Raw genomic sequence first — 69310 nt, forward strand, 5'->3', positions numbered from 1 at the left:
CTGTGGGAAAAGATACGACCCTGTCACATAACTTAGTGTTGACATGGGCCTTTGTAGCTGTTCTGGAGCTTCTTGCTAACCAGACAAGAAATTTGGAGCCTGACTCTGTGAGTGTGAAATTTGCACTTTTTATTCAGAGCTGCATGCATCAAGCTGTTAGAATAGAATATAACAATAGAATAATTACAATAGAATGTTAAAATAGAATAAAGAATCCGCACACTAGCACACCCAAGACAGTGTTAGAGACACTGCAGACTACAGAGAGCATGGACAGAACTACAGTAATCCTATAAATCAGACAGATTCCTGACTCAGTAAAGAGACCCAAATCATGCAAAGGTGCATATGTGTGCACTTGTGTGGACAAAATACAGAGTGAGGTGTGTGATGATAGAGATGAGTGAGTATGGTTCCAGTCAGCTGTGGGTTATCTGCACTCCTGACTGGTCTGAAGTGCATACATCACTGGCTTATATCACTGGGTGGAAGATAAGGAGGAGAAACCCTGCTGTTATTCCACCCTGGCCTCAGCCATCCTGTGGGTGGGCACGCAGACTCGGCATGGGTGGATTTGCAGACTTGCACTGCAGACATGGCAAAAATGATATCAGCCTCAGCAGTGCACCTGTGCTTGGTGTAAGTAAGGCCCACGGTCGTATGTGTTTACATAGAATTGTCTTTAATCCACAGTGCTATCATGCAGGTTTGTGGTGTGTGTGTGTGTGTGTGTGTATGTGAGTGTGTGACTGTGAATGTCAGCTCATTTGTTTTAAACCAATACATCAAATCCATTTCATCACAAGCAGCTAAATTCTGTCAATCCTTGTATTAGTATAGAATTAAGTGTGTGTGTGTGTGTGTGTGTGTGTGTGTGTGTGCATGTGTGTGTGTGTGTGTGTGTGTGTGTGTGTGTGTGTGTGTGTGTTTCATCAAGACCTTTAGAAATGACAGATACTCTCTCTTATTGTCCCAGCTGACCCCTCTCCCAGAAGGCTCACTGTTGTTTATGTTCCTCCCTTCGTGTCGTCCCATTTCTCTGTTTAATGCTCTATTTTATGTCCTTTGTGCTTTATCTGCACCCCCCCTCCCCCCATCACGAATACTATCATCTTTCCAGGTACTCCCGCTCTGCTCAGGATAACATTCTGCTGTATGACGCACACAGCTTTGTTTCCAAAGAGGCTTTTGCACGCTTACATGCATTCATAGAGGTTGTTTGAAGCTGGTGTGCAGCCAGGTATTCACACCCAGCGATAACTGACACCGCAGGATTACTGCATCTGCATCTCTGCTGGTCGCTGCGCATTCCTGAGCAGAATGGGCTGGTGTGGTGAATGGTTATCATATGAAGAGAGAAGAAGTTGTTATTTTTCTTCTTGCCCCCAACTCAACTTTTTGCGACCTCTTTACATGACGACCAAAGAGAAAGATTAAGAACATGATTCATGCACTTTTAAGAGGTGTCAGGAACTTTAGGGAACAGCTTAATCATTGACATGAAGCTTTTGTCCAACATTCGTGTTGGTTGGGCAGTAGCTGTAGGGCTACAGCGTTCCACTTTAAGTTCTGATTGTTAGGGTGTTGTGATGTTTCTCTAAGCTGTGTAGAAATGCAAGCTAGCAGGCTAATCCTTCTGTCATTGGGTTTTTAATGACGACACTGCAGTAAGACAATTGATAGCATTGTTTCTGAAGTTTCCACAAAGATTCCAGAAAGATCTCCTATTGTGTGTCTAAAGCCTTGTAACACTGATCCCGTTTCCCTGTTTCTCTACCTCCAACTGAACCCATGGCTTTTGGAACATCGTTAACCAGTCGCTCGTTGTAATGGACAAACGCGCTTTATGAGCAAAAACCGAACACAAATTTTGAACATGGAGAAAGAGGTATGTGTGTTTGGTGGGGGGGGGCACTCATCACTGAAATTGTTTGTTTGGGGAAGGCTAGCGCTGGAACTCCTGCATGACAGCCTGACGCACAAGCTCACGAGGACGGTGTTCGCCTGCCAAAGTCAACAAGCACAGACAAGACCAACATTAATTACCACAGAAGAATGGTACCTCTGTCCTCCATGCAATACAATGGCACCAAATGATCAGACAATGGCCCTTTTTACAGGCTGTTGGAGGCCACAAAACCCAGGTGCAATTTAAATGGATAAATAAAGCAAGGCAAGTAAATGGAACACAAAAATTGGGTCTGCTAGTGGTATTAATGCATTATAAACTGAGCCTTGAACAATTATAAACAGTTCTAAATTAACTGTCATGAATGGGTGTAACTGTGTAATATTCAGTTAGACAAAACAAAAACTTTACAGCACACTACCAACTTAACAGTGACAAATAAAAGGAAAAGAAGCTTGTAAAAGTCTTAATACAGTGTTTTAAAATAGCTGCACACACGGTCTTGAGGATTACTAACAGCAACAGCAGCATTGGTGGTCCAACCGCAAGGACTCAGGGAAATTTATGTCATTTTATCTGAAACTCTGTGATATAATGGCATTTTTCCCAAAACTGCCCTTGAGACAAACATTGCATTGTGAGTGTCCCTTCCAAAAAAAGAATTTCTGTTTCGTTTCTTGACGATACACGCGAGGAGAACTGGTTGTACATTAGGTCTGAGTGCCGTTGTTGGTTGTAGAAAAAAATGACTTGAACTGGGGCTGTTTGTGAGATGATAAGAGAGCATCCAAAACTCTGCTGGGGAGCTCTGACCTGGATGTTAGAGGCAGCTCCTGAAGGTACTTAGAGCTCCTGGACGTATATTACATTATCATCCATACATCCACCCTTCATATTTCTGTTTCTGCGGCTCATTATTAGCCAAGGTCACAATGTGCAAATATTAGCATAGCATGTTAGCAGTGTCACCATTGGGTGTCAATAGACATTCACTGAAAGCTTGAGCAGACTGATCATACAAGAATGTTGGCATGGAGAGTACATTTGGGAAGAAGTTTTGTTGCTGACTTCTGTGTGTTTGAAAAAAAAAAACGAGGTCAGCTGATGTTTAATAAGCGCTTTATGGCAGATCCTATCTGTTGTTGAGGTTAGGACTTGCTTTTTCCCACAGGGTCATATTTAATCTTGTTTTGCTGATTCGTATCCGCATCTGCCGTCTTGTGATCTGACCTTGAAGTCGATTTCAACTTAGATGGTCAGTAGCCCCGGGACATTTTAGTAGAATTTGATACAGTAGTTGGACGCAGTTCCATGATAGCAGTTTAATAGCCTGATCATTACTTGGAAAGAATCCCAGTCTTTGAGTCTTGTTTGCCTCTCTGATGATGCTATCTAGGGTGGTGGACAGTGTGAGAGGACATTTTGTACACCGTGAGAAGCCTGACTCATTACTTCCTGTATCAATTACAGCAGCATGCATTGACGACACATCGTCATTTAACATCAGCACATAAAAATAGCATGATTTAAGAAAATGAGAATTTAAAGAGGAAATTACCCAACGCGAAATAAAAATATCACCGCTGTGTGAACAGAGGCGAGAATAGAGGTTGAACGTAGAAGTAGGTTTTTATTTTAGGATGATAAGACTGTTGCAGACCTTCATGGCCCCCATATTCAGTGTGAATATAACAGCACAGAAATCCAGTCCAGACAGGCCTCCAGCTGTTCCTGCACTCAAACGTGCCTCAGAAGTCACCTGCCAGCACACACCAGCATTTTGGAAGAGTTCGGATACAAGTGCGACGTTGTTCAGCTCCTTCACTTTTGTGTTGCTCTGCAGATATTCAGCATGTGATGTGTGAGCAAGCTAATCTTTGTTTTTCACACCTTCAGAACAAAAAAAATCAAAAGCTAAATTTGAGCCACTGCAGCAACAGGGCTGAATGTTGACTGTTCAATTATCAAGTAAGTGACTGGAAACATTTTACATGTTTAATTCTATTTTCACTTTCTGTTCAAAGGTAGAGAGGGTGAGTTCGGATGTGTGTTTGTGTGAGAGAAAGATAGCGGGGAGGAGATAGAGAGAGGGTGTGTGAGAGAAAGACAGAGAGATAGTGTGGGAGAGAGAAGGAGAATGGAGAAAGCGAGAGTGAGAGAGAGAGCACGTAGGTGTGTGTGTGTGTGTAGGGAGGGGGGGTGTCATTTCCAGTAATGACAACCTGTTTATGACTAGAATCCTTGTTGCTTTAATTTTCATTTCATTACTTTAATCCATATTAATCATACATTTCCATGAAACTTGACTTTAGCAATGATCTACAATACTTTGATTGTGAAGTTGCACCTTGTAGCTTTTGAGATGCTGTAACACTGAGTCCCTATTAGCTTAATACTCAGGACCCAATAATGGACACATTGGACGTTGTCTCACTACACACGATCTGATGTTGATCATTAGCCTCTTTATTCAGCCCAGTCAGACATTTGGACTTGGTTGCGTGCCAGTTATGTAACTGTCAGGAAGTTCGGGAAATGCAGAGCGTATCACATGAATGTGACAAATGGATTTCAGATGCTTGTTCACAGGAAGAGTGAGCAGAGGTGCAGAGGGGGGTGCGGGGGTTGTACAGTAAGTGTACATTAGTACTCTGTGTGACCTTTGAGTGAAGACATGATGTCTGTGGTTTTGAACCTCTTAACAGAATAATCTGGTATTTACGCTCACCTACACAGTCATCCCTCATGTCTGTAGAGGTCATTACTCATCTCATCTGACTGTGATGATGTTTATGTCAGGAGGGAAAGGCCGAATGCGTTATCACTATCAACGTTTGGGTCGCACAGGTTGTAAACACCTTATACAGATACTGTTGTGATCCCCAGAAACAGAGGATTTCTTTATTCTAAACATTCTGGTTTACATTTTGTATGTTCATTTTTACAAGTGAAGCACAAATAATTTCTAAAAATGCTAGAAAACTCAGAACCATCATTGAACAACAACAAAAGCCTCAGCGCAAACTTCACAAATAACCCTGGTGGCGTTGTTTTATTCGTGCAGCAGCAGCGATGATTCACCATCTGTCAAACTGTGGCTTATTTCAGCTTGTTTCCACATACAACTTTCTTCTCTAAATCTTTGGGAAATATTTCTTATGTTGTTTATTATTCTCTGCTAGCAGCCTACAGAAGGATGATATCTAGTCCTTTGACTTTAGTGGCTACTTTATTTACATCACATGTGGAAACAGCCCTTGTTGGCCAAAGTGCTCAGCTGAAAAAAGTAAATATAAGATCTCTAGTTGGAGAGATCTGGAACAGTGACTGAGAATGTCACCTCAAGTCTTAAACCTGGGTCAGAGTTGCTCAACAATAATAAACGTATTTGCTATAAATGGATCATCAAGGGAAAAGTATAAGGGCTATAAAATTACCCTTTGGGGGATCCGATGAGAATAAGGGGTCAGAGACAAACATTCTTTCAAAAAACCAAGATAAGATTAAAAAAATAAAATATTCTGTGACAGACAGCTTTAAAAGCAGCAATCATATCAAAAAGCACTAAAACAACAGTTACTAGAGGCAACAGCCAAAAGCTGATCGTTAAAAACTCTTGAAGCCAAATCTCAGCAGCCAGACAACCAGATGGAGACCCGATGCACATGTTGTTTAAATCATTTTGAAATGAATGCAACAGATCAAAATCGCTCATCTATAAACCCTTTGATATAATTCAGAAAGAAATCTAAAACTGGAGAGAACTGGAAGATTGTGAAGGGATTGTTCCATAAGAGCAGCTGCAAGGTTAGCATGTTTAAAAGCAGCTGGGACACACCCTGAGGTCAGAGATGTGTTCAGCCTGAGGTGTGTTCAACTTTAGTGCTGGACCCAACGCTCAAAGTCGAACGCTGCTAAGCTATAGATGGCAGATATTTACACACCAGGATATATGTTCATCAGCACTGAGAACTCTTTCCGACTGCAACTTTAACAACCAATAATTAAAAATGAACAAAAACATAAAGGAGAAAAACAGGAACTGTAGTTGATAAAGCAGTGTTTAATGAACATATTTAGATAACTTTCAACCGATTAGAATAGGGTAGAATCATAACCTAGTCAATTGAAAAGCAAAATAATCCAGTTCACCAGCTACTTCCTCATTCTGTTTCTGATGAAGTCGCGCGCTACCGCGCGTTGGCCATAAGCGGGGCAGTCCGCGTGCAAAAGCCCGGTAGAGGGAAATATCACGTGGTGACACGTCTCTAAGACTGACGTCACCGTCCCCATCTCCCAGCAACCCCACCATCAGCATACGCGTCACCGCGAGGCCGAGCCGCACGGTTGCTCAGCAACCCGGGCCTTGCGCGAGGGTTCGGCCTTGCCTTGCACCCAGCTCGTAGCTCTGACGCGAGTGTGACGTTAATGAGGTGGGTATCAATTTGTTATGGTGGAGGGAGGAGGAAGAGGAGGAGGAGGAGGAAGAGGAGGAGTTCCCCTGAGTGAGTGCCGAAGCCTCGCTCTACATTCCGCCAGAGCGCACAGGCACACTCCGGCCGCAGCCCAGTCCCGGCCGCATCCACTTGTTTAAACTCCCGGCGAAGAAGGGAAGAAAAGTTTTCCGCATTTCGTGTCGCCGAATCGCCGCTTTGCTTGTGGAATGATTCAGGTCTCACACGAGAACTTTGCGAAGCGTCTGAGGAGGCGGTTTATGTCCGTGTGAGGTAGGAACGGAGCTGCGGAATGTCTCCTAATACTAGTTCATTTAACTTGCTGCTGTTGGTAATGCGGGTCTATGTTTATCGTTTAAATCATCCGAACTACGACTTTCGTTTTCGCTCCTGTTTATTATTCTCTCGTATTTATTGATCACTGTCGAGGTTTAATACCTGTGATAGTTCAGAGCTAAAATATGAATTACCATTTACATTTGGCCAGTTAAGAATTTACCATTTGCTCCTTTCCTGTTATCGACTGATATTTTCTAAAATATAAATTATGACAACACTGTACCAATATTAATTTTATGCTTTTATATATATTAGGGTAATCTAACCCGTATGCGCAAAAGTAAATTATCCCTGTTATATATCAAGTATTTATTTGAAATCACAAAATAAAAATAATGTCTGTTTGTCCTTGCAGGTGTGTTCGCCTTAAACCTGCTGCCACCGTCGCTGCACCATGGTGATCATGTCAGAGAGCAGCCAGGCAGCTCAGTCCCGACCGGGCCTGGGAAGGCCCCTGCAGGTCGGCTTCTATGAGATCATCCGCACCCTGGGCAAGGGAAATTTTGCAGTGGTGAAACTCGCTCGACACAAAGTCACTAAAACGCAGGTCAGCAGCTCGCCTCCTTGTTACGTGACTGCACTTTAATGCACCCCCCCACCCTCCTACAGCCGGACACGAATCCCCTTTATGTTGCTTTTGCAGGTGGCAATCAAGATCATCGACAAGACCAGACTCAACCCTTCCAACCTGGAGAAAATTTACAGAGAGGTTCAGATCATGAAACTGCTGAACCACCCCCACATCATCAAACTCTACCAGGTGTGTGTTCTCTTTCATCCCCCTGCAGCGGAGCCACTGGGCATGTCATTTTCTATGCAGTCGTGCAGGATTGTGTGTGTGTGTGTGTGGGTGGGGGGGGGTTGTCTGGAGCATAGTCAGCCTGGTCTCTGCAGGCTCTGTGTGCAGGAGGGCAGCATGACCAAATGTTTGATTGCGACAGCTGCATGCAGAGCGGATTAATACGAGTGTTTTTCTGAACCACAATGAAGGTGCACGGAACGTGCCGCATCACTGCTGTTAGGATGTGGCGATGCCTGTGCGACTGAACGTTATTCTGCTTCGTTCGCACCTGCTTCTGCTCATGCGAGTGCGTCCGAATGAGAATAATCCCGTGTCCCAGTCTGTGCCGGGAACTGTGCACGTTTGGAGTGGTGCGGTGGGGCAACACAGACGCCGCCGCGTTGCTAGAGATTGTTCCAGGGATCTGTTTATTAAGCCTATTAGCATCTGTTGCGGCTGAGTGCAATGTGTCTGAGCGTCACGTGAAGGACTCCCTGCAAAGTCCAGCTTTACTCCTAATCAAATTGAATACTTAACGGGAAGAATCCGCTTTTCAGCCTTGCGAGTGCCTGAGCACGCAGCTGACAACAAACGCACGTTTCTCTCTGTTATTCAGCCTGGATTTTTTGACCCTTTGTTTCGCTCTGTGCTGCTTCGCTGTGCTGGGGATTACTGGCTGATTTAGAGCTGCTGAAGGCGTCCCAACTGCAACAATCACATCATGGAATTTTTTATTTTTTTAATTGCGTTTCCCCTTATTGACATTAGAGCAAAACCCCTACGGATGCGATAGGCTGGTGATATTTTGATTCAAAATGGTCGCTCCATCCCTTGGAACAGGTTGTATTGGTAACTGATTTATTTATTTTTTTGTCGATGGAATCACTATAGTCTCCAACACATTTGTGTCCACTTGCGTGTGATTTTTTTATTTATTTTTATTCATATTTTCCCTCACCTTTTCAAGGTCACATGGTTAGTTCGACCAGCACCCCTGTAAAGGTGCAGCCATGGCTGTGATGTCAAACATAGATGTCCTCTGTCTGTAGTGCCCCAGGGTTGGGGAGGTGATGTAGTCAGATGGTTAGGGCACAGCGTTGGTAAGAAGCCTTGTACACAATTACATTCCCAGAGTGTTCTGTCATACTGGCATGAGAACGTCTTGTGATTCAAGAGTCATATTTTAGGTTTCTTTGGGGGCTGGCTGTGTTTACGAAAGCCATCCAGAAATCTCTCTCTTCCTCTCTTTGTCTCCTGGTGTTGACCTTGTATCTGTCACATCCTCATGCGCTCTTCTGGGAGAGTTTAAGGGCCCTGAAAGTGTCGCCCTTGTTCTCCAGAGCCGTGACGTCAGCAGCACCACAAGGTGACAGAGCACCAGAGAGCTGCTTTATCTCACAGATTACAGTTAGCTCCTTGCTAATGCATGTTTGTTCTTTAGCTGAAACGCATCAAGCTCTGCTATTCAGAGAATCTCACCGGCATTTATTTTCCGAGTTGGCCTTTCAGCATTTTCTCAGCAAGCTTCAGCTTTTTAAAGGAAATTGCTTTGTTGTGCAACCACAGCCTCGCTGCCCTGAGGGCTCCTCCGTGAGGTGAACGGCTTGGTCATAACATCTTTCATTGCTGCGAAGTTTGAGCGGTCGCGTTGAGTTGCTTCGGTTACATGAGAGGGATCCATGCGAACGCTCTTCCTAGAAATAGGCTGTCACTCTGAAAAAGAACATCCTCTCATCTGATATAAGGAAGTGGATGACAGCTGGATTGTGCAAAACCGTGCATCACCAAAGGTCATGCTGGTGTGTGTGTGACACATTTTTGTGGAAGTATGATGAGGCGGAGGGTTCGTGGCCAGGAAATGTTTCCTAGAAAAGCAGAAGACTGAAGCGAAAGACTGCATTTAAAATGCATTAGTCTTGATCATAAGCTGCTGCCGATGGCCCAGTTCAAACTCGTTTTCCTGTCCCTCTCAGGTCATGGAGACCAAAGACATGCTGTACATCGTGACTGAGTATGCAAAGAACGGAGAGATGTTTGGTGAGTGTGGCCTTCTCCCCGATATTCTGACACACCTACCCAACATTTAACGGCGCTCTGACCAAGACGTCTCCTCTCCCTGCAGACTTCTTGACATCACACGGCCGCATGAGCGAAGATGAGGCCCGAAAGAAGTTCTGGCAGATCCTGACAGCCGTGGACTACTGCCACCGACACCACATCGTTCACCGCGATCTGAAAACTGAGAACCTGCTGCTGGATGCCAACATGAACATCAAACTGGCCGGTAGGTCGTCCTAATATAGTTTTCTCTCATCGTGTGTCCTGGTGCTGCCCAATATGAATCATCGCGTACATTTATTTTAATCAGAAATTAATTTGTTTTCACTTGAAGAAAGCATTTCGCAAGGGGGAGGTTGTAATTAAATCCTTCTATTTAAATCCTTGTGCTGCCTCTCTATGTGATTAAGTGTGAAAAATTACTTCACCAAGACTAATAAATGAGGGCTAATGAGGTTGGCACACACGCACAGGCCCGCTAGATTACATTACAGCCTCGTAGTGGTGCGAAGCACAACAGGAGCCACCTTGTGTGAGAGGTGACACGGCACTAATGCTGCCTTGCTCTGCTCAGCTGCTCCATTAATCTGAAAAACAAGACCTTTTTGACCTTCAGTCACCATAGTTACTAGAAAGTATATTTGAATAACAAAAAACTTGAAGCTTTTTTTTTTTTTTTCCCCAGATTTTGGGTTTGGAAATTTCTACAATGCCGGGGAGCCTCTGTCTACGTGGTGTGGCAGTCCGCCTTACGCTGCCCCTGAAGTATTTGAAGGGAAGGAGTACGAGGGGCCTCAGCTGGATATTTGGGTAAGCTGGTACAAGGTGGATTTCCAAATGAGGAATTGCTTGAGTCTCCTTATGTTAATCCGGACCTTCTGTTATTTCCCTCACAGAGCCTCGGTGTGGTGCTTTATGTTCTGGTCTGTGGCTCTCTTCCATTTGATGGAGCCAGCCTTCCTGCACTCAGACAGAGAGTCACAGAGGGTCGATTCAGAATCCCTTTCTTCATGTCTCAAGGTACGACAACAGTTAACAACCGCCGACCATTTACGCTAACACTGGCTATAACTGCCGCTACACTGCTCAAACTCCAACGCTCATTCCTACTTTAACCTCCGCCAGACTGTGAAAATCTGATCCGTAAAATGCTGGTGGTGGACCCGACCAGGAGGATCACAGTGGCCCAGATCAAACAGCACAGGTGGATGTTGGCGGACCCGACAGCTGCACGCCAGATCCTCTCTCATTCCCTGACAGAGTACAACTCCAACCTGGGCGACTACAGCGAGCCTGTGCTGAGCATCATGAACACCCTGGGCATCGACCGCCAAAAGACCATTGAGGTGCCTGGAAACGTTTGATTACACCAGCTCTGACCTGCACATAGCCTCATACTACACCACACGTGGTCCAAATGACCACTGATAGGGACCGAAGGCAGCAGCTTTGTGCTGGTGTTTGGACCAAAGTCATTAATCTTCTTTTTCCCCTCCATCAGTCTCTGCAGAGCAGCAGCTACAATCATTTCTCTGCCATCTACTACCTGCTGCTGGAGAGGGTGAGAGAGCATCGCACACAGCAACTGAGCCGCCAGTGTGGAACCTGGGGCCAGAGGCCCAGGAGCACCTCTGACACCAGCAGCCCAGAGGTGAGCACCGCAGCTGGAACCGTCTCCTGTTTCACCACTCGTGCTCCAGGTCTAAAATGGCTCCGACTTTCTGCTTCATTTTAGACGATCGTGGAGTCAACAGACAATTTTAGAAGTGCAGCATTTTCAATGCCGCCCAAAAGCAGGACTCCTCCTTCTCTCCACTCTGAGAAGGACTTCGAGCAAGGTGGATTATTCCAGGTGAGCATACGGCACTCAGCAGGTGGGAGGGTCACACCCTGCAGTTATACAGCAAAGGTCTGATACACAGGTCACCCTCAGTGACGGCCTTGATTCTCTTTCAGAGGGTGGTGTTTCCAGTGGAGGCCAGTCTCAACAGGCTGCTGTGGAACCGCTCCATTTCACCCAACAGCCTGCTGGAAACCAGCATCAGTGAAGAGGTGCGACCGAGGGACCTAGAGGAGGAGGAAGCCACACAAACTCTTGGTCCCCTTCTTCCTCCCACCACAACTTCTCGCAGGCACACTCTGGCTGAGGTTTCCACCCGATTCCACCAGTGCAGCCCTCCATGTTAGTGCGCCATTCATACACGCGCAGTGCACGTTTATCCGCAGACACTCGGTCTAACTTTAGCCTCCTGTCTTTTAGGTATTGTGGTGAGTCCCTCGGATGGAGCCTCGTCTGACAGCTGTTTGAAATCCTCATCCAGCCCAGCGCCATCTTTGCAGGGCGTTCTGGGTGAGATTTCAACCCCTCAGGCCTCAGGGGCTGAAGGTGGAGCCTTGCTGTCTGCCGGAGCCCCCCTGGCCCTCTCCTCCCACCTCCAGCCCCAGGCCCAAGGCAGCCTGCCTGCTGCCAGCTTCCAGGAGGGCCGCAGAGCCTCAGACACCTCCCTCACTCAAGGTGAAAATAGAGCATGAAAACAGAATCATGTGTCATTAGTGAACGTTGTTTTCCCCTTTTTCCATGTCCGGAGTGTCACATCCATTCATGGGTGCAGCCTTGGATGACCTTTTTAATGCCTCTCCACAGGCCTCAAAGCTTTCCGTCAGCAGCTGAGAAAAAGCACACGCACTAAAGGGCTTCTGGGATTAAACAAGATTAAGGGCCTGACCAGGCAGGTGGTTCCTCCACCCTCCTGTAACCGCGGCAGCCGGGGGTCATTGGGCCCCACCCTGTCAGAACACCGTAGCATGCTGGAAGAGGTCCTGCATCAGCAGAGGTACCTGTGATTAGCAGTCAGATTTGCTGAGACTCATAAAACTGTAAAGAGTTTGAGTTTGTGTGAGATTAAGTCAGATCTGATGTTTTCCAGGCTTCTACAGATCCAGCACCAGTCCCAGCCTCAGGTTCAGGCCCCTCAGCCCGGACCAGCACAGAATCCCTTGCTCTTTCGGGCCCAGCATCAGCCACCCTCTCCTCCATCTTCCGTGTTTGCTTCCTCTGCCATGTTTGACAACTCCTCCATCCTACCTCCTCAGCAAGCTCCTGTAGCTCTGCAGCACAACCCCTGGCAGCGAGTCCTGGACACCTCCTCCTCCACTGGCTGCTCCTCATCCTGCTCATCCTGCTTCTCTTCCTCTCTGTCCCCCGTGGCCTCTGCCGCTTACCTTCTGGAGGCTCGTCTGCACATCAGCCAGCAGACGCCCCCTCATCTCCACACGGGCGTCAAACTGCAGCCCCCCTCCGCAGGACACTGCACCTTTCCTTCTGCCGTTCCCAAGTCGACCGTGTGGAGCATGAGTCCGGTGCCCAGCGCAGATGCCGACATGCAAGATTTGGGTCTGACGTCGCAGCAGCAGCTGAGCAGCTGTGTGATGGTGAAGTAGAACGTCCAGCTCAGCTGCTGCCGTCTCTGGAAGATTTCTCAAAAAGTTGACTTGACTGTGAGTGCTGAAGAAAGATGAAAAGAAGCTGGAAGAACAAACAAAAAAGATCTGTAAAAACCACAAATTTACAGTTTCATGAACTGCGGTACACAGAATGTGTCAACACTGGTGTGTTATCTTCTGTTATAAGCTAAATACCAAGCAATAACCAAACTCTAGAAAAAAGAGTCAGACAGAGAGAAAAGCAATAACAAACAGGATGATTTTCCAGCTCCCTGAGCCTCCCAAACTCACTTACACGAAGAGCTGATATGATCCGCAACAATCACGTCTCATGTTTTGATGTTGTTTTTATTACAGGGAGGTTCCCGCTCTCAGTGTTCTTCATTTGACTGATAGAAGACCAAAACATTCCTTTAAAAACATGTCCCTTCGCAGCAAACGGTGCAGGGGACATGCCGTTTAAAGCTCAAAGCTTTAGAATCACTTGCCGAAGGATTTCCTGGTGTTTTATGTTTTAACTGTGATGTTGTTTTATTTTCTTCTGTGCAAGGTAATGATAGTGAAGCAAGTACTGCTTTTACCTCAAGCTGCAAAATGACTGCTATGTCCTCATCGGCCAAACTAAAAGAAAGCAAAGCTGCTGGTTGAGTGATGGCACAACTGGTACATCAGTCAGCTTGGTAGCACTTTACATGTGTGGAACTGATAAGGATATTATTTGCTTTTGAAAGCTTTAACTACCTCTTCAGGCAATTCAACAACTAGAAGAACCAGCAATTGAGTGTATAGAACAAAGTCTGTGGGAACAGTGCAATATTTACATTAAAATACTAAAGAACGAAGAGGTTCTACACAGGAGGGTCAACATATTAATGCGTAATTGCCAGAGGTCAGTTAAAGTTTGCTCGTCTGTGTCTGTTTGTTGTGCTATCGAGCTGACTAGGACGGGTACTAGTTACGTAATGTAATAACCCCAGACTGTGGAAACGGAGCTGAAAGACTACATCATTTCAAAATGCTGTTTTTTCACATGCTTGTAGGAAATGTGGGGGTTTAACCAAAGATTGAAGAGCACAAGATCTGTTCTATAGCAAGTACACTACTGACTTTTCACTTGCTGTCTCAAAATGTAGCATGGTTGTGTGCTAATATTTTTACATGATCACATTAGTTTCTGCTGTGAGAAAACTGCCACCACCAAACCCCAGCGCTACATATGTTGTTATTATCTATAGCATTTACTATCAGGACCATGATCTTATTCATTTTTGTACTTTTTTAGAAAAAAAATGAAAAAAGAATGTAAAAAAAAATAGCAATAATGTGCTAAAGGTTGTATTTCTTTGTCTGTAAATGGCAGAAATGGTCAGGAACGATCGGCAGCAGACTGGCTAAAGGCAGCAGCCAGTTTGGATGTTGTGTAAGCGTGTGTGAGGTGTGTCACATTGTAAGCTTGGCTAATGCTCTCACTTCCATGAAACACCTTGTAGAGAAGCAATGTTTTTCCAAACCTAGCTGTACATTGGAAAGATTCAGTGCTAAAATTCAATCATTTTGGTTGACTGCACTTACTACCAACACTTGTGCCTTCGTGTGAACAAACTAAAAAGCAGATGTCTTCATGTTATCTCCAGAGCCCATTTGATATCTGTCTTCTTAGTCTCTCAATTGAGAAGCAAAAAAACTGCACTTTATTCCTCTTGTTGCTGATATTTTTTGTTTCTCATGACAAAAAAAGTCACAAAACTATTGAAGCACTTAAGACTCTCGATGCAAACCTGTAAGATTGATCCCCCCTTTTTTGATACTTTGGATAAATCTTTTGTTATTTTCCCTCCTCATTTGTTACTTGAGCATCTCAGTGTGTGTGTGTGTGTGTGTGCGTGTGCAAGTTTTGTGTGTAAGGACAAAAACAAAGTAGAATGTCAGTTCAAGTATATTGTTTATTTATGTGGCTATTTATTAAAATAAAGTTCACTTCCTAAACTGTGTGTAGTGTTTCAAATCTTTTTTATTTATTGTAGCCGTATTTGGCCAAAACTGGTACTGCAATCACAATCCAAGCTGGTACCCCCCCCCCCCCCCCACAGAGTCCAGGCTGCCAGTTAGGTTGTCTGGACCAGCAGGAAGGTCTACAGCTGATCAATACGTCTCAGCATTACGCCAGAGAAATGGGCTCTGATCCCATTTTACTAATGTTAGCAATGATGAGTGGCTGTTTTTCTCTCAATTTATTACCTAGTCAGTTCAATGACCCACCTGCATACGTGCCAGTCTACCATGCACCAACGTGCATAAGGTTAATCGACTGCAGGGGCTATTTTAAATGTCCTCGAATATCTTAAGTTAGCCAAACTTAGCTCAATCTTTACTGTCCAGTAGAAAATTTGCAACGGCCTTCAAATTTTTCTCTGCTTTCAGCTGTCTCCATCAAGGCATCAGATCCTTGTTGACTTTGTCACGATCTGCTACAAAACACTTGTGCTGTCCTGAAGCTTCCCAGGAGTCCTCATCGTTCTGAAAGTTTGATATAACCAGATGCGCGACACCAAAGGGTTTACCTTCCGACAAGACAATGAGCCCAAACACGACAGCACGGTTGATTAGGGACAAATCTGTAAATGTCCAGCCAGAGCTCTGATCTTAACCCAATCAAACATCTGTGGAGTGACCTAAAAAGGGCCCCAACTGATCTGACAGAGCTGGAGAGGATCTACAGGGAAGCCTGTCAGAATAAGCTCTAATTGGTTGAACTAATGGGTGAGTGGACATCCGAGGACTTGCTGCATCAATGGAACATCTCTCTCTCTGTCCTTGGGATGAAAATGCTAATGCAGAATTTAGGAGGGGATTGATTTCTACAGGAATAAGATTGGCTGCCAACAACACCTCCCCCTCTGAGACTGGCAGATGATGCACGCTAGCATTGCTTTGGACCCCCGTGACCCTCCTGCTGGTTGTTGGGAAAGAGGAGACGAGACGTGACGTCTGACAGGAAGGGCTACGCGGGAGCGGAGTGACGCAAGAGCAAGATGAGAAAGCAAGCGGTGCGCAGGCAGTCACCTCGCCACACATCTCCAGTTACAGACGGACGCAGAAGACCGCGCACACAATAGCAGGTGTCTTTGGGAAATCGTGCCGACAGAGGCTACCTCCAAGGTGACCGGCCGATCCGCACGTGCGCACGCCCAGACAGCGTGAGCGCCACAGGGCCTGACGTCTGCACAGCTGATAACTTCATGCAGATGACGTTCAGCTGACTCCTGTCAGCAGTAGGAGTCAGCTGTCTGCCTGTCTGCCTGTCTGCCTGTCTGTCTGTCTGTCTGTCTGTCTGCCTGCCTGCCTGTCTGTCTGTCTGTCTGTCCACTAAATTACAGATTTCACTGCCGTTGATGAATTCTGAATTCTACTCTGGATGTTTCCTGTAAGCCGATGTTATTTGATCTGGAGGTTGTTGGAGTCTCTATGTGCGTGTCTCCCCTGTTCCTCACCTCTCCCAGTCAAGCTAGCGTGTGACACCTGTGTCTGTCCACCCTTCTCTGTCTTCTTTCCTTTGTGTTCCAGGTCATCTTGTGTTCCCGACTGTCATGGACAACATTTTGGAAAACGAGCATTAGTGACCATTTTTCTGACCATTTCTGCCTGTTGATCTGCAGACAGCTGAATAGAGCTCAGCACCGTAGCCAAAGCTCGCCACACCTCACCGATGGAGGATCAGGATCTGTCCTGAGGGAGTCCTCCCGCTACAGTGGGAATAAGTAGACCGGCGCATATCGGGTCATCAAGTCTCGAGAGATCGTCAGGCGAGTCGGGTGACTGTTTGCCCCTCCTTTTACAATCTGAACTATATTTTTTAGGTTTAAACAAACTCTTTGTCCTTGGGCATCGCTTGGTTGCTGGAGTGCTTGTGACAGTGCTGTGGGAGTGGAGCGCAGAGCTCTGGGATTGAAACTCCTGCCCCTTTGCAAGCCCATCAGTTGGCCTCTTGATTCATCCAACAGTTCCCTTGAACTCTTTTGTGGGCTCATTTCTGAATGTGTGGCGGTGTCCAGGCTTTTTTCACTCCAAAACAATAATTCCCTTCATTAAGTGACCATTTTGAGAGAGATTAGAATCATTTTCCTCTTGATACATCATTTCTGAGCAACAGAGCAACAATAACAGTGTTTCTTACACAGAGAAATAAAGTCAGACTTTAATCGTACTGCATCAGAGCATCAGGTTGTCATTGGCTGCACAGTTTTCGTGGGAATTAAAAAATGCTGGAGGGAAAAAAATTGGGCCAACTGAGAACCTTATTCTTCCACCAGTGTGTGGGAGAGGAGTGAAGTGGAACTTGTAAACCGGGTGAGAGCGTTCTGCACAGGAGTGTGAACAGCTCTTTGATGGACTACGCTGCCTCAGCACGTAGAGCCAAATGGGCCCAAGCACGGAGGTTCCTGAGCAGGACAGGAACTAACGCACAGGATGCATCTCTGCTGCAGATCAGGTTGATAAGAGGAATTACAACTTGTGATCAAGCGTATCAGTCACAATGCCTGTGCTGTAAGGTCCTGTTCGGGAGCAAAGTCACCCAGAATGTTGGATTGATATCTCCCCCCCCCCAGTCATTTGGATCTCTCGCCTCACTGTGAGACTGGAGACCTCAAAAATGTGTGTGTGTACGTGACAGAGAAGCCGTGAAAATGCGTCACTGAGAAGAAATAATCAGGCTTCCAGCTAGGACGAGCGGCACGAGCGGACGTTAGAGGATTCATGGAACTCGAAGGGTTTCAGAGTAAAGAAAACAAACAAGTCTCATGAGTGAACAACAGGATTGTGTGGAAAAGAGCAGCTCCAGCGTGTTTACCCTTTACTGCATTCCACAACAACACACACAGCCACAGTCAGCACAAAAGGATCCCACAAAGAGGCAAAGACAGTATTAATGGTGGTGTTAATGGTTCCAGCTGTCCATCTCACAAGGTTTAAATCAAATTACTGCGATTGCAGCAAAGGCCGAGGAGAAGAGAGAAACAAGCAACTTCCCTTTGAGACAAACCTCTGACTCGGAGCGCTATAAATAAAATGTTCTGGTTTAAATTCATGAAACCGCAGGAGGAAGCTTGGAACAAAGGTGCAGACTGAATGGGTCTGTTTTACAGAACCTGGAGGTGTAATCTTGATTTGGTTTAGTATTGTCATGGCTGGGACTCAGACACATCACACTGTTGGTGACAGGGTTTGGAATAATCAAACTTTATCTTTTCCAGAATTCCATTTTATGCGATAATGTTATGGACTGATTCTGTTTTCTGTATCACTTCCTGCATTCCTCCATTAGGGTCAGTAATTGGGAATGTGTCAACTTTCTACTTCTTTAGGTTTAATGTGATGTAATGTGAAAGCAGGCAAAAGTCACGCGTGAATCATAATCACCATTAAGTTGGAAATCATTAACTGTAGTTAACAATCAGCGTTGAACCAGGCCGGAGGCTTCTTCTCCTCTTCTCGCTCTTTATTCCAGAGCTCTAATTGCTCACACCGAGGTGACAATCAGACGTGGGGTTAATGACCAGCGCTTCCATTGTTCCGTCAGTGTGGCGACACCATCCAGGATTGTAATTAGGAAGCTCATACACAGCGCTGGCACAGCACTGGTGTGGCACCACAGCGGAGCCAGATTAAAGGGAAGTGCATAGCGCGCACGCACGCACACGCACACAACACACACACAGTCAGCTGTGAGTGCTATGACGCACATTGGGATCTGTTAATATTGTACAGGAGCCTTTGGCGTCTGAGTGAACATTCCATTGCAGGCATTACATTCCATTACTGTCTCACAGAGCTCAGTAAGCAGCTGAGCTCTGAGTTAGACCTAAACACACATACAAACAGTCTTTTTTAGTCCCGACCACTTTTGTCCAATGTTTCAGCCTCCTTGGCTTATTTATTAATGGGAAGTCTTTCTTTTCCTGTTACGATTCTCAGTAATAGACTCTTGTGATCTGGGTCTGGGCGGGGCCCCTGCTGTCGTGGCCCCTGGTGGTGTCTGAGCAGTAGCGTCCAGCACGCCAGGCAAATAACGAGGCAGCTCACAGAAGCAAGTTCCTGCCGGGCACGTTGCACGCTCACAGCGGCACGCATGAGTCCAGTTGTGCAACGTAAATGGTACAAATGTCACAAATATTTAGGCGCTCGAGTTGGAAAAAAATGTGTATCTGATCACCACAAGGATGATCGACACTTTCCAGGCAGAGTTTCTGGCTCAGGCTCACAGGAAGTTCAGAGAGGAATTACGCTTGTGTTTGACCTGATTATTCACAACATGACAGTTTATTGGCCCTAATCAAATGTAAGTTTGTAGTGGCTAAACTTTGGTCTGATTCATTTAGATGGATCCAAATGTTGTTGGTCCAAATGATAATTATCCATTTGTGCTTACCTTTATGTTTTAGACAATATATAGGTTTACGTCTTCCCCTGACTTTACTTGCATAATTCTGACAAGCAGATTATTATTTTTTTAAAATCTTTTTATGGTCTTTTCACCACTTGGCTGTATGCAGAGAGATGCCTGACTGCTCGATCATAGAGACATACCAGGCATGTGCTGACCCACTTGTTGGTATCATGATATGCGAGACTCGGAAGTTGTGCCTCTGTGGAATCTTGGACATGAATTTAGATGTTGGATACGTCACTGAGCTTGGCTCAAAGGCCGCGACCTTCAGTTCCACTTGACTAGTGACACCAGAGTTAGTGCGACACATGCACCTGGGGAACTTCATGGCTATTTCATCATCGCTTCTCCCCTGCTGCTCGACTATGGTTTCTTCCTGCTCGGCTAAAGTTTTCCAGACTTCTATGAGTGCCTGCAGGTATGTAAAGAAAGGCTGTAGGGCAGGATTTGGTTTCTGTTGTATTTATTATTTAATTAGTGACAACTCAAGTCTTGAATTTCAGCTTGTTGACTCCTCTGTGTCAGCATCTCAGATCTCCAGTCAGGCTTAATTGACGTCAGCTCAATCAGCCCCATAAAAAAGCTGCCTGCAAAATGTTTACAAGTCGCTCTTTCATTCCCCAGAACAGTTGGTTATACAAGATCTCAGACAGTGTGTGTGTGTGTGCGTGCGTGTGTGTGTGCGCTTTGCACTTTGCAAAGTGGGTCATGTGTGTTAGCACAACCGGATGGAGGGCAGGGGATGGGGCTGAGCATGAGGGCAAGGGTTGGCATTAGTGGAGCAGATTGTTCGAGACAAGAAGCAGCATTTTGTTCCAGCCCAGCAGTCATGAGGCACTTGCCGTTGAATTTGCCAAGGCAATTAACGGTCTTTTCCAGCAGATTTGCTCTTTCCGAGCCCAACGCCGCCTTGTCCTGGTTCACATTCCCGCATTGTTTGTCTCAGTCCTCAACTTTTGCTTGCTTGCATTAGTTGGAGTAAAAACTTTAACTGAACTCCAAATATTCAGTCATGAAGTAGCAAGAAATGAGGAGTTTACCTCACCCCCAGGCTGTGACGACACCATGTTTAGTTTACCCATTATTTATAACTGGTAAGCTGATTCATATGTCAGGAACCGTGTGTGTGCCTTAGCTGCCACTGAGGTGGGTGCAGGGTGTGACCAGCGAAGGACCACGTTTCCTGATTCCAAAGAAAACGGGAGGGATTCCATTTCCTTGTAAACTCCGTTGACAAACAGACAGATGCCTCAGCAGATATCCCAGTATTGAATCAGTTGATAAGCACATTTGGAATCAGGTGGAGGTGCACGTGTTCACCGGCCTTTCAGCCGTCTCTAGCCCTGCTGGAACATGGTTCTCTTGCATGCGTTGGCTAAAGAAACTCAGAGACGGCGGACGTTCCCCTAGTTGGGAGGGGTAGCTGTTTGTCAGCCATAGGGTTCTTATTTGTTTTGTCACTAGAGAGCGATTACATTTGGATGCCGAATCCTTCACCTCAGGCAGGGGAACAGGGAGGAGAAGCTGCATTTCCTCCACCCATGTTGCCTAATAGAGACTTACTTTACATCTGCTGCTAAAATTTGCTTTTGGTTTGCATCAGGACTGCTTGGATCACATAGATTAAAGCTGGTATTAGAGCACGAAACAGTCCCGGCGGCACGCCACACGTTCTGCACGCTCGCTCAGCATCAGCAGCAAGCTTCATCATCATATCGCCTCCAACAAAGATCGGCACCATCGCGGCAATTGTGTGGACACAATGTGTCCCCGAGGGCCACGAGCAGTGCAGCCTCATTTTGTTTCGAGTGTGTTTACATGTGTGCTTTTATGTGTTCACGTCGTGCTGTTGCAATAACAAAAATCAATTTTAATGCCAGCTGTAAAGGCAGCCTTTGTGTGGCAATATGCTGCATGACTCCCACATCAACATCAGACCCTCCCTTCCTTTGCAGCCATTGTGTCAAGTGGACACTGGTGAGGTGGCGGATCGGTCGATGGCGGGTTCAGGGCCCCTCAGGAGCGTTTGCACATTTAATAACCACGTCTGGAATTACTGTCTGCTGTGTTTGCACATTTCTGTAAACAAACACGCGATCATGGCCTCTGCGCGTGTTTGTGTGGCAACAGTTCCCTGTTCCCCAACCCTGCGCAGCGCATGTGTTGCATGATGTGAAGTCATCTGGCAGGAAAAAGCCCCCCCCGTTCAAAGGAAGTGAGCGCACTTCCTATTGACGTCATGTTCGTTTCACAAAGGGAAAGAACCAGAGGGGAGTTTATTCTGTTGTTGCACAAACACCTGTTTATGGAAAATGAATCCTATCGGAGCTGATGAAGGAAGTGTGTGTATCGGGGGGGGGGGGGGGGGGGGGGTCTGGAAATTTAGTCAGTGATTCCATCAACCTTTTCTGTCCATTTTTCCCCTGATATCCAGGTCTGTGAGCATGAGCGGCTCTCAACATAAAGCAGGTCTGGCAGCAGCTCTCAGAGGGAATCAATGGGAAAACCCTTTTACTTAGTAACAGTCTGGATGCATTGGCGTAAGAGCCAAGAGAAAAAAGAGCAGGGCTCCCAAAATGGAAAAGCTCCTGAGTCAGAACAACATACTTCTATCCGTACATCAGAATACATGAAACAGCCTTAAACGCCGCAGCGCGTTGTCTTCATTTCCTCCGTCCTTTAAATTGTGACCATGAACTGAGCACCAGTCGGGAGCACGGGCTGCAGTCCGCTCTCGCTTGCACGTTCTCAGGCACTCCTGCACCTTTGATTGTGCAGCACGTCTGTAACAGGAGAGATTTTCACAGTTGCATAAGTTTGGCATGCGAGGTCACCGACAGCAGCGCCACTGAAATGTGCACTGTGTTAATCAAAGACAGCAGATACGGACCGATCTGATTAATAAATGACAAATTCACCACAACCTTTGATTATTTTCATATAATCATTTTTATTCAATTTTCTTTTATACTGGGGTCAACCCTGACTCACTGTTTCGTGGACGTCTACCGTGTCTTTTGTGCGGTGGCTGTGGGTTTAGTTCTGCTTCTATTAGGTTTTTTGTGAAATCGGTTTGGATCTCAGGTGGACTTGACTGTGGACGGGTAGACCGTCCTCCCTCCTGTGGTACCTGCAGGCTCAGCGTGATCCAGCTCACCTTTTTATCAACTTGAGGGGAACAGCTTGAAAGGAGGTATGAGTGTTCATTTCTCTTTTAGAGAAACAGCCTGGGCTTCTGGTTGAGCTGGTTGCTGGAGCATGTGTCAACAACACTCCCTAAGAATGCAGAACAAAACACACCAATGCAGGGTGTTAAAAAATTCCTAAAATGGGTTTTTCACAAGGGAAAATTAGATTTTGAACATTAGGTATCGGTCAGCTGCCTGAAAGTATTTGACAAACCGAAAGGTAACGAAGGAGCCTGACTGGATAGTTGTGAACAAGGAAGTGCTCTGGGAAAATAACCAGTGTGCAGTGATGCATGAAACCCAGCTAAAGCTTGAAAAGACAAACAAACACTTTCTGAGATCATGTAATACAATGAGCCCTTCACATCGACGCAACAGATAATCTGTTAATGGATTTAAAACCCTTTTATTCTGCAGGAGCATGACCCTGTGTGCTGCTGCGCCTTGATAAGAGGCAGGCGGCTCCTGTGTGTCATGAAGTATTGAAAAGCTGCAGTGGGCACTGCCCTCAGCCCGGGGTTTCATAAGAGGAAGCCGGACGGTCCCCTGAGAGACACCTACACACAGCCTGCAGAGCAGCGTCTGGCTGGATGAGCTGACGCGGCAGCAGAGCCTGACTCGACATGCCGCCTGATGCACCACCTCTGCCTTTCACTGCACATTAGTGTCAAAGTCTCGCAGACTGACGATGGCGTTTCTGTGTTTATGTGAAGCTGCGTGCCCGGGATCTTTTGTACTTGCGGTTTCTGCCCCAGTAATCTATTTTCTACAGATTCAGCACATGGAAGATGACACTAACGTAAGGTCACCCGTCATTTTCACATTTTCATAGCTCTGTCTGGCACCACGTGGGTGTGATCGTACGGGTTGAGCTTATCTGTTGGCTTACAATGCTGCAAGTTAAAGGCTGCAGATATTCAGGTAGAAACTGTGGCTGCCAGTGAATGATTGAACCGTAGGTTAAATGTAGGATTCCTCTATTCCAAGCAGATCTCACCTTGCTACTGGGCTATTACGGCTAATTTTGCAGTGAATTCCTTGGTGCAGCTCTGACTTTTAATCCAGATTGAGACTGTAAATGTTTTAAGACACGGCACAGGTGCAGGAAGTGATGGATGGATGGATGGATGGATGGATGGATGGATGATGGATGGATGGATGGATGGATGGGTGGGTGGGTGGATGGATGGATGGATGGATGGATGGATGGATGGATGGATGGATGAGTGGGTGGGTGGGTGGATGGATGGATGGATGGATGGATGGATGGATGGATGGATGGATGGATGGATGGTTGGATGGATGGATGGGTGGATGGATGGATGGATGGATGGATGGATGGATGGATGGATGGATGGATGGATGGATGGATGGATGGATGGATGGGTGGATGGATGGATGGTTGGATGGTTGGATGGATGGATGGATGGATGGGTGGGTGGGTGGGTGGTTGGATGGTTGGATGGATGGATGGATGGATGGATGGGTGGGTGGGTGGTTGGATGGATGGATGGATGGGTGGGTAGGTGGTGGAGGATGGGTGGGTGGGTGGATGGATGGATGGATGGATGGATGGGTGGATGGATGGATGGATAGATGATGGGTGGATGGATGGATGGATGGATGGATGGATGGATGGATGGATGGATGGATGGATGGATGGATAGATGATGGATGGATGGATGGATGGATGCATGGTTTTAAGAGCTCTTTCAGGTTTAGTAACTTCCTGTCTTGTTTATTCAGAGGGCAAAGGTCAACCCCAGGTGAGGGGCCGTCAGGTTCTCCTCGGCCCAGCACATATCAGCCCTTTCCCTCTCAGAAGAGCACGAGGGTTGGTCCCGAACTGCTGCTGCCCCAGAGGGGCGGGCGTGACGCAAAAGGGGAATTAAAACAAACAGCTGCTTTACCCTCCTGCATTTATTTGGCTCCCGCTCCCTGATGCAGTTGCTCGTGCACGTCCCCTCACATGCGCTCTGCTTTGATTCCAGCTGTGGAGAAAATCCCATTATCTCTTTTTCGAAGCCGCTGTGGGAGAACAGCAAAGAAACTGTCTGAAGGCACGAGGAGATGATCACTGGCGGGGGGGCGGGTCCTCGCCAGGGGAGGGGGTCAGAGTCTTCCATGAGGTAACATCATCGTGCGTGTGATTTATACGTTTGGACAGTGGAATGACGCAGACTGGGAAAATTAAAACCAGCGCATGTTCTCGCTCTGTTCTGACTCCTGCTCCCATTTCACAACCTTATAAAAAGAAATGATTCCTCCCGGAGCTCTACACCCAGTCGGGCTCCCGTCGTCTGAGCAGGCTTCAGAAAACAATGAGGACCTGTTGGAGGCTGTTTTTTGTTCGGTCAGCCAAGAAAAAAAGCCCTAATTTATCAAAAAGGCTAAATATGCAGACCACAAACTTTTGAGCTTACAAGTCAAACAAAAATGAATTATTGTTTTAAACTTGAGCCCCGGCACAGTTTAACATTCCATATGTATATAATCTGTAGGTCTCAAGGATCCCTTTGATGTTAAATGATAACGCTTATGGTTTGAATCATTCTGACTTGGCAGTCGGCAAAGATCAAACAACCCTTTGCAGCACTGACGCAAATGAAACTCTTTATCCAGGGGCGGGGGGGTTGTGATAGCGTTGGCCGTGACCTGTTGACTCCAGCTGAATGGGTTAGATAATGGCGGCGAGGAGGCATGATGGGCTGTGCCAGCGGGGCCGCTGCTGACACCAGCACCAGGGGACAAGAAGCAAAGATCCCCAGTGGCAGCAGCGCGGTGATAAGGCTCCTCCGTCACTGCCGGTAACCGCGCACTGGCTTGGAACTGGCTGGAACGTAGCCACTTCAACACAAATGTGTCATTCACAGCGACGTGTGTGTGCGTGTGTGTGTGTGTGTGAGAGAGAGAATGGACTCTTACATCTTTCCTCTGTATCTCATCTGCGTCCACAGTCACTCTCTGTCACTGAGTGTTGGGACAAAGTAACAGAATAATCTAATGGTCAAATTGTTTGATTGTGTTCACATCAGCCATATTTATTTCAATGTTATTTTCTTCCGATCGACAGATGGATCAGTAGTTCTATCCTCTACAGTTGGCCAGTGTAGATGCTACCACTGTGCTATACATGCTGTCCCAACCTGGCTGTTCCTTTTTGACATCAGCCGCTGGTTTGACTCATCTGGCTTGTAAAGCTCTGGTTATTTCAGTTTGGCTTTATTACTTGTAGATGACAGGGAATGTGGCTCTTGTGGATTAGCAGACAAAAACTGCTACTCGGTTCTAATCCTCAAGTTCCAAAATGCTGAAAATCATTTTCGTTCCAGCTCTTATGACTTTTCATGAGCATGCGTGGGTCCTCGACACTCGAGGCTGCTCGGAACGTCTCCACTAGGCGTCGCTGTTGAGCAGCACAAGGCAGGATGACTTCTAGTATTTAAAATTAATTAATAATCAATAGTCTTCATTATCAATAGTCTCGCTGCAATTCACAAACTACCAGCATATGACTGTTTTAAGAAACTGTTGGAAGAATATGTGCATGAGTGATGTGTTTTCAAAACTGAGCTGCAGAGTCTGGACAGGATGGCCCAAAATGAACAGCATTCAATAAAACACACCAAAAATGAAGTGGGCAGTTTAGTTCATTCCACTCGTGACGTCTATTGAGTTTGCTCATCGTTTACCGATGGTGAGTGAACTTGCATTCAAGTATGTGCTGGCGTTTATTAATGTGTAAAAAATGCGTCAGAGCTCATTTTATTCATTTAGAACATGTGGTAATGTGTGAACTGCATCAGAAGCTCGGAGCTCTTGGTGGTTCTGAAAGGCGTGTCTGTGCCTTAAATTTCACTCTCCTAGATAAGTCATCAGGTCTTGGAGCAAATAATTAACCTCTAACTGTGCAATTATCCTCAGTACACTGAGTAAGCAAATGCTGAAAGGAGAGAATTTGGACGTGCGTCATACTTCATGTTTAAAAGCACCAAATGCATTTCAAGCACTCGTCACATACTGGCAGCGTTTATTCACAAAAAGGTTTAATTCAGTCCTCCTACGTCAAGTCTGATCGCAGCACTTTGACATAAAGAAAATGAATAAGAAGCACGACACGACATTTCATTCATCCTTGTCGCACATTACGTCATACTTTTATAGAATTACAGTTATATTTTTGTATTTAATCTTGTGAGGAGAAGGTGTTGTAGAGGTAGACAAATGGGATGTGAACCCTTAACCTGACATGATTTGGATTATTTTATATATTCAAAAGGTAATGAAATAAATCAATATTTGCTATGAGCCCTGAGGAGTGAGGAGTGTTTTTCCGTCTGGTTTCAGGATCTTTTCTGATGGGAAAATCCTGGACAAAGCTCCCTTTGTGAGCACAGTGTTGAAAGGAAACCTGTTTTATCCTATGATGTTGTTTCCTGCTGTTGACTGATCCCTCGGCTACACAGAGGACAGACATGGACATGGTTGTGACCCTGCTGGAGATGGCTGGTCTGCCTTACTCATTTTTAAGCTGATGGTTGAGGGGTCTACTTGAGCAGCCAGTAGGCAAAGGTAGCATCGAACCAAAGCTTGTTTTCCTTTTAAATGAGCTCACATTTTTTTTATCCCCCCAACCCCCCAAGAAGCAGAGTCTCAAACAGATACTGGTGATCTGAACCTGGGAGAAAATTACAAATAAGGAATTTTGATATAGAGGCAAATTTTAAGTTAAAAGCCTGGCAATAAGTATATTGTCAACCGTCTCTCAGTGTTTAGATACTGGATTAATTGACCTTCTTGTCCATACATTTCTGTACTGGTTAGTTAGCTTTTTCTTTACTTTATTTACTGAGTTATACGTGTTTGGGATGTTTTTCAGCTTCCCCAAAGACATGAAGCGTTGAACGAACAAGAAAACATTCAAAAAAATGAGACGAGCGCCCCCATCTGGTTTATTTAAAGACTACACACGATGACAGCGGATGGGTCAATGTCCACTAAATATACTCTACTTTCTAAAACAACTATTGGGTGTAATACTGACCACAGTGTTGTATCTGCTACTGAGAAAGATAAAACCAAGGATAAGATGGACAAAGAAGACAAAGACAATCCTAAAGACAGGTTTATAAAAATTATCAGAAAGGATTTACATCATTTATGATGTCAAAAACATACCTACAGCTGATTATAGTGAACTAGCAATAATATAAATGTAATTCCTGCAAAATTATTAAAAAATAGTATGCATAAAAATAAAACCTAGACAATTGATCTGAAGATAATTTCTGTTAAAAAGCAGCAACTATTCAGAGGCAGAAAGGTGGTGAGCTAGATTATACAGTGAGATAAAAGGCTGTTGGGTTTTTTTTGTTTGTTAGGCTTTTTTAACAGGTCACCTTGCAACATCCTAAGACCTCGGAGGGGTGGATGGTGTAGTTGTGTCTGGGAGGTGCTCGCAGGAAGAACGACCCTGCTCACGTTTAGCTGTGATGTAGCTGAGGAGCTCCATCGCTGTCACAACACTCAACATCTTCTCCTGGTGAGCTGACCCCTTGGATTTATCTAGAATGGAGGAAAACAGGCATACAGAATAAAATGCTGTGCTTGTTTCTTTTACCTCTACTACAAATGGAAAGCATCATTCAGCAGACGTTATTGAGAATTTAGTGTTACTTTGTTGGGGCTCCTGCACCACCAGGGCAAAACGGTCCGTTTCCAGGATTTGGGAGAGCAACCCCAAGCTGTCGGACATGCGCACCTGAGAGCACGAGAACGAGGAAACACACGCATGAATACGTCCATGTTGGATGTGTGTCACACGCAGTGGTGTCCAACTGACCTCTTTGAAAGGTTTGCAGACCACCTTGGAGATGGGGTCTGAAAGCTTGACCCTCCCAGAGGACACAGAGGACAGGATGGTTTCCGTGGTAACCACACTTTGTGCCAGACTGTAAAAATGGTGGGTTTTGTCATCGACATTCTGACGGTAATCTATTTCTTCAAGATAAGCTAATAAACAGGATGACTGCTTCTCTGTCCCCTTTGGGGAGACCAAAGATACTCCGATCATCTCCTTAATCTGATTTATCCCAATTCGATTAAAACAGATACAACTTTACTGTTGAAACACCCTCTGCAAACCAGGAGAGCAGAATCACAGAAGGATGTGCTGATGTTGGAGACAAGAGACAGATGAAGACATACCCTGAGTCATCCACGACTGGGAGATGGTCGATGGCTCGCTCCTTCAGGATCTCAATGGCTTCCTGGCAGGACACCGATGGTGACGTGGAGAAAGGTGGCGAGAGGTGGAGACAGTTGACAGTTGTCCCCCACCACCTGTAAATACAGGAAGAACGTCATTATAAATGAATACAAGGTTTGGACTGGTTGATCCTGCTAATTGATCCTTACCAGGGTTTGGGCTCCACTGGGGCTTCTGGGACAAGGAAACCTTTTTCAGACATCCATTTGTCACTGAGAAACTTTGACCTAGAGAAAAATCCATTTCAATGGAAGTTGCTCGGGAACCATATCGAGAAGACGTAAGAAGAATACGACTGACATGTAGTTGCGGACAGAGTCGGCCAGGATGACCACACAGCGCTGTCCTTCCTTCAGATGCTGAGCCACCTTTACAGCTGCAGCCATGGCTGAGCCGGAGCTGCCGCCTGGGGTGAAACAGGCAGGAATATTAAAGAGCCGAGAGCAAATAAAGCAGGAGGTGGCACCATCAGCAAACAGGGACCCTACCGCAGAGGAGACCCTCGTCCCTGATCAGCCTGCGGGACATGTTGAACGTCTCCTTATCGTTCACTTTGTAGAAGTAATCGACAAGCTATGCAGGTAGTTTTGAAGGGGATGGCACAAAGCAGGTTAAGATGTTCCACAACGTGCGCGATGTTTGCTCAACTTCAGAAAATGCAAAATGGATTTCAAGGCCCACTCACGGATTTGTCCAACACGGTGGGGACAAAGTCGTATCCAATTCCCTCTACCTCATAACTGCTTTTGCAATGGTCATCTGAATGGATGAGGAGAGAACCCTCAGGGTCCACAGCAACAATCTAAGACAACAAACGTTCTTTGAGATACTGGACGAACTATTCTACAGTTTGAGTCATTTATACATTAAAGGTTTTGGCATCTTGCCTTCACAGTTGGACACTTCTCCTTTAACTTCCGAGCGACACCGGTCAGCGTGCCGCCTGTGCCGATTCCAGCCACAAGCATGTCCAATTTACCTGAAAGGAAAAGCACATTTTCATTTCCAGTTCAGTCTGGAGGCCATGGAAGTTTCATAACTGACCATTAATGGAGTTATTAAATGATAACAATGATAAATAGATAAAACCTCCAGGGTGCGTGGAATTCAAATAAACTAAAAGCTGCCACATTTTAATGCATTAAAATATTTATGAGTATATTAAAAAAAATCAATTAATCCCGAACACAAACCGTCACACTGCTCCAGTATCTCCTCAGCTGTGGCATCATAGTGGGCCAAAGGGTTGCTCGCATTGCGATACTGGTCCAGGATGTGTGAGTTGGGGATCTTGTTCTTTAGACACCAGGCCATACCCACGTGAGATTCTGGTGAATCGAACGGTGCCGAACTCGGTGTGTGGACTACTTCTGCTCCTAGAGCTTTCAACACGTCCACCTAAACACACACACACACACGCACGATTAGGTTTGGAATATTTAAGTGATAACTGGAGAGTTTGTGATCATTACTGGTGCAGAATACCTTCTCCATGCTCATCCTGTCTGGCATGGTGATCACACACCTGTAGCCTTTCACTGAGGCCACCAGAGCGAGGCCGATCCCTGCAGAGACAGGTGAGATGGTGCTGTGTGTGTTTACTGTAGCTGCCGCTGGAATCAGCCGACCGATGCCTCTGTACCTGTGTTGCCAGAGGTGGGTTCAATGATGGTGTCTCCTGGTTTGAGCAGCCCGGCTCTCTCAGCATCTTCCACCATCCGCAGGGCAATCCTGTCCTTGATGCTGCCTCCCGCACTGAAGAACTCACACTTTACCACTGAAGACAGTCATTTTTGTTTGACTTCCATCTCTGAACAGTCATGATGTTGATGCTAAATCAGACTCTGTGGTTCTCAGTGTACCATACAGACTACAACAGATAATAAAGAAACAGTAAAATACAGCCGGAGAAGATGTCTCTGGTGAGGGAAAGTATTGGAAAAGTACTGAGAGCAACCCCCACCCAATCCCTTACATGAAATCTGCTGGCATCAAAATAAGAGTCAGCAGGAATGAGAAGGACCTTGTTAATTCCTGGGAAGAAACTCTTAACGTCACTCTCATCAAATTAGATGTAATAGGGCTTTTCTTTGGAGGATTAATCTCATGTCTGTGACAAAATGTAATCTCATTGAACCCAGAAACCTCTCACTGCCTTTAAAACGCTCCGTCAGTGCTAGAGTCTTGGCTGCACATCCATCCCATCTAGATAGACTCACAAAACCCCAACTATCTCATATAAAGTCAGAGGAGACACAACACCTGCAAGAACTCCTTTTATTAGTGCTGACATGACTTATCTTGGTTTACAGAGATCTGATCTACTCACAGATATCACACTTGATTCCAAACTGCTTTGGGATTTTGTTCAGACGAACCAGAGGTGTGTTTCCGATGTTTCCCAGGATGTTGGGGAGGATGCTGGGGGGTTTGATGCTGTTGTAGAGATGGAAAATCACCAGACAAAATCAACATGTCTTTCAGAAGACAGTCACAGTATTTGATATTCTTTTATTCAGGAATGCAAAGTGTGGCTTTGTCGTCATCACAAATGTGCTGATGAAGCTGAAGATGTCTCCGTTTATTGCGACTGCTGTAGCAAAGACTTTAACTGGGGCAAAAATGGAAGTGGACATCATACCTTTAATTGCACCATATCTTACCCTGCACATTTTTAACAGCTTGTTTGCGTAGCACGGTTTATTGTGCACTTCTGTTAAGCACACAAAAAATTAATTATTGCTTTTATGATTGGAACACTAGTGATGGAATAGGGACTGACCTTATCGCATGGATGTACACTTAATGAAAAAAAGCAGACTTGTTGGAACCTTCATTATTGTGGCGATCTTACCGTGGTTGGTGGCTATGAGGAGACTTGGAGGCGGGTGCACCCAGCTCCCAGGTGCATCTGCTGGGGCGGTCAGGACGGATCCAATCCTTCAGTTCACTTTCTGGACCCTCGCTATGTGCTTCATCCTGAACACCTTTGTCAATCTCCTGGTTTCCATTTGCAGACATTTCACCTCTTTGAGAGAAAGCAGATAGCAGAGAGATTCTATGAGAACCTGCCATTTAGTGTCTGTAGGCTCAGACAACTGTTGTTAATGATATATGTAGTTTTTTTCCCCACTATATTTCACTCTTCTTTTCTCCTTTGAGAAATCAACTAGTGTGCCAAGGGTGATTTAATTTAATTACATAAAGCAAAGCTTTAAATACACCAAGACAATAGTTAGAAAATATTTTTAAAAATATTTCATTACACAAGTACTCATAATACACTCTAATCAGCTTAGGCTACAATGCTTCAGTGGACTGCACATAACTAACCCTTGGCCAGACCAAAAGAAAGACACCATTAAACTAAAGGAATATGGCAAAATTGACACAAATGCACGTAACTAAAGCAGAACAAATATGAAAGTGAATATAAACCAAAAACGAACAAAAGAGAACAGAAAAAACACACAAAGGGTACAAAAAAGGTCAGACGTGGTTCAGTAGTAGCTGAGTTGGAGACAGTAGCTCCAGGACAGCAGCAGAGAGGACAACGACACATCGCGCACAAAGATGCCAATTAAAATGTAGATATTCAGAATATATTGTTGGATCGCAATACTTTCACGTGTGTCACTGCCGATCCGCGTGTTCTCTGAATGAAGTCTTCAAGAAGAAAAATGCCAATTTCAAAATGTATTCAGCAAATAGAACCAATTTAAGATACAAATATTACAGAGCTCCGGGCCAGTTCAAAACACTACAACAAAGTCAATTGTCAGGGCATGAAGTCTGACCACCTAACTATCCCTGGACCCAATCTTTTATAGAAACACAGATGCAAATTATTGATGCTAATCCAGTCCAATCCAGTCCTTCTGCTTCTTCCCGTCCCATTGGTTGCTGACATAGTCCTTGTTCTCCATTGCTTCCCAAATGGCCAGGTTAAAGTTCACCTTCTTGCAGAGGATCTTATCAACACCAGTAAACTATGCTGTCCAGTTTTACGATGTTTGACTAACACCTTCGACCTGACTGGCTCCTGCAATTACAACTGTCTAAACAACAATCATGTCACGGAAGGGTCAACTGACTGCTTATTGTTTTTATTCTTGCTAAAGATTATACTATCCCTAACTTTTAAACTAACTGTAACAGAAAACAGAACCATATCGCACCACACATGGTTAAAAGGCAAACACAATGTTCTTCAATATAAATTATGGAGAAACCCGCACAACAGGTTAGAATAGAGAGCAGGTTCAGAGAGGAGAGGCAAATCACAGCCGCAGCCAAGTGCGTCACAGCTGCGGATTAATCGAACCCGCATAAAGGCCTCGTTATGCTTCTGCTGTTGTTAGAAGTAAACAAAGACTGGTCTTATAGCCGAATATAGACCGATTTAACTAGGACACATTCTAATTAAATCCAAAGCGATTGGTTGTAAATACAAGTCATGAACTTTGACCTTCTTCCAAATATTAAAATGTCAAATAAAACTTGATCTAGGCTTCGTTTTTCTTAAAGCTATTGTGCAGTCCCTCTTTTGTGCGTATGTGCGCGCTCGCGACCATTCATCTCGCGCTGTTTGTAACAACTAACAAAGTGTATAAACGCACACGAACAACATCGCATTTGTCGATCGCGATAATTTATTTGCAAAAAAAAAAAAAAGGTCTAATCGTGAAAACTGAGATTCATTTTCTTTCATTGTTTGACTCTCTTCTTTACTGACGCGGACGCTGGCGGCTCGCGCACAAAATAGAGCAGAGACAATGGCAGCACGAGGCGCGCGGAGGTGCGCGGCGCGGCTGCCGCGAACGACACCGTTTGTTAACATGGGCGCCGCGAGGAAAAGGCCTCCGCGCTGCGGCCACCGCGTCGCTTCTGCGTCCAACGCGAGCCCGGCATTAATGCCCCGGTACAAAGGGTAGAAATCACTTGCAGAGACGAGTAGAGAAGCTCCGGTGAACTCGGCAACGCCAACTGCTGCAGGGTTTGAGCCAGACTGCGCCACACAACAATGTCAAATCCCAAGTGAACCAGACTGCGCAGTGGAAACCAGAGGAAGCTGCGACTCCGCCCGGCAAAGGGGCCTAAACACACCTGCTAATATGGCAGGGAGGTCAAACACCAACCTCCCAGATCAGCAGCTCCAATTAGTGTTTATACACCTCAATGTCCAGCAGATGTGGGTGGGAAAGGTTTGATTAGTCTTGTGTACTATAACCATTCATATTTATGTGTAGAGCATTTTATTGTGTATTAGGTGTGTGTTCAGCCTTGACCAACATCAAATTTAGGCATTAATAATCTGTCTTCTTTGCAGGAACTACATCAATGGGTATGTTAATTGGTTTGCTTCATTTAAGTCAGCGCTTCTCAAATAGTGGGGCGCGATGCCGGGGGGGCGCGTGTGACCCCGGAGAACATGTTATTTTATTATTTTTTTTGCCGTACTAGAATAAAGTGTAATTGCACATCCCGCGCGCACACACCACAGAGCAAGAGATAGGAAGTGCAGTGAACAAACCACCAAGAGACAGCATGAAAAAATACTTAACAGTGATGAAAAGAAAGGCGGAGAGAGACGGAGATAATGAGACATACGAAAGTCTCCCGAAAGCTTAGACGAGGAAATATGACGAAGCGTTTATAGCGCTTGGCTTCACTGCGACTACGGTGGGAGACGAGGAAAGACCGGTGTGTTTACTGTGTCTAAAAATGTTGGCAGGACAGCATGAAGCCAAATAAATGAAGGCGTCACTTAAAGACATTACACCCCAGTCACGCTGATAACACTAACCCTGGTTAACCCTAACCCTGGTTAACCCTAACCCTGGTTAACACTAACCCTGGTTAACCCTAACACTAACCCTAACCCTGGTTAACCCTAACACTAACCCTAACCCTCACTTAAAGACATCACACCCCAGTCACGCTGATAACACTAACCCTGGTTAACCCTAACCCTGGTTAACCCTAACACTAACCCTAACCCTGGTTAACCCTAACCCTGGTTAACCCTAACACTAACCCTAACCCTCACTTAAAGACATTACACCCCAGTCACGCTGATAACCCTAACCCTGGTTAACCCTAACCCTGGTTAACCCTAACCCTGGTTAACACTAACCCTGGTTAACCCTAACACTAACCCTAACCCTGGTTAACCCTAACACTAACCCTAACCCTCACTTAAAGACATCACACCCCAGTCACGCTGATAACACTAACCCTGGTTAACCCTAACCCTGGTTAACCCTAACACTAACCCTAACCCTGGTTAACCCTAACCCTGGTTAACCCTAACACTAACCCTAACCCTCACTTAAAGACATTACACCCCAGTCACGCTGATCAGCCGCTTGAGTTTTTTCGGCCAAAACGTGCCGAATATTGGCAACAATCATCCCGCTTTGGTCTATATTTCTTTCTTTCTTTTCAATTTCATAGACAAATGATACTAATTATAGTCACGGCGGGGGGGCGCAAAATGTTTTCTTCTTCTTAGGGGGGGCGTAACAGAAAATAATTGAGAAGCACTGATTTAAGTTAATGCAAAGATCTATAGAGGTACAATGTATTTCTGTGGATTGTAGCTGTAGGCCACTTACCAGTCTGTCAGAGGAGACAAAATCTGACTGAGAGCGTTTGAGATGCAAAAGAAGGAACAGGCCACCGTTGGTCTCACACAGCAGCTTTAAAGGGTCTCCAGTTTTCAGGCTTTCTTTCAGAGAAAAAGAATGAGTAGCAGCTCAAATTCCATCTCATAAGCTTGCAGTGTGGGTGTGACGGATGAAAGTAACCATTTCCATGCAGGTAGAGACTGTTCAAGTCTTCCGTAGGAGTGCTTAATCCAACTTTAGGAAATTCCTTCATTGTACAATCCTTAACTACTTGCAATTATTTTATTTTTTTTTGTTTTTTTTAAAAGAGCCACTTCTAAAGCAAGAACTAGCTAAAGGTAAACGGTCTACAGAGAATTCAACTTGACCCCCAAATCATCTGTCCAGTGTGTCCATAACACATTTCCAAGGAACAAGATGAGCTATAAGTAGTGCGTTTCTTCTACCGGAGCTGTTCCAGGTGAATCCTGTACTGGAGGACAGAAAGGCAATGGACATCTTCTGCTGCAGTCTTGTGGCTAGCACCGCTCAGGGGTATGCTAATCTTCATAAAAAAAACATACAATAGGCCTCCCGGGTTATGGGAGGCGACAGGATTTAGTCGTTCTTAAAGTCAGACATCTCCCTCCAGGAGCCAGAGCAACGTGACAAGCAGGTGCATGGGTCCAAGGAGATCCAATCACTTATTTTCAATAGTCACGGTGAAATAAAACACATTCATGTATAATTTTAGCAGTTAAATTATTCGGACAAAGCTTGAAGACCCCAAAAAATAGTACCTTGCAATAAAGACTTTTTAAGGGCTGTAATTTTCACAAAATCAATCGTTCAGGTGTTAATACCTTTAAAGACCCCACGACATCCTGACTGAGACGGTCTGGTTGATGATTTCAAATGTTTAATGGAAGCGAACATCAATAAAAAAAAAAAAAATGTTCATACACAAATGGATTTGGAAGGGTACAAACTTTATAAAAGCCTTAGGCTAACATGAGAAGGACAATTAGTCATGTTGGGCAGGTCAGAATCGCCCTGAACGTGGTCTGTCTCTGGAGCGGCGCCTCTCGCGGTCACGGCCCCCTCTGCCTCTGTCTCGGTCTCTCGAGCGAGATCGTCTTTCCCTGGAGCGAGACCTGTGACGGCTGCGGAGGTGAAAAGGAGTTTGTTAGCATTACAAGACGACTGCCTGGGCAGCAGGTGCACGGCAGATGATGTAGTTTTACCCTTTCTTCCTGCGGCCATAGAGCTCTCTCCTCAGTTCTCGAGAGATTGGCTTCAGGTGCATGAAGTTACAGAACCCTCCACGGGTGCACTCTCTGTCAAAGGAGACACAAACAGAAGCTGTGGTGGACTGAGCACTACCAGGATGTGACAAATTCTATAGATGATGTGGGCTGCCGACACATCTGGCCAAGGTGCCCTTACTGACACCCATGAGCAAGGGTCAATCCCACTACAGGGGTTAAACACCAGGGAGGTTTGAGTTCCCGTTCAGATTTCAAAAGGATCACGTCTTATCCATAGAATATTCACAATCGGCTGTTTCTTTGAGGTCGACACTATCGTATAGAACTCACCCCATCTCATACTGCCGACAGCAGGCTTCTCTGAAGTCTGTGACCGGAGAGAGCTCGGCATGGATGGGTTGTCCATTAAACCATCTATTGTTCAGATCAATCACAGCCTTCTCCGCATCTTCTTCGTTACGGAACTACAAAGTAACACCGAGAGAGATATTATTCAAGTACCAAAAAAAAACACCTCACTTGTGATGCATCCAAGTTGATGAATCTATTGGATCACAGTTGTGTGGGAATATAAGGCAACACTCACCTTCACATACACATTTCCCACCAAATGGTCACCAAGGTTGTCACATATGTTCATTTCCTCCACTTCTCCATACTTTTCTTCCATTTCAGAGAACACTTCCTGGTTGGGCAGAGCGGAATAAGTGAGCTTTCTATTGTGATATGCTTTGCTTTTTAAGAAAATGTGTGTTGTCTCTGCGTATGCATGCTACACATTACATGACTGAGTTATCACCATGTCATCAATAACACAGTCACTGTGAGGCGTTTGAGGCCCACCCAGGTGAATGGGACATAAAAGTTACCTCAAAGAACTCATCAAAATGCTCCTGCATCTGCATATCACTGACAGCACCTAAAAACAACAGAAAACAGTTAATGTATAAGGAAGAGAGTGTGTTAGTTAGTTTGTTTTATTTTAAAATAAAGGCCACTGTGGTACAGAGTCAAACACTCACAGGTCAGACCATCAGCAGACTGCGCGCTGTTTTGGGGGTTCCGGTAAATGTTCAGGAGAGCAATTGTCTGAAACCAAACAAAGTTCAATATTATTCTTTATTATTATTTGATATGCTGCATCTTTCATAGGGGAATCAAACCATAGCCCTTTGTACAATAAAAAATATTTTAATAAAGCTGATTTGAATAATTCTTAATATTAATATTCTTCGTAACGCAGGATTTTTATGTCTTCATGGACATTTCCACATTCCAAGCTCACAAACAAGTTTTCTATTGGACTGAGTATTAACTAGAGTATACAGAACATATCTGTATGGGGTTTTCAGGTCAATGTCTTACAGGAAGATAAATCCCATTGATTTCTGACTGAATCAGATCATCTTTTGGAATCCCCCCACCACATTTACCAACCCTCGAGTACTACATTTACCAACCCCCTCCAGGACTACATTTACCAACCCTCCAGGACTACATTTACCAACCCCCTCCAGGACTACATTTACCAACCCCCTCCAGGACCACATTTACCCACCCTCCAGGACCACATTTACCCACCCTCCAGGACTACATTTACCAACCCCCTCCAGGACCACATTTACCCACCCTCCAGGACCTGCCGTCACAACATCATTTAAGCATTTTATTTGTTTACTCGGGGGTTCCAAAATATCTGGCTTTAACCAACAAAATGTGCTGCTTGAATGATGGAAATGTAGTAAAAGATAATCAAATATATATTGTCAGTATGAACCCTTCTATGTAGTTTTTGGACATTTTGTCCGTCATCTGAGAAATAATGAGCTGAAATTAATTTTTAGGTGTAGAAGTAAAACCGGATCTCTCACCTGGCTGAATGTTGGCTTATTGTGTAACCTGGAACAGCGGTCGCCATGTCGACAGGCACCAATTTTAAAATAAAATGAGCAGTTGACTCTGTGAAGAAGAAGGAGAAAAATCTCAAAAATGCTACTGATGATAACAATGAATTAAGAATACATCGAATGCACTAAAGGGAGTTTTTTTTGCGAATTCAGTTCGTTGTTGTTAGCACATTAACTTTTAAAGATAATCTATTCGACTGTGAAACTGCTTCAGTGATAGATAAGAGATTTGGATGGTTAAAAGTTAATAAATGAGTCCCGAAGAAAAGGAGGGAATTGAGACACTCGCGTCCTTCTCGTCCAACACAACGTGTGGTTCAGTTGTGGAGATACAAAAAAAACGTGTTCTAATACGGAGTTAAACGCGCAATGAACTCGGGACATGGATCAGTTAATTCGCTCTCATTTGTTCGCAAAAGCTAAGTTTTCAAATTGCGCTTAACGAATGTGATAAAGAAAGATCCGACGAACAATAACTCATTTCATGCTAAATGGATGAGGTTCCGTTTAGCGGCTAAGTTAGCGCAGCAACAGCCACTCGGCACACTGATGGGCGAGAGGCACTTCCACGTTCGATTCGATGCATTGCGTTTCTTTTATACGCCTCCACGACTAGAAAAAACGAGAACACAAACTGAAATAATATCTAAAATACACGGTTACTACTTACTTATCTTTCTCTGTCCCAAAAATTGAGGCTAAGTACTCCGCCATTTTTGCCTCGGTTTTTCTAATGGAGTCAAGGCGGACTGTAATATCAACCTCTAGTTGCCTACCGCCACCTACCGGCGGGAGGGTGTATGACCAGATCGGTGGCGTTATTATTAATCTCCCTCTAACATTAGTTTTATCCAGCACTTTCTCTTTCTGCTTGAATTCTCCGCCCCTTATTATAGCCTTGGTTGGACTCTTAAGACACCTTTTAATGTGTTGTATACTAATTTGTGAATTATCATGTAAATATCATGGTTTTTTTCGTGATCGACACCTTTCCTTCCCCCTTGTATTTACCAGTTCCAGATGTGCCGTCACTCGGTCCACAATTCCATGAATGTTTTTATTTTGCGTACTTGTCTTAAAAGTACACAGTACCCTCAAAACACTGCTGACATTATTTTTGCTCTCCAAAGTCTTGTTACCATTGTTTTGTTTACATATGCAATTGTGCTTATTTTTTGAGAAATCGGACCCAATTTAATGTTTCAAAAAAAGTGTCCAAAAAGACAACACTTGACTCGTTTACAAAACTCATATTTTTTAAATCTATAAATCGAGGGAGATCTTTATGGCCTGTGCTGGTGCAACCTGGGGACTTCGCTCTTATCCTCGCCACAATAATGACTTCAAAAGGCGTGGGCCTCCCTTAATGCTTTGTGTCGTTTCGCGCTTTATGTAAACAACATGTGCATTTATGAAACAAACGACCCAACATTTCATATCCACCACAGAAATATGCGTTTATTTGCAGTAGCACTGGTGTCTTATGCCAACTGTAACACGGGGACGTCTGCAGACCTTTGCTGGTTTAAAGAGTCAGGCGCCACGTTGCGATGGTAATTGAACACACCTTGGCACATTTCAGCATAAAAGGCATGATCCCAAACTGCCATGTAGCCGTAAAAGAACACATTCAAGCCTGCAAGCGTCTTGTTCATAGTTAGGTCTGAGCACCGTTCGCTATGTTGCCAGTTAGTCTCCGCCCTCCTCTTCTGTGTGTTGACCAAAAACTTGCATGATACAACTACACTCTATGATATTTGGCTGCTCATCTCCCACAGCTAGGTGGAACACAGTCCAGCGCCATTCACCGCTTTAAGAGGTATGGACACGCCGAACATATAAGTAAAAGGAAAAGAGTATGATGGTCGTTTTATGAGTGTGTTTGTCGCGCTCGGACTCTTCCCGCTATTTTGTTGCTCACTAGCTTGTTTGGTAGCTAGCTAGCTGTTGCCCCTATGAGACATTACACGCAGTGATGACACGCGATAAAACTATACTAAGAAAGCTTTGGCACAAAGCGTCCCTGTTTGCACAACACAACTACACCCGTCGTGGTTTCCCGTAACCTTATTACACAGAAATCTCAACGGATATAGGGGCAAACTCGATTCCAGAAGTTGGAGCTTAGCCGCGTTGCTAACAGTACGGCTAGGCAGGCGCTAAACGACGTCCGCCCACAAACACACGGTTCGCATATATCCAGGAGAATCGGAACTTCTATTTAATCCACGGGTCTTGTTGGATTTTGTGTTCAATCCAGCGTCCCCTCGAGGTATTTCACCATTCAAGGGTCCCAAAAGTGCTGGTTTTCCGTGTTAACATTGGTCGCGGCTGCTCTCGGAAGTCTCCGCGCTGGAACCTTGGCCAGGATTTCCGGCTCCTTTCCATTTGCCCTATGCTGTTTTGTTTCCGTTTATTCTATTTCCGTTTTAAAAGTTTTCTACGCTCCGATTTAAAGTGTGATATAGGAAAGTTCGCTATAATCCCCACACCGAACAGCGTTCGCATCCCATTTTAACCGTGCTTGTGTACGCGGGGACCAGCGCTCGGGACCGGGCTGCCTCGCCTCGCCGCTCATTCGATCACATATTTGGGGCCAACTTCTCACTGTTGACCCACTCGAATGTGTCCCCGTATGCTGCCGTGTGGGGGGGAAATGGGCGTCCGCTCGTGTTACTGGAAGTGTTTATCGTCTGTGGGTCAATTTGGTCAGGATTTCCTTTAACTTCTGGCCTATCCGTTGGCCTTTATACGCCAAAGCCTCGCCCTCGAGTAGGCTAATGTTAGCAGCGGTAGCAGCGAGCTGTCCCTGACGGCCAATGGCGAGTCGAGGCTCAGAGGCCTGGAGAGGAGAGGAGAGCTGGAGCCTGGATCCTGGATCTTGACAGTCCTGAAGACATCATCTCCTCACACCTGGAAACTGGAGTCTAGAAATACCCATGCAATCACATACTTCACCAGAATACAATGATATATTTAGTTGGAATGAACTAATAAGAATAAAAATGCACTTTTCAGGCTTATGTGTCATTAGGCTGTCTCTGTTCACTTAAATACATTTGTCTTTTTATTATTTTTATTTAAACTTTAATATATATATAGGTAGCTTTTATTTTTTTCAGTAAGTTGCTACATAGGTGTTCTGTTCTCACGTTTAGTTTATGAACTGGACCAATGTCCAGACAGAAAAATTTGATTTTAGTAAACACTGTCATTATTGGAGTTGGGCAAATATAACCCTAATGTCACAATATTCTTTACATCATGCCACTATAATCTATATTTACTCTGAAAATCTCTTCTTAACTGCTAGGGCACCTCTCAGCAGCAGCAAATCGACCTCTGCGTGAACGAGAATGTCTAAAACTGACACAGAAGAGATGATTGAGATAGAAATTGATGAACGGGAAAAGCAGGCGTGCCTGGAGGAAGGGTGAGCAGCATGGCAGTGATGTAAAGTGCATGCTGAAAGGCACGAGTTCATACTTAATAACCTACATATGACATATTACAGGCTAATTCTACATATTTCTCCTAATTCCCTCTCAGTGTTGAGGAGCAGAACATCACTGCTTCGGATTTGATACAACAAGACATCGACATTAATGAGCCCGTTGGAAATTTGAAGAAGCTTTTGGAGCCACGTATCCAGATAGCACTGGATGCCTACGATATCTGTCTGCAGGACATCCAGGTAAAGATGTATGCGGGTGGTATAACATCATTTAGTACATGCATTTTACAGTTTTGCTGTTTGTTTCGTATTTGTTTTACAATGAACAAATGAATGAATGTTTCTGTCCGTTGTGTACGTTTAGCTTCACCCTGACCACAGCCTCTTTGATCAGGGAGTAAAGACAGACGGTACAGTGCAGCTCAGCCTGCAGATTATCACCAAACCAGGTACACCCCAATGCCCAGAAGAACAGTACACAGAAGTGTATACAATTGTTTTTCTGTGAACTTAAGTTTGGATATATGTATGTTGGCTTCACAGTTCATTTTCTTTCCCAGGTGAGGAGAAATTAAACATTTTGGAGATTGTGAAGCCTGTAGAAACAGTAGAGGTGGTGATAGACCCAGACGCAGCGGGAGAAGAGGGAGCCTTGGTGGAGGATGGACAGCTCATTGCCGTGGAGCGCTCTGGTCTGTCTGACGAGGCATCCGAACAGGTCACACGCTGGGCCGCGGCTCTGGAAGGCTACCGCAAAGAACAGGTTCGCCTGGGAATACCTTATGGTGAGAAATAAGAGTGGCGTGTTCAATAACAGCAAGGCAAACAAACATGGTCCTCGGTGTACGAGATTCCTCGGTCTCTCCAGATCCTGTCCTCTGGTCAGCTGACCAGGTGATCCACTGGGCTGTGTGGGTCATGAAAGAGTTCAATATTGACGAGATGGAAATAGGCAGCATTCACATCCCTGGTCGAGACCTCTGTTCATTCAGCCAAGAGGAGTTCCTTCAGAAGGTGCCAAATGGAGAAATCCTGTGGAGTCACCTGGAGCTGCTACGCAAATGTGAGTCAGACGCTCGTTTACCAGTTTGATATCACACTTTTCCACAAGACGCCGCGAATACCATGAAGTTCTGTCTCCCTGTTAATTATATTAGATGTGTTGGCAAGCCAGGACCAGTCCGGGGGGGACGCCACTGTCACCATTGATCAACGTAAGTGTCAAAAACACTCTACTCTGAACTGGACTCATCGAGTGATTTCTCCCCCCCCCCTTTGTGCCGCACAGAATTCTCACAGAGACGCCGCTATATCCAACACAACCTCTCAGTTGATGACTTCACTTTTTTAACTTTTCCATTTGAACCACAGCTGTGCAGATCATTCCGACTCAAGTCAACACGCCCACGGCCATCAAGGTGCTGAAACAGAGTCGAGGGCCCAGAGCTCCGCGCATTTCAGGAGAAGAGCGCAGCTCCCCCGGCAACCGCACAGGTAGGGCTGACAATGCTCGTTGGGTTTGTTCCTCCAATTAGTTTAGTTTTGCTGCCCAATGTTTTTTAGATCTAAATAATCAAGTGTGTGTGCATACATGAACACACACTGAACTCAAAGCTACAACAGTTCTGTTGGTTATTTGGTAACTTCAACAACATTTTTGAATATTTGTTTGTGTGTTTCTAAAAATGTAAAATGCTAGTTTAACAAATGTCCTTGTGCCAGGCAACAATGGTCAGATCCAGCTGTGGCAGTTTCTGCTGGAGTTGCTGACCGACAAGGATGCGAGAGACTGCATCTCCTGGGTGGGAGAAGAGGGCGAGTTCAAACTCAACCAGCCGGAGCTGGTGGCCCAGAAATGGGGCCAACGCAAAAACAAGCCCACAATGAACTATGAGAAACTCAGCAGAGCTCTGAGGTGTGTTTCTGGCTTTCTCTCGTACTTCCATTTTGACGCGTGGCCTCCTCGGACTGGAGGACATGCTGCTTTATGGCCACACAAAGATCCCAGTTGTTAAACACCAGGATCGCACACACATGTTGTTCTTGGATAACAAATTTCCTGTAGTTTTCTGCGACTCCAGAAACGGCTCAACAGTCATTTTCTGTTCCCCGTTTAGGTATTATTACGACGGTGACATGATCAGCAAAGTGCAGGGGAAGCGCTTCGTCTACAAGTTTGTGTGCGACCTGAGGACTCTGATTGGCTACAGCGCCGCCGAGCTCAACGCCCTGGTAAGCGAGTGTGAACAGAAGAAAGTGACGCGCATGCAGATTCACGGCATGGGCCAGCCCATTACCACAGTGACCCTGGCCACCACAACACTAGACAAGGACAGCTGAAGGATGCTACGGTAGCACCCCCACCACCCCCAGATGCCAAACCATTGTTTTCCTGCAGCGATCAGATATCCAAACACCTCCCTGGCCGTGACCGGGTTCTCCGGGACGCGGGATAATCAAGTGCTGGCCAGGGCAGATAAATGCATTTATTGTTTATACAGGCTTTGCAGATTGAAAGATTTTTTTCTCACCTAAACAAAGAGTGTGTTCATGAGTGAATGTGAGACGACAGGAACGATGTTAATCCACGGTGTGTGCACGTGGCAGAACGACTGCTTGAATGAGTGACAGAAAACTCAGTTCTGGACTTTAATTTGGTTCCTTTGGTAATTTAGACCAATTTCCACTGTATATACCGGTACTTTGTGTTTTTGATAGATGCAAGTGTAAAGTGTATTTTCATATTTTCCATTTATAGAGGGCCAGTTTTGTATTTGATTTTGTTCGTTCCCAGACCTGTTGGACCTTTTTCCGTCCACTAGAGGGAATAAAGCAACAAGCATTTTCATAAGGCTGCTGAGTTATTTCATCTTTTCAGAGGAAAAAGCTTCGAAATGACAAACGCCGTAGCTATATACATTCAAACTTTATTCATGGTACTGTGAGTGTATAAACCCTTTTCTATGCAAATGCTTCATTTCACTACACACAGGAAAGTCAAGAAATCTTTTTCTTTTTTTAAACACTTTAAATCCTTCTGGCACCCACAGTGAGCATAAATACAAATTCCAAACATTCACCTGATTAAGAGCTTTAGTGTTTACATGTGGGAATCATGAGTAAAGAGGTGATATGTGTTGATATTCTGTGGTAAAAATGCACAAGATATGTCACATTCATGTTTACTGGAGGTGGCCAATCAGTTAAGAGGGAAATGGGTCTTAATGGTGGATGCAGTAATCACACACCCTGTGTTCGTCATAAGTCTTCACCTTTTTAAGGTAAAGAAATATTCACAGGACAAAAATAAGGTTTGTACATGTATACACAAGTAATGTAGAAAAATAGTGTATGACATTTGGTGAGGGAATGAGAGGAGGTGGGAATATATATAGAAAACGTCTACTCCTCTTTTCTTTTGTTTCCTTTTTTCATCTAATACTCCAACAAGCTGCACTGTACAATATTGCTGACAGGATAATCGAGACGTACGAGAGTAAGAAAGACACGAGCGAGGGGGGAGGCGATGGAACAGGCGGAGACTGATGATGAAACTCTGACATCCATCTTCCAAATATTTACAATCGAGACAGTCTGGAATGACACCTGGAATAAAACACTTTCAGAAACCCTCTATTCTGAAAAACTTCACTTCTATTTTCAATCCGAGAGGCGCCCACAATGCAGCGGCAGGTGACCCTGCATCAAGGAGCTGTGGAACAGTAAGAATAATCAGTGACGATAATCAGACTTCATAATTACAGAGTGCATAGAACGCAAACAGTAACAAAGTTATCTTCCTTTTCGGATACTGTACCACTTCATATTTTACATATAGAGATTCTTTTTTTTTGCCCATGCAGCTAACACAACGGTGAAGCGTGGAGATGAGCGTAGCGAGTCAAGATTCAGGAAAAGCAAGTCTGTGTACGACAAAGCCGACCGGATTCTGAATAATCTTTTTCTTCTTCATATCACAAGATCACAAAGAAGACATTAAGAAAATGTACAATCCTGCTAAAATATCTAGTAAGCGGGCCCCTCGCGTGGAGCCCAACATACAGTATAGGGTATCTGTCATCAATACTGCCATGCACTACATTAACTTACAGCTGATCTGTCTTTATATATTACACATTAAAAATCAGGGAACAAAACATTCAGTATCGCTTAATTCCAACACAAATTGCTATTAAATTTAGATTTGGGAGGTAATTTTTACACCTATCCAGGGACTTTTGATCCGAAGGGGTGCTGACAGCCCCTCCCCCCACTGTTATGTTAGACACAGCACAGCTGTCCTCTGAGAGCAGGGACACCTCGACAGCTTGAGAGAGATGGAGCGATGGGGGCAGCCCGGGATTACATATTTTCTCTAGTAACGTGCACACCATCAGCAGGGTGCTTGTCAGGGCGAACATTTGGAGCTGTAGCAGCTGCAGATGTGCAGGGGGAACACAGTACCCCCGTCTGACCGATTACAGGATACGTGTAAGATGGTTTTTAACGTCATAAACGGGGTGAGAGCCTAAGTTTGTGGTAGCCTGAAGTGGAGAACCAAGGAAAGAATTAAAAACGGACGAGCACTCCTTCAGTTTTGCATCTGTTCAAAGAACTTGTAGGTGGGGTTTTCATAGCCGTTCTGCTGCATCCTGGCCAGGTGGCGCTCCTCTGGCGTCACTGCTGCGTCCACCTGCCAACACAGACAGCAGAGTCAGAACGCCCAAATACCTCTGGTGGATCGACGGACCAAAGGGTGGGAAAATAGTTCTGGACCTCGATCACGCCGTGATGAATAGAGGTGTATTGCTTCTTCCTCAGCATCACCAAGGTAATGACAATGACAGTTGCTATAACAACACCTCCCACCATAAGTCCAATGATGGCACCTTTGTTGGAGCCAACATCATCAGCGAAAAACACCTGCCGGGATAGACGACGCCGTTATGTGACGAGCAACAGTTGCCTGATAGCTCGTGTCGGAACACGTCAGTAATTACCAGTTTCTGATGGTAAACTTCATAACCAGCACTTTGTCTCTTATCTGTCTCCGTCCGCACCTCTGGCATCTCCTCTGGCTTCCGGGCAGAAACTGAAGTAAACAGATCACACAAAGAGAGAGAATAAAAACCGGAATGACTTCTGTCCTTTATAGAATGTTGTATTTGCATCTGGTTACACCTGCACCCTTACCAGGTCGGGTGGGCAGCCCTCGGTCTGGAATTGGACGAGCATCAACTGGCTCAACTGAGGGAAAATCAGTTATGAGTACCTCACCTCACTTGGTAAAGCTGCATCTCAGTGGGAATGTGTCCTACCGTGGTTCTGTGTGTTAGCCTGGTTGCTCTCAGGGTCGATGGAGCCGGGTCCATCTACGTCCGTGTCCATAGGGGCAGAGCTGTAGGCCTGATCTGGCATCAGAGCGTCGTTACCGTAACTCACCAGGCCGTCCACCTGTGGGCACACAGTGTTCAACCGGATCTTTGCAGTCTGATCCTGCTGCTGGATCTCTGCACATACCTCTAGTTCAAAACACCTCATCTCTAAATTTCTTACTTTCACCACTCTCTTCCACTTCAGGCCATGTATGATTAATTGTGTGATATCATGGCGTTATCAGCGTATGGAACATAAGTCATGCAGCGTAGGCACGTATGACTGCACCGACTCACCTGTCCTTCGCTCTGCAGGGAGGAAACCTGCTGAGACAGCTCTGACTGGACTCTCTGGACAATCACATCTTGTAGAAGAAGCAGATTGACACAGCACGGACAATTAGGTGAATTTCTTGTCATTTAGGTCTACAATATCAGGTTATTGCTGTCTATTAGCCAGAGTGACACGTACAGACTTGGTTTTGGATCTCACTGGCAACACTGGGGACTTTGTAGAGCAGAGCCAGTGACTGGTTCATCCTCTCATCGATCACACGTAGGTGGGTCAAAACCTAGAAAGACGACGCAGCAACGCTTATTTTCAGGCAGCAGAAGAAGTCGAGTCCTTTTATAACAGCTATGGTTCGGTCTGTGAGACGGTTTACCTGAGGTCGTATTTGTGCCGCCTTCTTTGGGTCGACGGTTCGCACGTGCTCATAGTGTTTGAGTGTGTGCTGTCTGTCCTTCTGCTCCGCACGGACGTACTTCTTCAGCAGGCTCAGCACCTGACGAGCCTGGTGGCCGCCGTGAATTATGCTGATTATTACACTGGCCTTATAAATTTGTGTGTAATGTGCTGGTAGGTTTTAAACTTCTGGAGAAAAGTATAGAAAATCTGATTTAACTTGCCTATAAACTGCCACGTTTACAGATGCCACATTTGATAAAAGTGCTATTTTACTGAACATTCCCACGTGTTTTGTCCCTGTGTGTGTGTGTGTGCGTACCCGTGGGGGGTTGGCCTGTAGGGCACCCAGGTAATTTTCAAGCGTCAGGCGTCGGCGGCTGTTGAGCAGGGCTTCCACTCGTGCCATGTGTGTTTCTACCAGCTGCTGCCGCTCCCCCGCTGCTTCCTGTTCCAGAGCCTCCACCTTCTCCTGGAAGTGCTGCACATGGCAGAGTTTAAAGAATGAACAACGGCCCATTCTGAGAGTTTCCTGGGTTTGAAACTACACTAACATTTTCATAAGAGTTTCTCAAGCATTTGGCTGCAGGTGGGAGTACGCAGGCAGATCCAGTATGCGACCTTCAACACAGGAAGGGAGGCGCACGTGACTGCATTATTGGATTTTACACAATCCAATGAAATCTGAAGGATTTGTTCAAGATCCTGCTCCTACGTTTACTGCCTTCACAGGGTGAGATGCCAGTAAATCTGTGTTTTGCTTACCTGGATGACGGCTTTCTTGTCAGCACGAGGGAGATTCTTGGCCTGCCTCTCTGCCTCTTCCCACTCTCTCATCACCTTAATGTAAAGAAGAAGATAACTGAATCGCCACCTCTGAGCTCAGGTCATATAGTGGAGTAGCTATGTATGAATCATGTGTCCAAAATCTCGACAGATCCTCAAATAACTAACTCTCCACTTCTGTTCCCAGCTTCTGATTTATGGTTCTTGCAGAACTCTACAGTAGCACTCAGCACAATCCGCTGAAGGTGAAACCTAAACGACTTCTGAACACTAAGTAGGTACAAAGTCAGAGAGCTCCTCCTACGGAAGACATGGCAGTAGCCACGTGGCCTTGGCATGTAGAGCAAGATATCCAGGAATCACCAGTCAGAAAGAGTTACATGTGGAGGGGCTGATAATGGCCACTTCTGGGCAGGGATCATTCTGACACTTTACCTCTAAATCACGAACGTACCTGAGACATCCGCTCACGATGTTTGGCCTCCAGGCTTTCCTTGGCCTTCCTAAAGTCAGCGTGCTCATTGTCGTCACCGGGAGCTTCAAGATACTGATCCACAGCATCTGGAGGACTGGGGGCCACAGTGGGCACTAATGGGAGGATCCATATATAGGTCAGAGGATTAAAGCAGCAGAGTGATTTAGTGGAGAATGAAACTAAAGTATAAAGGATGCATGATGGGCTAACACTGACACTAGAGAATCTAGGCTGAGTTACTTGAAATTCTGCATTAGAAAACACAAAAGTCACAAATACTACTTGAACTTAGACAGTGTGAGTTAGGCTGCACAAAGAAAAACACACATCCCAGTATTACAGGCAGGTTATCTGTAGACAAAGGGGGATTAGTTTCCCAGTGCTGTGCATACAGCATGTCTGTATTTAACGTGGGAGGCTGTAGATAAGAAGAGTGCAGAGTCAGGATCAGGGCAGAGGCAACACTACCGAGGAAACAGTAAATGAACCTGTTACCCTGAAACAACAACCCAGCCATATCCCAAACACACAAGGACTATGGCGGTCCACAATCAGCTGGTTTAGACACGATGGTGATGCTGTTAGATTTCCATGACATTCCAGATATGTAGCAATGGACATGAAGCCTTGCAGCTGCCAGGCTTGCAGTAACATGGGAGAACAAATGTGCATGCAGACAGACAACACATTGAAGAGTCGGTATTTATACTGCCTCATCTACATGCCAGATGATTAGTTATTCTTCTGGTTAGAACACAATGAAAAGAGCGATTCAATGACGTGTCGCTACCAGAGTGTCATGGCTCCTTTCCAACAAGGAAAGTATCAGAGTATCTTTGGCAATATTCATTTACCTTCTATATATATATTTTAATTGTATACCTATAAATTTACCTCATGGACAACAAATCTGCTCAAAAGTCCAAAACCTTATAATTCAAGCCAAAGCATTCAAATGAAGTAAAAAATGAATCTATGAAACTGCAAAACCTGCAAATTTAACAGTCACCATCAATTCTTTATAAGTTCTGGTTGTTTATGTGTAGAATTTGACAAATGTTAACAGTTTTAGGCTTCCTTGGTATTAATACAAGAAACACAGTAAATGTCTATCAAATAGGAATTTTCTTCAAAGAAAGATTTACAGGTTTCGTGTCTCTAGTTGCTGACTGCTTTCTTTGATGCTGATGAGAGATGAAAGTATGTACCCATGAAAGTGAAGACACTCCAAGTGGGTAAGAGCCATGACACACTCAGGAAAATGAGAAGAGACAGACATGGTCTGCAGCAGCCTGGGACAGCAGTCAGGCTCTCAGTGGGGACACTTCCTAGCCCCAGTCCTGGAACTTACACGAACTGCTGCAGACAGCTAAGCAGTACTCCTCCGACTCAAAGTTATTCCTGTTCCCGCCACATCCCCCAAACAAGAAGGGAACACAACGGCGCTTCTTGGGATTGAAGTACCAGCGCTCCAGCATGGCACGACAGGGGCCTGACTCAGCCTGGGCCCAACACACCGCTGAGGCATGTGCGCACAGGCAAATAAAATACCAAATGATGCATGAAAGACACGACACGTGGGATTTCTTGGACAACATAAAGCTTAAATGTTTGTAACAAAACAACATGAGGGTGAAAAAGGTGCAAAAAGAAAAAGGAGTGCATAACCGGTTCTTACCACGAACAACCTCCTCAACTGATTCAGTGGTCGTAGTGGTGGTGGTTGTCATGGCAACATTAGCAGTGCGCTCGTCGCTCTCCTGTTCGTCAGTCGTGTCAACGTCTTCGTCGTCCTCTTCATCTTCGTCACCATCTCCGTTCTCGTCCCTCTCAAAAGCGTCTCCAGCCACATCGGCGCTCTGCTCGGTGTTGGCGGGCTCAGCCCCGGCTGTGCGCGGCATGCTGCAGGGGGCAGAGGTGTCTCCCAGTTAGGCTTCTGAGGCATCATTCTGAAACCTCAGCAGCGCATGTGTCACATTCGACCTGTTTTCCGAGTATTCTGGCTCAGCCCCGCCCCACCAGACGTCCGACTCCTCCCCTTCGACCTCCGAGCTGTCCGTCTCCTGCTCTGTCTCGGCTGGACAGCAGACAAACTCTACTCCCCGAAAACGGTCGATACCACACGGCAGCAACATCCCGTAGTCATGGAGATTCATGGAGCGGTCTCCGCAGGACTAATAATCAGAAAAGACAGCATTTGTTAGGCCTTTTAACAATAAAACCACACAGTACGATTTCATTTCAGTTCTTTCATATAAAATGTCTGAGCATCAAGGTGGTTGGACAGTTCTTTAGTGATGTTGATGTTTCTGAGCAACGAGGGACAGAAGGAAGAAAAGCCGATTATTCAGCTTGAGAAATGTGGAAAACCAGATAAAGCCCACCTATAAGGATAACCTATCAGTAACACAACATTCCAAGACGCCGCTCACCTCTTTGGCCACAGTGTGCCAGTGCAGGTGGCTCTCACACTGGTTCATGCGCTCCTGATGAAGGAATTTACATTTGTCCGGAACAAGCAGGGCGTCACTCACAAATTCCCCAACTATATTATATTAAAAAAAGACACACAGGTGATGTTGCGTGGCGTAATTACGTAGGACAACGGTCTGTGCGCGTGTCATTGAAGCTGCTTACCCAGACAGCGGTACGGCACCACGATGTGTGTGTGGCTGCGACACTGCTTTCTGCCTTTCTTGCACCAGTTCTGGATGCTGACGGGCTGGTTTGCCTCCACGACATTTGTGATTTGCAGCTCTGGGTACACCTGGAGAAAAGCCCCAGATTACTTTCTTCCATGACCACCTGTTCGCCATCTGTTCTTACTCGTCTGTTTTAATACCTCCTGGCAGTACTGCAGGATGCCCTCCTTGGTGTTGAGGCAGCTCTTGGTGCCGGTGGGGTCGGACTCCCATTTTCCGCTCTGCACATTGATGTGCATATTGAGCTTACCACAGAACATCGCCACCTGGGGCTCCGTCAGCAAGCCCACAGTGTCGTCAGCCGGTATCTGGACAGACAGACAGACAGGCAGACAGGCAGACAGACAGGCAGACAGACGGACAGGCAGGCAGGCAGGCAGACAGACAGACAGACAGGAAGGTGGGACAACAAAGGGTTAATCAGAAGTCTAATTGTCTACTCACTTTCACAAACAACTGTATGTAGAAACTTTGCTATCAAGAATGAACAAAGCTGATTGACTTTTTAAATGTACTTTTACAAATTAAATCATGTCTAAATTATCAATACAAAAAAAGAGTGATTTCAGTTAAATTCCTCTTAGTATATTCATGAGCTGTGAAAGTGCTTTTCACCGCCATTGATATCATAAACCAGAAAGATTAGGACTGCAGCCGAACCGTGTCATAATTGCACGTTTTCCTTGACGATTGATGCTGATCATGGAGGAAAAAGCTGGAGACAAAGACGAGGCTGCAGTCACTTGAATAATTGTCACTGCTTCTTCTCTTTGCAGAAATTTGCCACTCAGATCAGCATATTGATTCTGTAGGTATGCGGTTATAGTCACAATCATTAAAGCAAAATCGAAAATTAAAAATTATTAATTTCTACTTAAATACCGACATGTAGATCAGAACTAAAGAGTAAAGAAAATGCTATAGAATCTAGTTATTCAGCAGGTGTCCCTACAAGATGTCTTTGCAGTAACGTTCATTGGAAAACCATTAAAGGCAAAGGAACATTTGCTACCTCTAAGCCCCTCCATAACTATTAATCACACAGTGATAACCAGTTTAACCATTTCATCTATCATACTAATGAACCTGGGAAAACTGCCGCAGAGCTGTCGGGATGTGTGCAGCTTAATAATGGTTGCCACAAAAGTAGAACTACCAAATGGTAAATCAGATGCAAATGGTAATGATCTAAACTAAACTAAGTAAATGTAAGCATAATAATAATATTGGCAACCACAATACAACAAGACTATTGTCCCAGGATAAGCACAGCTGTGCAATGTGTGTTTTTGGGGTAAACCTCTGAAATGCGACCTAAAATAAAGAGTGTTGCGTCATGTGAAGAGAAATTTTACACTACAGCACAAAGGAAGATAGTGGGAAACCTGAAAAAGGCGTTTGGTTGTTGTTGTTTACTGAGCAGGGGTGAGGGGAAAAGATTATTTCAGATGTGCAGCCTGTGTCGGCTCCATCTGCACCTTTTGCATCTGTGCAGTTGAGATGCTGTCGCCTCTTTTCCATCTGGACCGAAACCAAGTATCTGTGTGCCTGTTTCTCTCTCTTTCCATCTATCTCTTTCTGTCTCTCACTGTCTCCCTCCCTCTCCCTCTCTGGAAGAAGCAAAAGCAGCAGATCTACAGCCGCCATCTTGCTGGTGTCAATTAAATAAGCCCGTATCCTTTATGCAATATGCTGAGGAAAATCCACCCTTTAACCACAGGACCAGCGAGCCAAGACCGCGCAGCAGCAGCATTAAAAGTCCCCATAAGTCTCACATTTATTCGGAGAGAAACATGTGAACCTGCATATGCATCGGAGACAAAATAAACATGCACGACATTGATGAGCTCAGGATTGATCCAATATTTGACGCAGACCCGTAAATCCAGTCGGCGACATCTGTTGTCTGTTTTCTGGAGCAGCGTGCTAACGTTAGCTTTTAGTCCCGGTTCGACATATTTAGGTGGCCTATGTTCCTGTTGTATTTTTTTTTTTTTAAATAGCTAATATTACAGCGGCGTCCGCATCCTTTATTTTATTGTTATTAGGCGTAAAAAAAGACAAATCACAGTGGGAAACCTGTCCAGAACCAGGTTGTCAATCCCTGCCATCTAACGACAGGCCCTGGCAGCATCGCCGACACTGCTTGTTATGCTAATTCTACGCAGTTGTCGCGTTTTTACACCGCGTATTTTCAAGAAATAACATCACTTTTATTTTTTCCACAAGACAAACTAGATCGTCGAATGCAATAAATGCCGGCCCCGGCCAAAGCTGCGTAATTACAGCGTTATTGCGCGTTAGCAGCAGCGCTGTTACGCAGGCTTCAAACCTTTGGTGTGATTTTAATGAGCTATGATTCCACATCTAAACCAGCAGATCACAGCAGCGGTTAATTTTAGCTCAACCCGCCGCCGAGGTCCATCTGACGGCTGTTGTGGTGTAAACCGACCACAGGCCTGGAACGCAGCCCGGAACAGCTCATCCACAGTCGCTCACGCGTCCAGAATCTCTCCGCTGGACTCACCTCGGATGAACGCGTCAAGGTCGCCACCAGTAACAGCACGAACGCCGTAGTCTCCCCCATTCCGTCCTCTCGGTATCCAGCACGAATGTCCGCAAATTCCCGATTTGATAGATGTTATGAAGCCAAGCGGGTGATACGCTGCGCCCAAAAAGCCCCGATCGCACAGGTCCCTCCCTGGTTAGCTCCCGACGGCGGCGGTGCTGTAGAGCCGAGCTGGAGGGATGGATTTGGTGTTGGCTGGATGGGGGTGGGGAATGTGTGTGTGTGTGTGTGTGTGTGTGTGTGTGTGTGTGTGTGGTGTGTGTGTGTGTGTGTGTGTGTGTGTGTGTGTGTTCGTGTAAATTTCTTAGTGGCTTTTTTGGTTTGCGCCAGCTTTGTGTCGAAGTTGAACTTTCCTTAGCAAAATGCTGACATTTAAGTCCAACCTTTGTGAATTTCTTTGCTTACTTTCTATGAGCCAGATTTTTATTTTCAATTGTCTAATATCTTCACACCTTCGTAGCGTTCGTGAGTAATTATGTCATTATTGCAGCACTGGTAAATATTGCATTTCTGTCTCAAAAAAAGAAAGGATTTGGTCCGGCATTTCAAACACTTGAAATAGATTTTAGAATACAAAACAATGCAACTTCAATTGTTCTCATACAATCTCTAAAATCCACTAAAATTAGAAGGCTTAGGATTTGTTTTTGGTTTTTACAATAATTCTAAAACTGCTAAAGTCTAACAGGGTTTATTGTTATCTTCTGGTGATGGTGGTTTATCCTGTGATAACACTCACATTTAAATCAAGTTCCTATATGATGTATCTTTTGTTTTAAAAAATCCAGAACGTTGCACATTACACAGATTTACATCTTGTAACTTTCCCTGACTTTGACTTACAGAAGGGGTGTGGAAGGAGGTGGAGACTTTGCAATAGAAATTCCTTTGTGTTGCTACATTTAGATGATAAATTGAATTTCGGCCACAGAGCAGTTAAACAACTAAAGCTGTTTGTTGACTATGTTCTGTCTACAAGGTCATTTGCAAAGCTAGGGAAGTTCAGTTTGAGTCTTAGAGGATCAAATCACCATGCCCTTCATATAACCTTGTAATAAAATCTAAAATGTTCAACTGTAGCTGACACTACTGCGGTCAAGCCAACCAACACTTCGGCAGAAGCAGAAAATGTGTATACGAGGCATTACGGTAGGCATTACGGTAAATGCTGAGAACAACGGAATCGGTTTACTCTTGAATTTCTTTCTTTCAGTAATTCTGAAACTCGGAACAATGAATATTTATACCAAAGTGAAAAAAGACTTCCGTAACAAGTACTTTTGGGGATGATGAAAACATGTTGGAAACATTCATATTTCATATTTTGGGGAAATGGTCACAGGATGATTCCACTTCACGCTGATAATAAACAACCCCAGGAATATTCTGTACTGAATTTCAGAAAAATTCTGAATTCTGCCGTTTGCTCAACATTTACCGTAATGCCTCGTATACACAGAGCAAGTGGAATTCGAGTGTCGGCTGGCTTTTCTGCTTCTGCCGGAGTCCTGGTTGGCTTGACCGCAGAGCTGACATATTGTTTAATGCAGGGGTGCCCAGTGCGTCGACCGGTCGATCACGGAGGTGCTGTGGATCGATCACATGCTTTTTTTGACAGAGGGGTGACTGCGCATGCGCACATGTAGCTGACACTTCGGCGCGTTCTTGCAAACGAGTGAGTTAGCCTCCAATTTATTTCTTCTGAACTAAAGAATATAAAAATGAGTGGGGGAGCTGGACCAAGTAAAAAGCCAAAACCGTACCATTTCCATACAGAATGGGAGGTGGACTTTTTTTTGTCACTTTCAAAATGCGTTTGCCTCATCTGCCAGTCTGCCATCACTATACCAAAAAAGGGAAATGTGGAGCAGGATTTTCGGACTGTTCATAAAAGCTACGATACTAACTTCCCTCCGAAAAGCGATCTGAGAAGGAGAAAGGTGAAGGAACTAAAATCTCTTTCTCCCAGCTGACTTCAAAAGCAAAGGCAGCCACCGAAGCCTCGTTCCGGGTCACTTCATCGTTAAGAACAAGCAGCTACTGTCCGGACTATGCATCCCTGGCTGATTCCATTCAGTACAAGTCATCAGAGTAAGGTAATGACAAAAAATGCACAGATTGCACAACAATGATTTTAATGATATGATTTTTAATTATTTTAATATATTTTTCTATTATCTATCCGGATTAATGTAGATAATCCTTGAAGATATAAATTTAATCATGGATGGACTTTGTTATATATTATAGCACTCTAGGGTTCTTGGCTGTGGAAGATCTCAGGCAGAGACTTCTGTCAGCTTATTCTGCAGATGAACTCTAGTGGTCCATTCAGAGCCACGCACATCTCAACTTTAGTGAACGGCGAGTCTCAGCTGATTCTGGGGATAGGGGCACGCTTACGCGGTGGCATCCGACAGACCTGTGCGTAGGTCAGTTTGGAGCCCACCTGAAAAGTCAGAGCACAAGGATTTAGTTTCAAACCATGAGCATCTTTGCAACAGGTCTGCTATGACCTGAGGTATTTGTCCTGTCAGGGGTCTTTGCTGATAAGTGTTGATGTGTCTATGACCAATCGGGGCATTCACTTTATGAATGAGTAACATGAATGGACACAATTAAATCAAGCATCAAATTAAGCATTAAAAATGAAACACCCAAAACTTACTTGCTGTCCTGGTGGAGGAGCTGGTTGGTCGTTGGTCTTGGTCTTTGGACTCTGCTCTACATTCCTGAAGAGGAACAAGTCTCAGGTGTTACCAAGTGCTCCGCAAGTGAAATAAAGTGCAAGCGAGGGTGGGGACAATAAACTTACCGATTTAACATTGGCTGAATATTCTGAGCCTTGGAGGGCTGGAGCTCCAACATTGGCCCTGGGATGTGCACACTGCTGCCCGTCTGGGGGAACTCAGCCTGGGGTGTGTTCTGGGACCACACCATTCCCTTCGGCTTGTCCCTGCTGTTGCCCCCTTCAGCCATCCCTCGCTGCTCAGGACAGACGGCGTGAATCTTTGATGGAGTGGAAGCATCTTCACAAGCACCAGGGGGCAAAGTTTGAGTGCCAACGTCCTGACGCTCAGGTCTCGGGGTGCCAAGGTCTTCAGGTTTATAAAAACAAATTGGGACAGAGGGACCATCGCCCTCTTCTCGGCTCGGGATTTTCCTTATGCGTGAATTTGCTGGAAGCCATGGACATTTGAGCTCTGCATTGTCCTGCCACTCAAACTCGGTGGATCCACGGCGAGTTTCTTGACCGATATCCAATGAGGATACTGTGGTCAGACGCACATCGACCTCACTCGGTAGAGACAGTTCTGGAGAAGGTGTTGGCAAAAAAACAGGGTCTGGTCCAGGAGGAGGTGGTGGCAATAAATCAGTGTCTGCTCCAGGAGCAGGTGCTGGGAAAAAAACAGGGTCTGGTCCAGGAGGAGGTGCTGGGAAAAAAACAGGGTCTGGTCCAGGAGGAGGTGGTGGCAACAAATCAGTCTCTGGTCCAGGATGAGGTGCTGGGGAAAAAACAGGGTCTGGTCCAGGAGGAGGTGGTGGCAATAAATCAGTCTCTGGTCCAGGAAGAGGTGCTGGGGAAAAAACAGGGTCTGGTCCAGGAAGAGGTGCTGGGAAAAAAAGGGTCTGGTCCAGGAGGAGGTGGTGGCAACAAATCAGTGTCTGGTTCAGGAGGAGGTGCTAGGAAAAAAACAGGGTCTGGTCCAGGAGGAGGTGCTAGGAAAAAAACAGGGTCTGGTCCAGGAGGAGGTGCTGGGAAAAAAACAGGGTCTGGTCCAGGAGGAGGTGGTGGCAACAAATCAGTGTCTGGTCCAGGAGGAGGTGTTGGGAAAAAAACAGGGTCTGGTCCAGGAGGAGGTGGTGGCAACAAATCAGTGTCTGGTCCAGGAGGAGGTGTTGGGAAAAAAACAGGGTCTGGTCCAGGAGGAGGTGGTGGCAACAAATCAGTGTCTGGTCCAGGAGGAGGTGTTGGGAAAAAAACAGGGTCTGGTCCAGGAGGAGGTGCTGGGAAAAAAACAGGGTCTGTTTCAGGAGGAGGTGCACCGCTGTCTCCTTTGAGCTCTGCATCCAAGCATGCATGCTGGGTTCCTGCGGTGGTGTGCTGCTTCAGCTCCACCGTCGTCGTGCTCCGTCTAATGTAGGGTGGGAAGTCTGACAGACTGCTGTCGCTGTCGCTGTCACTGTCACTCCACTCGTCAGAAGAAGTACTACAGCAGCACCCCATCTTCTGCAGCCTGAAGCAGAAACAACAAAAGCCACTGCCATGACCACACACACTCAAACAAAGTTATTAACAGATCCGTTTGCTGCTCCAGCCTCCTGGAGAAAGAGGAAAGTTCCGCCTCGCCCCCTCCCCAGCCAAGACTAGCACAGGTGAGGGGCTCACGCCCCTGCCAATCATTGGGGCGTGAGCAAGGCCGAGTTAGGCTACAGTTTAAGAGGGGCTGGCACATGCTACACAAGCCCCGCCCCCACCCGTTTCTCTGTTACTTGCATCAAACCAGCTCATGTGCACGAGCCCCGCGCATGAGTCTGCACTGACACGAAGAAGCACAACCACATTAGCAGAATCTGATTTATATTGAACACATTTAGACTTTGGTAGAGTTGCCAGCAGAGCTCAACTTGATCCCAACCATCAACTCACAGTTACTTACCTTTGTAAGTGTGTACGTCAGTACGTAGCTTGTCTATCTTAGAGGGTGATGCTCGGTGGAAGGATCGAAGAATGAGGCGGCAGATCTGATTCTGAATCAAAAATCTATGCAGTTAGAGAGAAATGAGTTGTCTTCGTTTAATCGTGGTTTTTCAGCTTAACCCTTAATGATTAATGTATGTAGGTGTAGCAGCAACACTTTACTATAAAGAGTTTTTTGTGTGAATATTAAAGCCATTTATGATCAAAGCTCAAAGGCTTTGAGTTAAAGTCACCTGTTGTGACTTACAACCTAAAATGGCCTTTTATCTGTTGTGATTGTTGCGGAATTTATAGCCGTTTGGAGAAGAAAACGATTACTCTAAGTTACTGTGTAGGAGATGGTTTTATTCCAGTCGGTCGGTCAGGATACACACACGGAAGCGTGCGGAGAGATCTCTTGTATGTACACAGTTCTGATCTTATATAGTCGAAGGCCCGCCTCTGAGGCGCGGACACAGGATGTCTTCACAGTAGGTGCGCGCTGCATGCACCACAGGAGTTTGGTGCCTTCACAGCATGTGTTCCGGCTGGCGCAAGAAGTTGAATGACTGAGAACGCCCCCCCCTCAGTCGTTTGACGTTGGTCTTCTTTGAACCTCAGCACGTCTTTGTTTCCTTGGAAATGAATGAGGAACCAAACGGACTTCATCTGCTCTCCTAAATTTCTATTTCAAGCCTTCCTTTTACACTCAATTTACATTTCACAATCAAATTCCATTTCAATTCCCCCCTTTTGATCCTTCTTGGATCAACCTGATTTTGGCAGTAAACTTGAAATACATCAGCAACTTGGTCCATCTTTATAACCCTCTTCCAGTTCACATTGAGATGAATTGTAAAGTCCGGTTTCTTGTGTGGTACTAGGGAGAAGATGAGTAGTACTGCTGTGATTGATATCACACCCAGGACACACAGGAATTTCCTCAGGATCAGGTCGGTCCATCGCCTGGGATGTAAAGGCTTTCCTTGGAGGCTCATCTCGTGTTCTTTCGTTGGTGGCTTGGCACGCCACTTGGAGCAGCAGGGACGCTAGTTTCACTCCCTACTGACCGGCTCCTTCGGTTCTGGCACCTTCTTGCAGTGGAACGCGTGGATCCACTTTGCTCTCTCGGCTACTTTCACCGCGGTCTGAGTCACCAGCAGGACTTGATTCAAGACATTGCAGCGTTTGAGCATCAAACAGTTGACAGACACACACACAGACAAGTTGACAGACACAGACAAGTTAACAGTCACACACAGACAAGTTGACAGTCACACACAGACAAGTTAACAGTCACATACAGACAAGTTGACAGACACAGCGCGGCACATGGGATCCCAGTACATAGTATCAGTGGTAAGATGGACTGAGGCTTGTGCGTAGAAACGCTCCTCATAATTTGTGTCCTGTCTTGGTGCGACGTGGGCAGTACAGTGCACTGCATCATCTGTTTGCAGATGTGCAGCAGGGCCCACTCTGCCTTTTGCCCATTGTAATAGCACGCTTGACTCTGAATGGGGTAGCCCCCAAATGTAAATCCATTTAAATTCCGGGGTTACAGGAGTAGCTAACATAGTAATAGATGAGGGGGATGGACGCTCAGGCTCTAATCCCTCTGGGGTGGATACTAAATTTATTCCCAGAGCTCAAATAAGGTCGCGGCCTACCAGGTTTATTGGACATGTCGGAGATATCAGGAATGCATGTTTAAACGTGTGGTTTTCAAATTTACACTGGAGTACAGAGATCTGCCACTCACGCGAGTGTTGGGGAGAGATTTGACTTGTATCACAGAATAGGTGGCTCCCGTGTCTACCACAAAACAAAGTTTAGTTTCTTGCACGGTTATGTCTACTGTAGGTAATTTGTTTATAATTTGATCAGAAATATGAGCATAATGCATGAATAAGTTAGTCACGTTCGCGTGCGGATGTTCTCGTGGTGGTGTGGTGTGATACTGTGCCTGAATCGTGGTTGGATGCTCCTCAGCCGGCTCCACCTCTCTTTCTTGTCAGTCCAATTGTTGCCATGGTTCCGAATAGAATTGGTGCTCCGAGTGTCCCCGTCCTCTGCCCTGCGGGTATCCTCTGCCACGCCTTCTTCCTCTTTTCTGGGGACAGTATCGTGACCAGTGTCCATTCCGACCACAGTAGTGACAGGTGTCTAAGTCGTCCTGCCCCTGGTTCAGTGGTTGCTGTCGTGTCTGTGGTGGGCCTCGAGATGGGGCACGTGGAGGGCCTCCTCCGTCGTGTCGTCTGGCGCCATCTGGTGGAGGATTCTTGAGGAGAGCCAGTTGTTTCTGCTGCAGGGCTCTCTTTGTATGCTTGTCCTCTTCTTCCATAGCGGTCTTTCTTTCCTGTTGTCGTTTGTACTGGTGATCAGCGTACTTTACCACCATGGAGAGTCGTGTATCAGCATCACTCCATCCGATGCATGAGTCCTTAACCAGCTGACCCAGTGGGTGTTGGAGGCCTTGAAGGAATTGTTGTTTCAGGAAGGTTTCATACGGGGTGACTTCTGGGCCTGGATAAGGGTCAGGCTTGGTCATGCCGCTGTTATCGTCGAACGCTATCATGAGACGCTGGACGTAGTCTCGTGGTCCCTCATCCTTTGCCTGGACACACGCAGAAACCTTGGAGAAATCACATTGTGTTTTAAAGTCTTCGGTTACCTTGGTGATCAGGCGGGTGGTGAAGTCCCTGTAGGCTATGTCATGAGGGTCATCACCTGCTCCACATGACGCCCAGTTGATTGTTACAGGCTGCCAGTGCCCACTGAAGATGCTTTTTACAGCCGCGAACTGTGTGGGTGAGCAGAACTTCATCATTATTCTGGCCATCTCAGAGGATGTCGGGACATAGTCTCGAAAGAAGTCAGTCAGAGCTTTTGCCATTGTAGCTCCTCCTTTCTCCGGACGAGGGAGGTGTTTCGCAGCTTCCACGATGTCTGCTTCTGTCCAGGGCCTGTACACATACATTGGGTTGCCCTGAGGGACTCCCCATGGCATGTTGAAGGCGAGTACCAAGGGCCTGTTGTCCCATTCTCTCGTCCCCCTGGTGGCTATAGGGGAGAATGATGTTCTTGGGCTCACCCCACAGGCCGTCCCTGAGGTTGTTGGGTGGAGTCCTTCTGGCGGGTGAAGGTCATCTGGGGTGGGTAGAGGCAGAAGAGGCGAGCTCGGGGCCGTTTGGGGTGTAGGAGGCTGCGAGGGGGCAGTCAGGCTGGATGGTGGTGGTTGATAAGGCGGCGGGTAGGTAGTTTCAAGAGAGGCAGATGGCCCGGCGTTGGATTTCCAGCTGTCTTGCAGCGACGGAAAAGGGGGAGAAGAAGGGGAAGGGGGAGGTTTCTGCTCGGGCTTTGCTATCTTAACTGTCTCTACTTTCAATTGCGTTATTGCCTTCTGGCATTGCTTTCTCTCGCAGTTATCACATTCTGTTTCCCAACATTTCAACTTTTCTTCCATATCTATCATCACGTATAATTCTTTTGCTGATAGTTTCTTTCTGCTCATCATTTCATTCTTTTTCTTATTTAAATTGTCCCTCAGGGCGGACAATTGTCGCGCACTTAACGATCCTCCCTCTGAAAACCCATACTGTTCACACCACAACCTGACATACGCACAACTTTCCGGCCCATACTTCTTAGTCATTATGTCCATTACTGGAGACAGTCGGTCCCCAGCACCACGTTCGACTCTTACCTTACTCTGCAAGGTTCCCATGGTAACCTGATCCTGTTTTATTGCAACCTGATCTTACTTTAAAAAGTTCACAGGACTTACTTTGGTGTTGAACAATCTGGTCTTGCCTTTTTCTTGCTCACAGGATTTACACTTTGATACCTGGTCTTGCCTCAATGATCTCATAGGATTTTCGTATTTATTTAAGCTGTTTAGCGGCGCTCGCCGGTTAGCAGAGTAAGGTTAGCGTCTATCCTACGCAGTAATTCGTCCCAAATATTAGGATAAATACGTCTTACCAATTTAAATTCAGCTGTGGAATTCGAGGAATCCTGTGACCGTCGATCGGGACCGACTGGGTCCTCCTCCTCCTTAAGATTGCAGGGTTTGAGGATGAATCGCCTTTGGTGGATTCAGGTGGCCAGCCCCTCAGTCGGGTCCCGATGGACGTAACCAGGATCCCACTTCTGACACCAAGTTTTTCGCGGAATCTTTAGCCGTTTGGAGAAGAAAACAATTAATCTAAGTTACTGCGTAGGAGATGGTTTTATTTCAGTCAGTCGGTCAGGATACACACACGGAAGCATGCGGAGAGATCTCTACTAAATGTAGTTCTGATCTTATATAGTCGAAGGCCCGCCTCTGAGGTGCGGACACAGGACGTCTTCACAGTAGGTGCGCGCTGTATACACCGCAGGAGTTTGGTGCCTTCACAGCATGTGTTCCGGCTGGCGCAAGAAGTTGAATGACTGAGAACGTCCCCCCCTCAGTCGTTTGACGATGGTCTTCTTTGAACCTCAGCGCGTCTTTGTTTCCTTGTAAATGAATTAGGAACCAAACGGACTTCATCTGCTCTCCTAAATTTCCATTTCAAGCCTTCCTTTTGAACTCAATTTACATTTCACAATCAAATTCCATTTCATGATCTCACAAAATAATCTCTGTAAGAAGCTGGAAGAAATAGCTGGGGAGAGGGAAGTCTGGGCCTCTCTGCTTAGGCTGCTGTCCCCGCGACCCGACCCCGGATAAGCGGGAGAGGATGGATGGATGGATAAATGGATGGATGGATGGATGGATGGATGGATGACCTACTGTAGATTTTGTTGTGAAAATAATTAAATATTGTGATTTTACCTCACCGTGTCCCAAATTATTACACAAATATTTTTCTATGATTCTCCTATGATGGCGATGCAACCATGGTCAGGGAAAACGCTGTGGAGGAATTTAAAGCAGGGTTAGGCTGTAAAGAGAGTTCCCAAGCTCTGAACATCTCACAGAGCACCGTTCAGTCCTTCACCTGGGGATGGGATGAGTGCGGCACAACTGGAAACCTACCAAGACACCGTCGGCCACCTAAACTTAGAGGCTGAACAAGGAGAGCACTGATCAGAAGCGCAGCCAAGAGGCCCATAGTGACTCTGGATGAAGTGCAGAGCTCCACAGCTCAGGCAGGGGAATCTCTCCACAGGACCTGGCCATTATGGAAGAGTGGCAAGAAGGAAGAATTCCCGCTGGCAGTGGGCCAGAAGCCATGTCAGGGACAAAGCAACACACGGAAGAAGGTACTCTGGTCAGATGAGACCAAGAGTGAGCTCAGTGGCCTAGTGGTGGAAAACTAACAGTGCACATCACTGTGAACACAGCTTCCCCCGGCAACATGGTGCTGGTGGCAGCATCGTTCTGGGCTGCTTCTCTTCAGCAGGGACAGGGAAGATGCTCAGAGTCGATGGGTAGGTGCAGGACCATCAGGGCCTAGAGACTGGGGCGGAGATGCCCCTTCCAGCAGGTCAACATAAAGCCAGGACTCCAATGGAACGGTTCATTAACATATTCCTGGACCATTAACATATCCCTGTGTTAGAAAGTCAAAGTCCGAATCCAATCGAGAATCTGTGGCAATATCTGAAAACTGCCACCCACAAACGCGCTCCATCTAATCCGACTGAGCTTGAGCTGTTTCACAAAGAACAATGAACAAAAAATTCCAGTCTCCAGATGTGCAAAGCTTGTAGAGGCAGACCCCAAAAGACTTGCAGCTGTGACTGCAGCTAAAGGTGGCCGCACCAAGTATTGACGGGGTATCATTTTCTTGCTCCTCCACCAGTGTATGCCACTTTGTGTTGGTCTATTAAATTCCAATAAAATCTGTTTATGTTTGTGGGGGTAACATGATTAACTGTGGAAAGGTTTGAGGGGCACAGATACTTTTGCAAGCGCCTGTACCTTAGTTGGTACACTTTCATCCAAAAATGCCCTGAAGCTCCTGCAGACAATTCCAGGGGATCCACCAAGAAGCACAGCATCTGCATGGTGTCAGATTTCTTCTATCCCAGTATGGGCGGAGTGCAAAGTCATATTTATCAGCTTTCCCAATTTCTGATATTTACTCAAACAGGAGTTTCCACATCCAAAGCACTCCTGATTAACTCAAATAAAAGCCTAACAAACTCAGTACTAACATTAGATAAAAAAACATGCAAACAGACATATTGCTCAGTGCTTTTTAATAGAAGAAATCTGAATTATAAGCATCAATTATGCAGGTATGTTAAAAGAAAAACACTGGAACATTTTGCACAGACTGGAACAATCAAACTATGTGAATAGAACTTGGATTTAAAACAACAAACTAAGGGGAAAAAAGCTGCAGATTCTGTTCAGCTTCTTTTGTAAAGACTGAAAACAAAATATCCACAGTGGTCCGTTCAAAGACACGCACATCTCAACTTTAGTGAACGGCGAGTCTCAGCTGATTCTGGGGATGGGGGCACGCCTACGCGGTGGCATCCGACAGACCTGTGCGTAGGTCAGTTTGGAGCCCACCTGAAAAGTCAGAGCACAAGGATTTAGTTTCAAACCATGAGCATCTTTGCAACAGGTCTGCTATGACCTGAGGTATTTGTCCTGTCAGGGGTCTTTGCTGATAAGTGTTGATGTGTCTATGACCAATCGGGGCATTCACTTTATGAATGAGTAACATGAATGGACACAATTAAATCAAGCATCAAATTAAGCATTAAAAACAACTAAACACCCAAAACTTACTTGCTGTCCTGGCGGATGAGCTGGTTGGTCGATGGTCTTGGTCTTTGGACTCTGCTCTACATTCCTGAAGAGGAACAAGTCTCAGGTGTTACCAAGTGCTCCGCAAGTGAAATAAAGTGCGAGCGAGGGTGGGGACCATAAACTTACCGATTTAACATTGGCTGAATATTCTGAGCCTTGGAGGGCTGGAGCTCCAACACTGGCCCTGGGATGTGCACACTGCTGCCCGTCTGGGGGAACTCAACCTGGGGTGTGTTCTGGGACCACACCATTCCCTTCGGCTTGTCCCCGCTGTTGCCCCCTTCAGCCATCACTCGCTGCTCAGGACAGACGGCGTGAATCTTTGATGGAGTGGAAGCATCTTCACAAGCACCAGGGGGCAAAGTTTGAGTGCCAACGTCCTGACGCTCAGGTCTCGGGGTGCCAAGGTCTTCAGGTTTATAAAAACAAATTGGGACAGAGGGACCATCGCCCTCTTCTCGGCTCTGGATTTTCCTTATGCGTGAATTCGCTGGAAGCCATGGACATTTGAGCTCTGCATTGTCCTGCCATTCAAACTCGGTGGATCTACGGTGAGTTTCTTGACCGATATCCAGTGAGGACACTGTGGTCAGACGCACATCGACCTCACTCGGTAGAGACAGTTCTGGAGAAGGTGTTGGCAAAAAAACAGGGTCTGGTCCAGGAGGAGGTGGTGGCAATAAATCAGTGTCTGCTCCAGGAGGAGGTGCTGGGGAAAAAACAGGGTCTGGTCCAGGAGGAGGTGCTGGGGAAAAAACAGGGTCTGGTCCAGGAGGAGGTGGTGGCAACAAATCAGTGTCTGGTCCAGGAAGAGGTGCTGGGAAAAAAACAGGGTCTGGTCCAGGATGAGGTGCTGGGAAAAAAACAGTGTCTGTTTCAGGAGGAGGTGCTGGGAAAAAAACAGTGTCTGGTCCAGGAGGAGGTGCTGGGAAAAAAACAGGGTCTGGTCCAGGAGGAGGTGCTAGGAAAAAACAGGGTCTGGTCCAGGAGGAGGTGTTGGGAAAAAAACAGGGTCTGGTCCAGGAGGAGGTGCTGGGAAAAAAACAGGGTCTGGTCCAGGAGGAGGTGTTGGGAAAAAAACAGTGTCTGTTTCAGGAGGAGGTGCTGGGAAAAAAACAGTGTCTGTTTCAGGAGGAGGTGTGTGGAATGAACTGGTTAGCAGCACGGTGGATGGACCAGGCTCATCTGTTGCCCACTGGCTCTGCTCCTGCTCAAGGTCATCAGCGTCGATGGGACGTACGCTGTAGAAGCTATTTGACCAATCTGGAGCGTTTTCCTCTCCGCCTGTGCTCAGTCTGTCCAGCGCCTCACGGGGATGTGATTCAAGGGTTTCCTCATCACATGTTGCACCGCTGTCTCCTTTGAGCTCTGCATCCAAGCATGCATGCTGGGTTCCTGCGGTGGTGTGCTGCTTCAGCTCCACCGTCGTCGTGCTCCGTCTAATGTAGGGTGGGAAGTCTGACAGACTGCTGTCGCTGTCGCTGTCACTGTCACTCCACTCGTCAGAAGAAGTACTACAGCAGCACCCCATCTTCTGCAGCCTGAAGCAGAAACAACAAAAGCCACTGCCATGACCACACACACTCAAACAAAGTCATTAACAGATCCGTTTGCTGCTCCAGCCTCCTGGAGAAAGAGGAAAGTTCCGCCTCGCCCCCTCCCCAGCCAAGACTAGCACAGGTGAGGGGCTCACGCCCCTGCCAATCAATGGGGCGTGAGCAAGGCCGAGTTAGGCTACAGTTTAAGAGGGGCTGGCACATGCTACACAAGCCCCGCCCCCACCCGTTTCTCTGTGACTTGCATCAAACCAGCTCATGTGCATGAGCCCCTCGCATGAGTCTGCACTGACACGAAGAAGCACATCCACATTAGCAGAATCTGATTCATATTGAACACATTTAGACTTTGGAAGAGTTGCCAGCAGAGCTCAACTTGATCCCAACCATCAACTCCCAATTACTTACCTTTGTAAGTGTGTACGTCAGTACGTAGCTTGTCTATCTTAGAGGGTGATGCTCAGTGGAAGGATCGAAGAATGAGGCGGCAGATCTGATTCTGAATCAAAAATCTATGCAGTTGGAGAGAAATGAGTTGTCTTCGTTTAATGGTGGTTTTTCAGCTTAACCCTTAATGATTAATGTATGTAGGTGTAGCAGCAACACTTTACTATAAAGAGTTTTTTGTGTGAATATTAAAGTCATTTATGATCAAAGCTCAATGGCTTTGAGTTAAAGTCACCTGTTGTGACTTACAACCTAAAATGGCCGTTTATCTGTGTCATCTCACAAAAATAATCTCTGTAAGAAGCTGGAAGAAATAGCTGGGGAGAGGGAAGTCTGGGCCTCTCTGCTTAGGCTGCTGCCCCCGAGTCCCGACCCCGGATAAGCGGGAGAGGATGGATAGATGGATGGATGGATGGATGGATGGATGGATGGATGGATGGATGGATGGATGTTTGGATGGATGGATGTTTGGATGGATGGATGGATGGATGGATGGATGGATGGATGGATGGACGGATGGATGACCTACTGTATATTTTGTTGTGAAAATAATTAAATATTGTGATTTTACCTCACCATGTCCCAAATTATTACACAAATATTTTTCTATGATTCTCCTATGATGGCGATGCAACCATTAATTATTAAATTGAATGTTAAACATCTTGACAGCTCATTACAGTCCAACATTAGAGCCCTTCTTTGATAGCAGCTTCACTGGACAGTTTCTGATGAATTTCTTGGCAGGATGTCAGAATATCCCCCCAGTTTTCTGAGACGAGTCTCAATCATCCAGGTCATAGTTATCCAAATAAGAGCTCTGCGTCCACTGGACTCGTCATGTGCACCACTAAGACAATAGAGACCATCCACAAGCGCCGTGTATTTGGACAACAACTTTCCAGACAGAACACTTAACACCGGCCCAAATCTGCACCATACTGGAACCTGTGTTTGAACACCCACTACCTCCAGTACAGAGAAGGCATCTACAGGCAGAAACATGGTGGCGCAATGGGCTCACCAGCACCTCCCACTGGACTCTCACCACCCAGAGAAAACTGGGGAGCAAAGAGCATCGCAAAGTCCAAGGAACACACCAGACAGGTCAGGGATAACGCTGTGGAGGAATTTAAAGCAGGGTTAGGCTGTAAAGA

At 45.8% G+C, this 69310-nt stretch overlaps 5 protein-coding genes and 1 long non-coding RNA gene across 7 annotated transcripts; 3 read left to right on the top strand and 3 right to left on the bottom strand.

Moving 5' to 3' along the window:
• The first annotated feature begins 6382 nt into the window (after positions 1-6382).
• On the top strand, positions 6383-14971 carry sik1 (salt-inducible kinase 1). The gene is made up of 14 exons (XM_057037747.1): positions 6383-6636; positions 7058-7249; positions 7346-7462; positions 9457-9520; positions 9606-9767; positions 10227-10351; positions 10438-10561; positions 10667-10887; positions 11043-11192; positions 11277-11393; positions 11498-11723; positions 11802-12056; positions 12186-12375; positions 12469-14971. The coding sequence occupies exons 2-14, from the start codon at positions 7097-7099 to the stop codon at positions 12980-12982; spliced, it is 2418 nt and encodes an 805-aa protein (XP_056893727.1). The 5' UTR covers positions 6383-6636; positions 7058-7096; the 3' UTR covers positions 12983-14971.
• A 12576-nt stretch (positions 14972-27547) lies between these two features.
• Positions 27548-31976, bottom strand: cbsb (cystathionine beta-synthase b). The gene is made up of 14 exons (XM_057027280.1): positions 31741-31976; positions 31216-31322; positions 30529-30663; positions 30372-30451; positions 30080-30284; positions 29774-29865; positions 29572-29688; positions 29375-29459; positions 29187-29292; positions 29036-29113; positions 28826-28960; positions 28461-28569; positions 28295-28379; positions 27548-28183 (listed from the first exon to the last, which is right to left on the bottom strand). Exons 1-14 carry the CDS (start codon positions 31959-31961, stop codon positions 28029-28031), a joined length of 1710 nt encoding a protein of 569 aa, XP_056883260.1. The 5' UTR covers positions 31962-31976; the 3' UTR covers positions 27548-28028.
• LOC130522685 (uncharacterized) lies at positions 28150-29003 on the top strand. Its single transcript, XR_008949678.1, has 2 exons — positions 28150-28607; positions 28729-29003. It is a non-coding gene; the product is annotated as an uncharacterized LOC130522685 (long non-coding RNA).
• A 4420-nt stretch (positions 31977-36396) lies between the features above and the next one.
• On the bottom strand, positions 36397-39487 carry u2af1 (U2 small nuclear RNA auxiliary factor 1). Its single transcript, XM_057027311.1, has 8 exons — positions 39340-39487; positions 38634-38721; positions 37785-37851; positions 37632-37681; positions 37349-37447; positions 37093-37226; positions 36739-36831; positions 36397-36657 (listed from the first exon to the last, which is right to left on the bottom strand). The coding sequence occupies exons 1-8, from the start codon at positions 39381-39383 to the stop codon at positions 36537-36539; spliced, it is 696 nt and encodes a 231-aa protein (XP_056883291.1). The 5' UTR covers positions 39384-39487; the 3' UTR covers positions 36397-36536.
• An 829-nt stretch (positions 39488-40316) lies between these two features.
• On the top strand, positions 40317-44974 carry gabpa (GA binding protein transcription factor subunit alpha). Its single transcript, XM_057027296.1, has 10 exons — positions 40317-40488; positions 41983-42102; positions 42219-42363; positions 42488-42572; positions 42684-42908; positions 42992-43186; positions 43281-43337; positions 43495-43617; positions 43846-44038; positions 44241-44974. Exons 2-10 carry the CDS (start codon positions 42026-42028, stop codon positions 44461-44463), a joined length of 1323 nt encoding a protein of 440 aa, XP_056883276.1. The 5' UTR covers positions 40317-40488; positions 41983-42025; the 3' UTR covers positions 44464-44974.
• Positions 44975-45030: 56 nt separating this feature from the next.
• Positions 45031-54930, bottom strand: LOC130522667 (amyloid-beta A4 protein). 2 transcript variants are annotated; one of them, XM_057027261.1, is made up of 18 exons: positions 54674-54930; positions 52287-52454; positions 52082-52211; positions 51877-51989; positions 51428-51618; positions 51123-51346; positions 50796-50963; positions 49424-49557; positions 48949-49023; positions 48506-48664; positions 48164-48292; positions 47971-48070; positions 47796-47863; positions 47442-47577; positions 47317-47370; positions 47124-47215; positions 46900-47046; positions 45031-46816 (listed from the first exon to the last, which is right to left on the bottom strand). In XM_057027261.1, the coding sequence occupies exons 1-18, from the start codon at positions 54731-54733 to the stop codon at positions 46715-46717; spliced, it is 2250 nt and encodes a 749-aa protein (XP_056883241.1). In that variant the 5' UTR covers positions 54734-54930; the 3' UTR covers positions 45031-46714. The 2 variants fall into 2 exon arrangements, with proteins under 2 accessions (XP_056883241.1, XP_056883250.1); XM_057027270.1 differs by lacking the exon at positions 50796-50963.
• Between the last annotated feature and the right edge of the window lie 14380 nt (positions 54931-69310).

The sequence above is a fragment of the Takifugu flavidus genome, chromosome 1 (assembly GCF_003711565.1).
Source record: "Takifugu flavidus isolate HTHZ2018 chromosome 1, ASM371156v2, whole genome shotgun sequence".
NCBI lineage: Eukaryota > Metazoa > Chordata > Actinopteri > Tetraodontiformes > Tetraodontidae > Takifugu > Takifugu flavidus.

What these genes read in the sequence shown, in the direction of transcription:
- sik1 (XM_057037747.1), top strand. Translation starts at nt 7,097, where the DNA reads ATGGTGATCATGTCAGAGAGCAGCCAGGCAGCTCAGTCCCGACCGGGC. An exon ending in CCACCAGTGCAGCCCTCCAT is followed by an intron (nt 11,724 to 11,801) that starts GTTAGTGCGCCA and finishes CCTGTCTTTTAG; the next exon opens with GTATTGTGGTGAGTCCCTCG. An exon ending in AGACACCTCCCTCACTCAAG is followed by an intron (nt 12,057 to 12,185) that starts GTGAAAATAGAG and finishes GCCTCTCCACAG; the next exon opens with GCCTCAAAGCTTTCCGTCAG.
- cbsb (XM_057027280.1), bottom strand. Translation starts at nt 31,961, where the DNA reads ATGGCAGGTTCTCATAGAATCTCTCTGCTATCTGCTTTCTCTCAAAGA. An exon ending in GGACGAGGGTCTCCTCTGCG is followed by an intron (nt 29,293 to 29,374) that starts GTAGGGTCCCTG and finishes GTTTCACCCCAG; the next exon opens with GCGGCAGCTCCGGCTCAGCC. An exon ending in TCTGCAAACCTTTCAAAGAG is followed by an intron (nt 28,380 to 28,460) that starts GTCAGTTGGACA and finishes TCGTGCTCTCAG; the next exon opens with GTGCGCATGTCCGACAGCTT.
- u2af1 (XM_057027311.1), bottom strand. Translation starts at nt 39,383, where the DNA reads ATGGCGGAGTACTTAGCCTCAATTTTTGGGACAGAGAAAGATAA. An exon ending in ATTTTGATGAGTTCTTTGAG is followed by an intron (nt 37,448 to 37,631) that starts GTAACTTTTATG and finishes CTGCCCAACCAG; the next exon opens with GAAGTGTTCTCTGAAATGGA. An exon ending in TGTCGGCAGTATGAGATGGG is followed by an intron (nt 36,832 to 37,092) that starts GTGAGTTCTATA and finishes CTCCTTTGACAG; the next exon opens with AGAGTGCACCCGTGGAGGGT.
- gabpa (XM_057027296.1), top strand. Translation starts at nt 42,026, where the DNA reads ATGTCTAAAACTGACACAGAAGAGATGATTGAGATAGAAATTGATGAA. An exon ending in GCAGATTATCACCAAACCAG is followed by an intron (nt 42,573 to 42,683) that starts GTACACCCCAAT and finishes TTTCTTTCCCAG; the next exon opens with GTGAGGAGAAATTAAACATT. An exon ending in CACTGTCACCATTGATCAAC is followed by an intron (nt 43,338 to 43,494) that starts GTAAGTGTCAAA and finishes TTTGAACCACAG; the next exon opens with CTGTGCAGATCATTCCGACT.
- LOC130522667 (XM_057027261.1), bottom strand. Translation starts at nt 54,733, where the DNA reads ATGGGGGAGACTACGGCGTTCGTGCTGTTACTGGTGGCGACCTTGACG. An exon ending in CCAGAATACTCGGAAAACAG is followed by an intron (nt 51,347 to 51,427) that starts GTCGAATGTGAC and finishes TGCCCCCTGCAG; the next exon opens with CATGCCGCGCACAGCCGGGG. An exon ending in AGCTGTCTGCAGCAGTTCGT is followed by an intron (nt 49,558 to 50,795) that starts GTAAGTTCCAGG and finishes TCCTCCCATTAG; the next exon opens with TGCCCACTGTGGCCCCCAGT.